This window comes from Oryctolagus cuniculus, chromosome 4 (genome assembly GCF_051225735.1).
Source record: "Oryctolagus cuniculus isolate XC-2025 breed Fujian yellow rabbit chromosome 4, ASM5122573v1, whole genome shotgun sequence".
In the NCBI taxonomy this organism is placed as follows: domain Eukaryota; kingdom Metazoa; phylum Chordata; class Mammalia; order Lagomorpha; family Leporidae; genus Oryctolagus; species Oryctolagus cuniculus.
The window spans coordinates 17959090-18031178 of record NC_142870.1 but is presented as its reverse complement, the minus strand read 5'-3'; the positions used below and the strand labels follow the sequence as shown (position 1 = coordinate 18031178).

General features: G+C 37.9%; 1 long non-coding RNA gene across 1 annotated transcript; it reads right to left on the bottom strand.

The window, feature by feature from the left end:
- Window positions 1–39960: 39960 nt before the first annotated feature.
- LOC149126924 (uncharacterized) lies at window positions 39961–64678 on the bottom strand. The gene is made up of 3 exons (XR_016232070.1): window positions 64531–64678; window positions 48006–48126; window positions 39961–40165 (listed from the first exon to the last, which is right to left on the bottom strand). It is a non-coding gene; the product is annotated as an uncharacterized LOC149126924 (long non-coding RNA).
- Window positions 64679–72089: the final 7411 nt, after the last annotated feature.

The following is a 72089-nucleotide window of genomic DNA, read 5'->3' as shown; positions in this document are numbered from 1 at the left end:
CAACACTTTATCCAAGCCAGGTCACAAGTCCCAGAAGTCTGGCTAAATCCCAAATTAAATAATCCCATTCTGCTGTTCACACCAACCCTTCCTTTACAGAAGAGAAAAATAGTGACTTAAATCCACAGTCTCAAAGGTTTTTAGAAAGCAATTAAATGTCCAAGGATAGGGCAAGAGTAGAAACTAGATTCACAATCCAAAACATTTCACTAGGTGAATAATAAGTAGGTGTGCCAAAGAATAGAAGAGTGAAGTGCATTCGGAACCTTAATTAACCATATGGGCTAAGAGCTGGCATTGAGGAGTTATAAAACGAAAGGAATATATAATATGAGGAATTTCCAAAAAGAGTGTCTTGTGTCATGGAAAGGTGTTAAGAACTCTTACTCAAAGGTTTTTTCCATTGACTAAAGGGAAAGATTTGTCCTGAGTAATGTGTTCATATTGAGACATTTAATAACGAGGATGAAACTGTTTTACCAGGAACAATCCAAGAGCGCAGAATTTTAGGTCCTCAAGTTGTTGTAATTGACACCAACCAAGCATGACCACATCCCTCACATGTGTCTGCAGCTACATCCCACATTTCTACGCAAAAAAGGCTGCTGGCTGATCACTGATGCCATTTAGTCAGCTTTCTTTTTATTACATTCTAGTAGCACTTAACTATAATAGATTCTAGGAAAAGACTCAAAGTACAGTTTCTCGTAAATAAAATGACCCCATTGCTAAATAAGGATGAATAATGCCAGGTGACAAAAGGAAATGTTTAAAACTACTACAAAAGTCAATCATTTTCATCTTTTCTTTAAGTAAGTGCTTTATCTACGGTAGGAAATGAGAATTATATGAAAAAAAATGTCAATAAATGGGTAGAACTGCCTGTGAATAGGAATGAAAATAATAACAGGTTTGAGGACACATTGAGTTCTTGAGAATTTTATGTGACAATGTAACCCATTTGTTACCCCATTTTAACATGTATCACATACAGGTACACTAACCACAACTGGCTTCAGGAATCAAACCACAGTGAGAGAGAGACAGAGAGAGAGAAAGGTTCATTCACTCTCCAAATGGCTGCCATGACTGGCACTGCGTTGATCTGAAGCCAGGAACCAGGTGCTTCCTCCTGGTCTCCCATGCGGGTGCAGGGGCCCAAGCACCTGGGCCATCCTCCACTGCCCTCCTGGGACAAAGCAGAGAGCTGGACTGGAAGAGGGGCAGCTAGGACTAGAACCCGGCACCCATATGGGATGCCAGTGGCACAGGCGGAGGATTAACCAAGTGAGCCACAGTCCCGATCCCCAAAAAGTAATGATTTCAATCCCTGGTACTTCTTTAATTCTAAAGGCTTTAAAAATCTGAAACTAATAAGATAAAAACATTTACCTTTAATATTTAGAATTTTCAAATAATAAAAATTCCAATACTTGGGGATATTCTTGGAAATAGAAAAACAGAATGTAGAAGTGAAAGCCTGGCCATCAAAGTTTTCTTTTTCTTTTTTTTTAATTTGACACTTACTAAGTATATATATTGGATTGAGAATTAATGACGTAAAGAATGTTTTACATCTAAAATATTCAAACAAAGTTCCTATTCTAACACTCCTCCAACTAAGCAGTGAGGAGTCTCTTGCCCTTGAACTCTAAAGTGTAAAGAGGGGCCTCCCACACCTGCTTAGTGACAGTTGCTAATAAACTCTTTGAAGTCAAGTCCCCATGAGCGGACAATGCAAAAAAGACTTTTCATAACTGGAAATGAATCAGACAAGTTTCTCAGCTACTCCCTAACCAAATTCCAGTAAATCTCATATTATTTGGCTCATGCTCCATAACTCCTGTTGTGATTTAATTCTGCTTCAGTTTTATCCAAATTACTACTCTTGAAAGCTTTTGCTTAGCAAATAACTTTTCAAGTTATATTATCAGTTCCTGTCAAAAGTGCATGTTGGTGTCTGGAAAAATATAATTTTAATACTAAAAATCCCTCTAGTAATTCAATTACTTAGGGATTTCTGTCTTATGTGTGAAAAGAGTATTTAGCTCCAAGAATAGAGAGACACCTAAGGTAGGACAATTTTTTTTAGTTTTTTTTTTTTTGGTGAATATTTTAATTTAAAGTTCAAAGCAAGTTCAGCAGATTAGAATCCCAGATTAAACAGAATTTGGACATTATCCCCCTTTTTATTATTAAAGGTTAAAATTAAGTCACTGAATTTCTTTTCAAGAGGCTGTCTTGGGTAATGCCACTACAAGCTGTGAACAAACTATTTCACTGACTTATTTCTTAAACAGTAAAAAGTCAACAGATAATTCAGTGGAGGTTTTATTCCTGTGTTTCTAGGATGCTTGAACCTGAAACCATGTTTAAGGTATTTTATTTCAACATCTGAAAGAGAACATTTTGGCTTTTGTGGCATTAGCCCCTGTTGGATCTATTGTTGTTCATTCATGAATTGAACTAATGCTTTTAAAAAATGTCTACATTCTTGACATTGAAGCCATAATAAGAAACACAAGAGGAAAAGAAAAATCCCTGTTTCTATAGAACTCCCATTCTTATGGAATACACACTATATATTTTAGACACTAAATTATAATTTCTGAAATAAACACAGAATAGGAGAAGGGTGATGGGAAATGTTGAAGGTAGATGTTTACAATGACACCTTCAGCTTCCATGGGGCCCATGAAAAAGATGAAATGTAACTGAAGAACCGAAAGACTCAAGGGAGGGATGTCTCAGCTATCTGGGGAAAAGAATTCCAGGCAGAAGTAAAGAAAATGTATTTGTGCTAACTTATTTTTAAACACCTGTTTCAAAATAAAAAGTCTTCTTCTATTCTGAGTTTAGTGAATTAGTTTACAATGCATGCAGCAAAATTTTACCAAATGTTATTTTTCTCCCAATAAAATATTTTGATTCTTTTCTTATTTTGTTATTGCAGTGTATTGCATTCTTTGATTACTTGATTGTCAAATATTAAACCGTTTTTTCATTCTTTGGACAAAAAAGGACTAAACTTACTGTTGATTTTATATACTTGGAATTGTTTCTGCTTGTATTTTTCTTAAAGTTTTTTTTTATACTTCTTCATAAAAAAGAGGCTGCCATAATTTTCCTTGCTTGACGTATCATTGTCTGCTTTGCAGAAGAACAAAGGCTCATCCAAAAAAATGTTTTTCCTATGTTTTGACTTGTTCTATTCTATGGAGGATGTTACTTTATGCAAATTGGTGTCATACTTTACCTTAAATGTTGAAAAATTTCATTGGTGCCGAAGATTTTCTTGGCAGGAAAGTTCTTAACTACTTCTTTGATAGGTTTAGACTATTCAGGTTTTCATTTATTCTTGTGTGTGGTGGTGCTGACATGGGGCTATAAAAACAATGTACAGAGTTAAGGCAATAAATATCATTAAATGGTCTCGTGCCATTTCATCCAGGCATCAGAAATGCTGGATCCTTTCCACAGTAGGTAGAATAAAGCTATGGTTTCCCTCTCCATGACTCATGTTTTAATTTGATTGACAATATGAGATAATACAAGGTGAGATCAGGTGGGGCCTTTGAGAAATTATTAGAGTTGTGTTTACATGAACAGTTCCACCCATTCATGTGATTAATGGATTACTGGATCAATGGGTTAATAAGTTTTCTGCAGAGCAAATCTGCCATAAAACCCAGCTTGCCTACATCTCATGCTTCCTGTATCTTGCCAGGTGTTGCTGTGCAGTGACTTGGCACCCACCATGAGTAGGCTCTCAACTAACGTTGAGATCAGAAGCCCAAACCAATCTCTTTTCTTTATAACTTACGGAGTCTGTGGCATTGTGTTAGAAGCAACAGAAAATAAACTAAATCAAATAAGAAGGTTGGATTGCAAGAGGGCCAGTTTCTCCCCCACCGGTAAATGGAAAAATCCCAAGATATGGGCAGCTGATTTATTTCAACCCTATGTGATTAAGCCCCATCCACAGTTCCCAGCTCCCACTCTATTCATTGCCAGAGAGATCAATATGATGGAAGCTATGGGGTCCATGAGCAGCATAAACAGATCTTACACCAGGATACCTATTTGATAATCAATTCTTCATTCTTTGTAAACACCACAGACCTATACCCTGGAGGAAAAAAAGGCATGTGAGTAATAGCCTTTTTTTTTTTTTTTTTTTTTTGACAGGCAGAGTGGACAGTGAGAGAGAAAGGTCTTCCTTTGCCGTTGGTTCACCCTCCAATGGCCGCCGTGGCCGGCACACTGTGGCCAGTGCACCACGCTGATCCAAAGGCAGGAGCCAGGTATTTATCCTGGTCTCCCATGGGGTGCAGGGCCCAAGCACTTGGGCCATCCTCCACTGTACTCCCTGGACACAGCAGAGAGCTGGCCTGGAAGAGGGGCAACTGGGACAGAATCCGGTGCCCCGACCGGGACTAGAACCCGGTGTGCCGGCGCCGCAAGGCGGAGGATTAGCCTAGTGAGCTGCAGTGCCGGCCCAGTAATACCTTCTACTACCAAAATTAAATTCACCTGAAACTTTCTGTCATAATAAATACCTACTATCCTAAGGCTATCTTGTTCTTTATTTGAAAACAGAATCCTTACAAATTTCCTAAGAACAAGCTGTGGTTTGAATATGGCTGTCTCCTATTTAACTCATGTTGACATTTGATACTCATTATGAGATATTTCGAAGTGGGACCAAGTGAAACCTTTAAGAGGTAATCAGGGCTCCGCAAACGGTAGTATATTAACAATGACTGAAGTTGTAGGCTGATAAGCATGCTGTACAAAGGTGAAAATGAGAGAAAAGGATTCAAATTTTTTTGTCAACTGTGAGCAAATTAAATAATCACATGTCCAAGAAAAGGATTGACAAGCAATGCTGGTTGTGTAAGGATAACAAAATGTTTCCGCTTTATAATTGTTGCCATAAAGGGAGATGTCCTTAAAAAACTTAATGCTTTTTGGCTTTCAAATTGAGAAGGGATGTTCATTTATAAAGTCAGCAGAGCATTCCTGATCATCAGCTGTGATGGAGAACACAAGACTTAGAGTTTCTTGCTCCTTTATACTACAGACACTGTGACTACAAAAAGCAATGTAACAGCTGGTTTGTTTTTAGTTTATTATTCACTGTGACCACTTCCAGAAATGCTAGCATGGCCAAAAGGAAACAGGAAAACCCCACAATAAAAAAGAATCTAACAGTAAATCAGCACTGAAGTCATCTCATTTTTACACATAAACATATCAAAAGCTTATTCACATGGCATTGTACAAAATGTCTGAACAGTACTCTATGAATGGTAAGGTCATCAAAGATAGGAGAAATCTTAGAAACTGTCATAGCTAACAGGACCTTGAGGAGATGTCACAACTAATTGTAATGCTGAATCCTGAATGGGATCCTGGAACTGAAGAAATAACCTCACTAAAAAGTAATCAATCTGAATCAAATGTGGACCACAATGAATACAACTGTATCAAGATTGGTCAGTTAACTATGACAATATACCATATTATACTGCAAGAGGTTAATAGAAGAAAACTGGATGTGGAGTACATGGTAAGTCTCTGAATCATCTCACAACTTTTCTGGAATTTAAGCAAATTAGAGAATAAAACCTCCATTTTAGATTTATAGAAGGGGTTTCATGGAAATCAAAGCTAAATTAGTCTCAGCTTATCTAACATTAATTACTACGTATTCTTTCAATATACATCTGACATGGTTTCTCATTTTAGATGTTGTAGTTCTACAAGAGCTTGTAGTTGTATAGTTAAATGCTTGGTTTGGGTGATATTTAAAATTAATCCAGTAATATATTTAAATGCTTTTTTACTACATATGTAGTTAAATCAGAAAGAATCATTTTTTAATTTGGTTGAAAACATAGGATACAGATAAGAACCAATAAAACAGTAGTTGAAGAAGTAAGGCTCCAGTGGATACTTTAGTATGTCACCCAGATCCTACCTCTGGGACAGAGACAGTCATTCCCTCACCTTGTCATATCAGTAACTTTGGAGGGTAAGACATCCTAGCACATGTTCCAGCACCAAGAAAGCAGCAGACACCTTACTAGGCATTTCTGAATTTTGCAGGCAAAATATGACATGCTAAGAATTCTGCTCATGGGGCTGGTGTTGTGGCATAGCAGGCAAAACCACCAACTGCAATGATGGCATCACATGTGGATGCCAGTTGTAGACCCGCTTGTCCCACTTCCAATCCAGTTTCCAGCTAATGAGCCTGAGAAATCAGTGGAAAATGGCCCAAGTGCCTGGCTTCCTGCCACCCACATGGAAGATCTAAATGGAGTTCCAGACTCCAGGTTTTGGCCTGGTCCAGTCCTGGCCATTGTGGCTATTTTGGGAGTGAGCCAAAAGACAAAAGATCTCTTTATCTCTCCCCCTCTCTCCGTGACTCTGGCTTTCAAATGAAAAAAAAAAAAAAAAAAAAAAAAAAAAAGAATTCCACTCCAAATATGTTATGGTTAGCAATGAAAGGCTGAGAGCTCTGAGTGGATTAGAGCAAGATTAAGTTGTGCAATGGTTTATGGATGAAATCTTTATCAATCCATCATATGACTTGGCAGCTTCCGTTATTCGAGAGACATCTGTGGTCAAGAAGGATATCATGTAAATTATATGGCTGTTCTCAATAGGAAAATAAAAATATAGTCTCCCAGAATTCTACAGAAAAATCATATGGCATAAAAATCTTCACATTTGAAAAGTAGCTTTTGTTGTGCTACTGGGACATGGAAGGACCAAATGACCATAGATGTCAAGTGACCATGAAATTACAGCTGCCTAGCATGAGTGTGTTCTATTTGACTAACCATATCATGATACTGGATATACCTAGCAGCAATCCATCATAAGATGAAAGTGATACTTAGAGGATCACACACACTTGGGATTAGAAGAGAAATAAGTAAATTTATAGTCATGGTTCTCTAGAGAAATAGAACCGATTGGGTCACAGAAGTTGAAAAGTTTCACTGCAATTATATACATAATGGTTCACTAGTTTTGATGACTCAGACCAAGAATCTAGAAGACTCATAACTGGAGAGTCTGGAAAGAGACTTAAAGTCCTCAAGTCCACAGAGGGCTCATGGTGCAAGTCCCAGAAACAAAAGCTTGTGAGTGATAGGCTTCCACTACCAAAATTCACCAAATTCTACCAGAAAAGAGTACAGAGACTGACAAGTCTGGAATTTTATGCCCAAGGGCCAAAAACACACCTACTCCAAAGAAAGAAGGAGAAAGAGAGAGAGAAAGAAAGAGAGAGAGAGAGAGAGAGAGAGAGAGAATATGAATGAATTGTGGAGATGACAAAGTCGAAAATCAGCTGGGTAGGGTGGCAGGTTGAGGACCCAAGGGAGAGTTTGAAAGCATTCTGCATTGTCAGCATTGTGGAGCAGTGGATGAAGCTACTGCTTGTGACACTGGCATCCTGTATGAGCTCCAATTTGAGTACTAATTGCTCTACTTCTGATCCAGCTCCCTGCTAATGTGCCTGGGAAAGTAGCAGAAGAAGGTGTGGGTAATTGGGCCCCTGCCACCCACATGGGAGACCTGGGTGGAGTTCCAGGTTCCTGACTATGGCTTGGCCTGGCCTTGGCTATTGCAAGTATTTGGGTAGTGAACCAGCAGATGGAAGACCTCTGTTCCTCATTGTCTCTTTGCAACTCTGTCTTTTAAATAAATAAATAAATAAATAAATATTTTATTAAAAAGACAATCTGCTAAAATAATTCTCTCATTTGGGGATAGCTAGTGTTCTTTTAAATACTGACCAATATAGATCCTAGCCAAGTGTATGATGTCCAGTCACATTGAACGCATTCCTTAATCAACTAATTTGCTAACACGCATACCAATCTTCTCCGGAAATTCTCTCACGCACATTCAGATGTATGCTTTACCAAACCTTTGAGCATCATTCATCTCAGGAACATTGATACCTCAAATTAATCATCACATTACATAAATAAGTGTTCCCAGTTCTTTATTAATAATCAATACCCCATCCTGATTTCGTACCTGTAAAACTCAAAAAGTTAACATGAAAACTGCAGAAAATATCAGGCCAGAACCTTTGCCCTTCACATGTCATGTATAAGATTTGTACATGTATGTATAAATAAAAACTATTCACACTGTTATACACATCTTTAATCTCACTACATTTTTCGATTAAATACATAGATTTTCCTGCCCTCTACACAGTGTAATGGGAATATATGAAAAATAATTCCTTATGTTTTCCATACAACTTCAAGTTAAATATATTTGAGAAACTCATAAAAGACATAATTTTACTTGGATACACTTAATGGTCATTGTAGGGCAGATTCTGGTAACGGAATCCTAATCCGATTTTCTCATTCCATAAACGTTTTGACCAATGCCCTCTAAGGATGAGTAACACATAACATCAAGCACAAACAATTGAAGTGAAAGAGGAGTATTACTTATAAAGTTAACGTCGAAGAAAGAATACTTTTACACTACTCAAGCCATCAGTTGTTTTAGTGAAGATAAGTTAATATAAGGAGCTAAGGGAATAGACATTAGATACTTTTATCACACACACACCAAAGGTTAGCACTTGTAGGTGATGGTTATGTTAATCTGTTTGAGTGTGGTCATTATATTTACATGTATATATATATATAATATATGTGTGTGTGCATATACATATGTCAAAACATCATGCTATACATATTAAGTATATGCAATGAAAAGGAAATTAAAAAAGAGATAGGAAAGATTAAAGAAAATAAGACCTGCTATTAGGTACTGAAGAACTAGAAAGATAAAGAATAAAAATTATTCCAGAGACAGCAAATGAGGTCAGAAGCTGTCACTCCTGGGGCTAGAGGGACAAAGATAAATATTTGAAGGATAATTTGCTTTAATTTCAATTTCTAGTCACTTAAATGTCAATCGCATTTGAAAAATATCTTCACAACACTGTCCAACCTGTATCTAAACAAATAAATTGGTTGCCTAGCATAGCCATATCTGGGCTGATATATAAAAATAAACATCATGGCATGTCATGATGTGTCTTGATATGAAAACTGGAAAACTCCTCCAGTAAGGAGACTAAAGAGTAAAAAAAATTAATATCTTAGGGACCAGGTTGCCACTTACTATTGAGGGGATTGGAAATGTATTATAGAGTAAAACACTATATACACGTGTGTGTGTGTGTGTGTGTGTGTAAAATCATATCCCATATTATGTCAATTTTGATGAGAAAGAAAAAGACTCTAAAGAAACTGAAAAATGTATCTTATTTTAAGACCTAAAAGTCTATGTTGATTGACTTGGTCTGTACATCTTATAAGACCAGGGAAAATGTTAATTTTTTAAAGATATATTTATTTATTTGAAAGTCAGATTTATACAGAGAGAAAAAGTGAGGCAGAGAGGGAGAAAGAGAGAGAGAGAGAAAGAGAGGTCTTCCACCTTATGGTTCATTCCCCAGTTGGCTTTCATGGCCCAAGATGAGCCCATCAGGAGTCAGGAACTTTCTCCAGGTCTCTCAAACTGGTGCAGAGGCTCAAGGATTTAGGCCATTTTCCACTGCTTTTCCAGGCCATAGCAGAGAGCTGGATCAGAAGTGGAGTATCTGGGATTTGAACAGGCAACCAAATGGGATGCCTGCACTGAAGGCAGCGGCTATACCCACTATACCACAGCACCGGTCCCGAATGTTAATTTCTTATACCAACAATCTCCAACACCAAATCCAATAGTAAAGAGCACGGTTAGCTGTGTATGTCCATTAAGTAAGTAGCTGTTATATAATTAGAACAAAAAGTGCCAAAGATGGGGCCATTTATAAGTCCATCCCAGAAATGACACAGGGATTGACAGAGGACCATATGTGTAAGGAATGAAAACAACTGTAAGAGATGACAAATAATCAGATGCTATTTCGATAGCAATATGCACTGGTCTAAGACCACTAACTGACCCTTGAAAAATGGAAACTTTGTCCTAGTCCTACCTGGGATGGTACTACCCCAAGGATGGTGGAAGCTTTTAGGAGCAGGGTTGTACTTGCATTCATAGACGATGACCTACTGCATGAATTGTGCACTCCCTGCCCACTTTTGCACATTTCTTCTCTCCCTGGATTCCTTAATGCTAACCTACACTATGGCCATTCTCCCATCCTAAATATTGTGTCAACATCAAAGGAAAGGTTAAAAAAAAGAGAGTCAACATTTCTTCTTGAAGCTTAAATGTTGTATTCATTTCTTCCGAAAACTTCACTCTAATTCTTACTTGAATAACATTCCTGTACTGATAATGTTCCTTAAATTTTATCTCTCAACACTTTGAAAACTAAATAATCTGCTTTGACTTAATCTCAATATCAACTATTCAGCACCATTCAGTATTATTAAATGCTCTTTAATTCCTTTGGTGGAGACATTTTTCTTTAATTCTTTGACTATTTCCAAAATACAGGACTCTCTTTTCATTCACTGACTTATTTTGCATTTTCTTCTACTTTCTTTACTTCAATTTACATCTTCACTTGAGATTCTACACTGCTGTGACAGTTATGAACCGAGTTCGGTAAGTAATAATGTCTAATATTTTGATGAAATATTAGTTCTGATGTTGCTATGAAGGCATTGTGAAAGTCTAACCAACAAGCTGCTGGTTTTCAGTAAAACAGATTGTTCTCAGCTCAAGGATGAGTCTCATACAATCTGTTTATGGCAGTAATAGGATTAACTAAGGTTCCCTGGAGGAAAAAGGAATTCTATCTCAAGATTGTAACATAGAAATTCTGCCTGGATTTCCAGCCTACAGGCTAAACCTTACAATTTCTGGATATGTCAAATCCTATAATCCTATAAAACAACTCCTTATAATCTCTCTCTCTCTCTCTCTCTCTCTCACTGTATACGCGTATACATGAAAGGTCTTCCAAAAATTTCATGGACAATGCACATTTCCACACAAACTTGATGAAGATCCCACATGTGTTTTGTTTCCCTGGAGAGCCTTGAATGATCCTATTTGTAATACATCAGTTAGCTGTCCTCTTCACTATTTCATAATAAATAACCACAAAATCCTCATACCAAACAACAGTAAATTTTACTTCTCTTTACTGTTGTGGAACAGTGGGGTTTTAGGTTTTTTTTTTTTTTTCTCATAGTATTTGTTGAACTCTTTACTTAGTAGGTTAATGTTATGTGTATAAAGTTAACTGAAAATAGATCTTTGTAAAAAAAAAAGAAGAACAGGAATAGGAGGAGGAGGAGGAAGAAGAAGGGTAGGTGTACAGGTAGGAGAGAGGATAGGGTGAGTAGAATCACTATATTCCTAAATTTGGATATACGAAATGCATGCAGTTTGTATTCCTTAAATAAAATTTTTAAAAAGAAAGGAACAAAAGAAAAGCTTTTATTTCTCATGCATCTGTAGATCATTTTGAATTTGGATGACCTGATCAGAGTTTGGCTGAACTGGTCTGCTGTGGGCTATGGCAGTGGGTACTTCTTCTCTTCTTGGTAGTTCTGTGGGTCAACTGGACCTCTCACCCTTGTTGCAGTAGAGTAATACCTGGGATGCTGGAGATATAAAAGAACAAAGATAGGCAAATAAATACTCTTAAAATCTTGGCTTAAACCTAGTTCACAGTTACATTCACTCAAATGCTATTGGTCAAAGCAAGTCAAGGGACTAAGTCTAAAGTCAGTGCAGAAGTAAGCATGCTTTAGCTGAATAAGGTCAACTGGTGGCCCAGTCAATGTAAGAAATATTGCCACAGAATAAGAAGACCACTGTCTCGAAAACCTAGTAGGTTGGAATTAGAATACCAATTTTGTTTAGTAACATCAATTGCAAAATGTAGACTACATCTACCTAGTTTAATCGTTAAGGAATGTAATGTATTTTGCACAGAGCAACTCAATAAAAAGCGCAATGCCTAGGACGAGAAAATTGTAGAATACAATAATGTACTGATACTCAGCCAACTTTGCGCAATAATTTTTTTCAATTTTTTTAAGTTAAACAAGTTTCATGTATTTCATATATACAGAATTAGGAACATATTGATACTTCCCTCCCTCCTTCCCATTCTCCAACCCTTCATTCTCTCTCTCCCATTCCCATTCTTAATTTTACTTAAAAAGTGCATTCAACCAAGCACTCTAAATGCACCACTTTAGCCACTTGTGATACAATAGGTTTTCATGACTTTAGGAGGTATAACTGTATCACATCGCAACTAATACATTTAACACAATATAATTCACTTCCTTCTTAAAATCACAGTTACTTTGTGTTAGTCATTCACACTGAGAACAGTCAGAAATATAAATTATCTATTTGAAACAAGAGGTTGCCTATTATCATGCCTGTTTCACTCTTTAGATTTGCTTCTGGCAAGAGGCACAACACAGTCGGATTAGGATGTGATGGAGACACATTACTTGACAAAACTTTAGTCTGGCTCCTCTGAGCCCTCTTCTTGACTGGACTGCTGGGCCATCTAGCTCCTTTTCAGCAAGAATCCTGTTAAGAGAACTCAACACTCTTGCTATCTCTTTACTTTGTTTTGTCTTGAGCGAGAGTTATGGTAGGAAAACTTAGGACGAATCTCTTCCAACCCTTGATGCATCTTCTTAGTCATTCTATATGCATAGACAATCCCCTACATGCTTATAAAGAATAATCCTCACTATATTTGGAATTAATCCCTGTTCTAGACTGAGGTTTCTTTTACCCTATTGCAATAGCTCCTGAATAAAATCTGCTTTTACCATTTTAACTATCGGTTTCTGGTTTTCTTTAATAAATGGATTCTGAATATAGCAGTTTTTTCATTAGCAAAAAAGCAAAAAAGAACCTAGAAATGACAAGTCTAGCATGGCTTGCATTTATCATCCCAGAAAAACATCAGGAACCTTGAATCAGGACCAATCAGGCAGACAATGCTACGACATTCTGTAAACTTAAAACTATTCTAAGTTCATATTCACTGTTGGTAGTGTGACTCTTGATTGTTTTTCTTGATTGATTTTATCTTAAAATCATTGAGACAATATGAGTTCTTGCGTATCGCTTGGGGATGGAATAGTGGGAGGAGACTTGATAGCTTTCACAGGATCAAATCAAGGAGAGAGGACTAGAAGGAGGTGGGCAAAAAAAGAAAGAGTGGGCTGTGTTGCTGGGGCCAGTGGCTAGGGGTGTCCCTCTCAAGCAGGAGGCTCTGGCTCAGAACTTAGAAGGGAGAAAGAGATTAAAGTAGCCATTGATCCTGAAGAGATGCTACTATTGCATGTATGAGGATAACCATACTTCTAATGCTAGTTTTAGCCAATGAATAAATTCCACATATATTAGGTTTTTTTTCCTGATTCTCCTCACTTTGTAGGGTGGGGATTATTTCTTTTTACAAAAGATTTTACTTAATTATTTGAAAGACAGAACTATAAAGAAAGGGAGGAAGAACAAGAGAAAGAGGTATCCTCCACCCACTGTCCAACTCCCTAAATGACAGCAACAATCAGGGCTGGTCCAGGCCAAAGCCAGGAGCCAGGAGCTTCTTCCAGGTCTCCCATGCAGGGGCACAAACACTTGGGCCATCCTCCACTGCTTTGCCTAGCCCATTAGCATGGAGCTTGATCAGAAGCAGAGCAAGCAGGACATGAACTGATGCCACTGGCCCCCAGAAATTAGCACTACCATTGATTTGATAAATTATTGGACCTCAGTCATTTGCTGTAAGCATCACACTGGAAGTTGCTGCACAATACCGCATCATTCCATGGCTTTTCTCATTATCCCTTCCAGTCTCTGTCTCCAGAATAGAAATAAGAGGAGGTCACTAGGATCCAGGATGTGTTGACCAAAAAGTCAGGACAGGCTTTGGATCAGTGCAGCTCCAGCCACTGCAGCCAACTGGGGAGTGAACTAACGGATAGAAGACCTCTCTCTCTCTCTCTGCTTCTTCTTTTCTCTGTGTGTAAATCCGACTTTCAAATAAATAAATAAATCTTTACAAAAAAAGAAATCAGGACAAACTAACTTTTCCCCTTGTTTTAAGGGAAAATCTGAACTTCTAAAACATCATGTGCATTATATTTTTCAAGTCCAAGCTAACGTAAATTCAAATTAACCTAGAGCAGTTTTTTTTGTTTGTTTAGATTTACTGTTATCTGGTCCCTGGATGAGTGGCAGGAGGGAAGAGTAAAGATGGACTCAGAACCTCTACTAGCACTCCTCTGAAGAATATTGGGAGTCTGAACATAAGAGCAAAAACATGCTTTGAAACCACTGGAAGGCGGCAGTGACAGCTCAAGTACTTGGGTCTGTAATAGCCATGTGGGAGACCTGGATTGTGTTTTGGGCCCCTGATTTTTGCCTGGTTCAGCCTGGCTGTTGTGGGTAATTCAGGGTTAACCAGTGAATGGAAGATATATATCTCTCACTTTCTCTCTCCCTCTCTCTCTCTCTTTTTACTATTTAAATAAAATAAAAATAAAAAATTGAAAAGGTTTGATTAAGGAATATACAGAAGATGATCTTCCTGAAGAAAATCCCCTTCCGTTTCTGAAACCCCAAACTCCAGCAGTGCCTGAGAACACGTAAGTTTTCATAAATATTTGTTGTAGGAGAAATGAGATGCTTAGTCTAGACTAGGGTTCAATAACATTTTTAAAATGTAAATAGACAGTAAATACTTCAGACTTTGTAGGCCCTGCTGTCTCATTGCAACTGTTCAACTCTGCCATTTAACGTGAAACCAGCTACAGTGAATGTGTAAACAAATCAGCAAGGCTGTATTCCCATAGAACTTTCTTTATAAAAATGGGCAGCTGGCCAGAATTGGGCTTCTATGTCCACCCCTAGTATGAAATATCCAAAGGACTATTTGGAGATACTATTTTTTCCTTAAAAATGTTTTGTTAGTGTCTTTCCAAAAGGGATTGTGACTGTTATGCTCAGAAATTAGAAGATGATATAACTAAATTAAAAAGTTACAGAAAGTTTTTTTTTTTTTTTTTTTTTTAACTAAATGAAAGATCTGTGCGAGTGAGATCCCAGTGGAAAGAACGGGTCATCAAAGAAGGAGGTACCTTTCTCTGAAGGGAGGAGAGAACTTCCACTTTGACCATGGCCTTGTCTAAATATGATCAGAGTCGGTGAACTCAGGGGGCTTCCATAGCCTTGGCAGCTCATGACAAGAGCCTGGGGTGATTACTGATGCCATAAACAAGAGTGTCAATTTGTTAAGTCAACAACAGGAGTCACTGTGCACTTACTCCTCATGGAGGATCTTTGTCCTTAGTGTGCTTACATTGAGATTTAATGCTATAACTAGTACTCAAAGAGTATTTTTCACTTTATGTTTCTGTGTGGGAGCAAACTGTTGAAATCTTTACTTAATGTATGCTAAACTGATCTTCTGTATATAAAGAGAATCGAAAATGAATCTTGATGTGAATGGAAGGGGAGAGGGTGTGGGAAAGGGGAGGGTTGCGTGTGGGAGGGACGTTATGGGGGGGAAGCCATTGTAATCCATAAGCTGTACTTTGGAAATTTATATTCATTAAATAAAAGTTAAAAAAATTTCAAAAAAAAAAGTTACAGAAAGGTGGACATTTTTATCCTTTTGACAAAAACACATTCTCTTGCAAACATAAGTGTTATTTCCAATAATGAGATCATCAAATAATACATCAGATTTACTTCAATATACAGAGATTTTCTACACATTTGGTGTATTCAAATATTCAAATATCTGTCCAACAACAGATGTAATAAAACCTTTGTGCATATGGTTAAATATATACCAATCAATCACACTAGGGATTGGGCCTGCGATTCAAACAAGTTTCTAGATAATGCCCATTCTACTAGTCTGAACCACAACTGCATTATAAAAGATCTAGCATGATGAAACACATTTTTAGTGTCTGAGAATTTTCAACAAATTTCCAGATTGGAGGTTTTATTTGTAAATTATAAATATAAATTTTCTGGAGTCAGAATAAAAATAATCATCCTTTTTTAACGTTAAGAAATTATTCACTGGATAGTTTATGTGTAAATGTAATATCGATTTGACATAATCTTTATTTCTACAAGTATTGCCAAAATATATTTTTAATCAATAGTTTAGAAAATGAAATGTGTTTTAGATGGGATCAATATTTTATATATTAAAATGGGTGATCATGCATGCTTCATAATTAGTCCCATAATACAACAAATAAAAATGAGTTGAGTGCCAACTGTGAGCTGGCCACTCCCCCGTGTCTTATTTATCAGAGTCCTGAATGTGGCAAATGCAGCCACAGTGGCACAGAGAAGCTTACAAGGTTCTTAAGTCGGAGAGCCAAGTTGGCTTCTGAGCTTAACACTGTTGTAAACACACTGCTCACTAAATCATACAGCTAATAATAATACCTGTGACAGCAGCAGCAGATAAACGTTCTGTGTGTAGCCTAAAAACCTGTAAGTGGAACAACTCATCTGTTTCTATCTCGTTCACACCAGTTCTCACTAAACGCAAGCAAAGGGTCCTTCCAACCGCGGTGGGAAATCTCTGATCACCTCTGTGCAAAGTCGCTGATTGAGAGCTGCAAGAGGCGAAGAGAGAAGGGAAAAGGGAGGCAGGCGGAGAGCAGCAGCTGCAGCTCCAGGTTACAGAGCAAACAAACCGGAGCAGGAGGAGCGCTCCGCCCGCCGCTGCTGCCTCTCCTTGGTGAAGACATTAGGGCAGCAGCCCTGGCAGTCAGCGGAGCCCGGCCTCCAGGCCACCGTAAAACAGCAGTGCCTTTTTTCCACAAGAAGAAAAGTCCAGTGTCTGTGCCACAAGCACTTTACCACATGCGCTTTCTGGTTGAGAAAGCAGGGTTGAAAAAAAAAAAAAAAAAAAAAAAAAAAGGCAGCAGCCAGAGTCAGATTTTTCCTTACTTTCTTCTAAAGTGCACTTTTCCCTACTTTGAGTAAACCTTAAGAAAGTGCATCTTGGAAATAGCATATTTTTAATTGGAAAAAATATTGACTGTTTTATTTCAAGTGTGTAGGGACCCCAGTTATCTCAGTCAATAATAATGATCTCCCACTATCACTGGGAATGTTATTTGTGAGAAATCATCCAGTGGATGCTGAAAGACCATGATGTAAAGAGGGAGGGAGTGACATGAGCAGATATATTTATAAAAACAGACGATGCATGAGGATTTACTTGACTCTGTGCCTATGATTTTTTTTTTTTAACATGTTCAACTGGGTGGATATCAGTTTATTCTAGGATTACGTGTTTATCCCTGATATTTGATGTGTTCCTTATTGTGGCCTGAAGCCAAAGTCAAACAAATTCCGTAAGTTAGGGAAAGACAGTGTTTCTGAACTCAGGACAGAACTGTAGCTGTAACCTGTCTTTGGAAGAAGGGTTATTTCTATGAGGAATTTTTTAGGAGTATGGGGGAGACCTTTGGCCCAGTGGGACATCTGCTATGATACCAGAGTTGCTTCAGGTAGACTCCTTCCTGCCTGTACACAACCTGGGAGGCAATGAAATGTGACTCAAAACCTTGAGCCCCTTCCACCCATGTGGTAAATCCAGATTCAGTTCCCAGCTCCTGACTTGGGCCTGGGCCAGCCCCATATGTTCTGGGCCTTTTGGGAGTGGACTAGTGGATGACAGATTTCTCTTTGTCCCTCTACTTTCAGATAAAATACAGTGATAAATAAACCTCAAAAGAATTATTTAGGAACAGAAATGTCTGGTGGTGTGATAAGTAGACGAAAATTTATTTCTCCAAAATTCTGAGCCATTGTTCAAATATAATTAGCATTCCGACATTAAGAAATATTTGTTTAGTGATTCCACAGAATTTCAAAACCATCTTTTTTTAAATATTTATTTTATTATTTGAAAGACAGAGTTACATTGGCTGGCACCGCAGCTCACTAGGATAATCCTCCACCTGCGGTGCCAGCAGCCTGGGGTTCTAGTCCCTGTTGGGGCGCTGGATTCTGTCCCACTTGCTCCTCTTCCAGTCCGGCTCTCTGCTGTGGCCCAGGAGTGCAGTGGAGGATGGCCCAAGTGCTTGGGCCCTGCACCCGCATGGGAGACCAGGAGGAAGCACCTGACTCCTGGCTTTGGATCGGCGCAGCACACTGGCCGTGGCGGCCATTTTGGGGATGAGCCAAAGGAAAGAAGACCTTACTGTCTCTCTCTCTCTCACTAACTCTGCCTGTCAAAAAAAAAAAAAAAGAAAAGAAAAAAGAAAAGAAAAGAAAAGGAAAGAAAGAGTTACAGAGAGAGGTAGAGACAGAGAGAAAGATCATCTTTCCATTGATTCACCCCCTAAATGGCTACAACAGCTGGAGCTGCGCCCATCCGAAGCCGGGAGCCAGGTGCTTCTTCCTGGTCTCCCATGTGGGTGCAGGGGCCCAAGCACCTGGACCATTTTCTACTGCTTTCCCAGGCCGTAGCAGAGGGTGAATCGGAAAAGGAGCAGCCTGGACTAGAATCGGCACCCATATGGGATGCCGGTGTTTCAGGCCAGGGCTTAACCACACTGCGCCACAGCACTGCCCCCAAAACCATATTTTTATTCTTATAAGGTGAGGCTGTCATTACGTGTAATGCCAAATGATCTAGTTTGGGTACTGAACACCTGGCTACATGAATGTTTATCTCAGCTTTGTAGCTGTTTCAAAGAACATTTTTTCATGAGATATATGAGTATATATAATATATACATACATATGTGTGTATATACATATACACACACATACATAAACATAGCATACATATCCAAAAACACACCAATAAATATACAACCATTTATATTTTAAAATAGAAAAAAATTAAAACATGATGACCCTCTTGTATGCATGGATTTCAAAAAATGTGCACTAAAATAAATGTTTTTCAATTTTCCATGGACTCATTGTAGTACCATTGCAGACATTTTAAACCTTGTACAGTTTGCTTGAAATTTCATCTCTGAAACTTGATTAAGTAATTCTTGTTCTTTCTACCATTACAAATGTAAGCTTGCTCATTATTTTTCTTGTTCCAGGTCAATCTGTTTCATTAGATTCCATTTCCCTCTGACATCTTTGTTCCACTTTTCTGGGGAAGTTTCTTTCTCTCATGCTTTGTATTTTTCAGGAACAGAACATTCAAGTAGCTGAAACTTCTACATGAGATAGATTATAAGGGAATTTTGAGCAGCAAAGAGGGCAGATTTGGTATTGCCAGTACCAGGGAAGTGAAAGACATGGCCTGGAAGAGGCAGGACGCTACTGGAAAAGAGTTGAAAGTTGGGGGATTCCAGGGTAGCCATAGACCAGGGATGGAGAACCTTTATTCCTGCCAAAGGTCATTTGGATATATATATAACATAATTAGTAGGCCACACTAAATCATCAACTTAAATATTAGTGTGCAGTAACTTGATTGAATTTCAAGTCCCCTCTGAGGTTTCATTGTCAGAGCCCGACCCAGTGGTTTCATGGGCCTTATCCAGTCTCATGTTGGACATTCCTCACTCTTGCCTGGACTATGTAGGTGGAGAACACAGAATCTGCAGGTAATAAACAGGGAGGACAGCGAACACAGCCATTTACTAATTAGCTCCCCAATTTGCCTGTGTCTCAGTTCCTTCCTCTGTACCACGTGGTCTTTGTGAGGAAGTGGGAGAGAAATTTTAGGTAAAGCTTCTGGAACACAGACTGGCATGGAGGATGTGCTGCACAAACATTAGCTGCCATCATTTCCTTGGTCACTGCATATTTTAAGTGAAGTACCTGCTCCCCAGGGGCACCTGTTCTTACTGTCTCATATTAATGGGTCCCTGGAAGAGAAGAAATAAATGCCAGGCAACTGATGATGAAGCCTCGGTGCAGAGACTGAGAAGGTGCACCTCTCATGGCAAAGTTGCTAGGATGCCTTGAGGAAAATGATGATTTGAAAAGCCCTGGCTAAAATGACCTTTGTCAGAGGAACACGAGGATTTTCCAGAAACCTACACCCAGGCATGTTTTCTGAATACAACATTCGAGCACTCTTTTCTAGGACTTTTGAATAGGAATTTATTGTGTTATTTTTAAAATTTGACTTATTTGAGAAGAGAGAGACCATTTGCTGGTTCACTCCTCAAAAAGCCACAATGACCAGCGCTGATCCAGGCCAGAGTCAAGAGCCAGGAAGAGAATTCAGCTCTGCCACTTGGATGGTGGAAATTCAATCACTTGATCCAGCACCACTGCACCTGGTTCTGCATTAGAGGGCAGCAGGAGACAGAAGCCAGAGCTGGGAACTGAACCTGGGTACTCTGACATGAGATATGTGTGTCTTAAACATTAGGATAAATGTCCCTGTTTTGTTAATTATTGATTTCACTTTGTATTTTATTAGTAATATAATACTACCAAGGACATCCACTCTATTTTTGAACATACTTTATAGTATAGGACTCCAAAGGTTACCACTAAGTTATAATCCATTCAACAAACAGAAGACCAAATTGTGTGCCTTGATTCATTTTCTCTTTCCTTTGTCCAATGAGCATAAAAAGTTACCAAACAAGACAAAGCAAATATGCAGAACAGCATTGTGTTTCCATTTCTCGAGTTGTTGTTTTGCCTACACTCTGTTCTGACCTAGCTATGCCTTCTGTAGGCCTCCTGACTTCTGCTCTTTCCAAATACTGAAGCTTACAGTACTATCTAGCAGACAATTCAATCCTAGACTCAAATTGTATTTTTAGAAATCGTTACACATCATTGCCTGTCCTTGGACAATCATTTTCCCAGTTAATCTTAGAACAGAAGCACTGTGCTATCCTTTTGTAGGTTTCATTTCACCCAACATTGTAAACTCAGTGAAACATCTAAGACAATCTAGTACTCCAATTCAATTATTGATGTTTATCTGACATGAGTGAAATACAAACCCCAGCGTCCTTTGAAGTGGATTCTATTTAAAGATAACAGACTGTTGGGTGTAACAGATTTTTAGAACCAAATAGTATGAATCCTCTGTGTGCTGACAGATTAGATTGCAAGGGAGAAAAGATCACATGAGTTTTTATCTCATGTGCAGCAAAACAAGCCAAGTTCTAGGCCAGAGGAAAGCAAAGCCATCCCCTAATCTTTGCTTGATGAATATTTCTTTCTCTTTGAAAATAAACGTCTGGAATAAATCCATTTGCATAAGTCGTCTGATAGAACTCCCGAAACAAATCAAGTAAATTAATCTGGAAGAGAAAAAAAATATGGCATTATTATTTAATCATCCAAATACTTTGCTCAACTGCAGTCTACTACTTTTATGTGCCCAGGCACTGTTGCTTATGTTTTCATGAGTTTGGTTTCTAAGCTTTTTGAAAGTACACATTCTTCGGCTTTGTAAACAGTCACATTTCAGAAAGCATAGTCTTTTTTTTTTTTTTGCTGTATATCCAAACACATAAAATTATTATTTATTTCTGTGGTAAGAACACCTTAATGTTTAACCAAGGGACTCTTAAAAAGTGTAACCAATGAAAAATCCTGGGTTTGTTTTAATAAATTGATTTTTGCTAAGCCTTCTTTTCCTTGAGCCTTTGGCATGACAACATTCCTTTGGAATGACTTAGCCCAGCTGTGTGGTGGGTGAAGTGAAGGGCAGTGTTACCTAATAGGAAAAATCCATTGTACATACACCGAGGTGTTAACCCTCTCAATGTTCCTCATTCAGGAACATGCAGCAAATGAAAAGAACGTATCTAAAGGCAGCTAATGTGACTTACACATATGTCCCGAAGCTGCTTCTGAATGGTTTAAATGAGAGCATCAGAGTGTGCAAATTGTTCCAGTGGAATTTTCAGAAGGTCTGGGTTCTAACCTTGAACTGTTTGACTTTAACCAAGTCATTAGGCCTTACTGGACCCCCAGAATCCCTTTGATAAAATGAACAGTGTAATATTTGTCTTTTCTACCTTAAAAAGTTATTGTGAGCATAAAATCATAAACCAGATGTGAAGGCTCCCCGGAGCAATGTATAAAATAGTACAGACATTAATACAGATTCTCCCTGGCCTTTATGTGAGTCAAAAATGCTTCAGCTCTCATGTTATTGTCCTAAGAAGGAAGAGGTCTATTATCTAAAGGTTAGAAACTCTACATGTTAATGAGCCATTCTTAGGTATTATACAAAAGACATACTCCAAATTGCGAGTCAATAGAAAAAAAAAGTGGATATATTTTTCAAAACTTTTACGACACTATAGAATACTATACAGCAGTCAAAAACAATGAAACCCGGTCATTTGCAACAAGATGGAGGAATCTGGGAAACATCATGCTGAGTGAATTGAGCCAGTCCCAAAGGGACAAATATCATATGTTCTCCCTGATCGGCGACAACTAACTGAGCACCAAAGGGGAAAGTTGTTGAAGTGAAATGGACACTATGAGAAACAGTGACTTGATCAGCTCTTGTCCTGACGGTTGATGTACAATGTAACACTTTATCCATTTTAGTATTTTTTTTTTTGTTCTAGTACCATTGGTTGAACTCTGTAATTAACACACAATTATTCTTAGGTGCTTAAATTTTAATTAATTTAAATTTCCAAATTCCTGTTAGGAATTTGGAAAACATTATGCTGAGTGAAATAAGCCAATCCCAAAGGGACAAATACCACTTGTTCTCCTTGTTGGTGACAACTAACTGGGCACCAAAAAGGAAACCTGTTAAAGTGAAATGAACACTATGAGAAATGGTGACTTGATCAGCCCTCACCCTGACTGTTGATGAACAACTTGATATGTTATCCCTCTTAGTATTTTTTGTTTGTTCTACTTAATACTTTTGGTTGAATACTGTAATCAATACACAATTCTTCTTAAGTGCTGAAACTTAACTGAAAAGTGATCACTGTTAAATATAAGAGTGGGAATAAGAGAAGGAAGAGATGTGCAATTCAGGACATGCTCAAGCTGACTTACCTCAAACGGTAGAGTTAGCAACATACCAGGGGATTCCAATTCAATCCCATCAAGGTGGCATGTACCAATGCCATCTCACTAGTCCCAGTGATCAATTTCAATTCAAAATTGATCATAATGATAGGACTAAGAACCAAAAGGATCACATAAACAAGAATAGTGTCTGCAAATACTAGCTGATAGAATCAAAAAGGGAGAGAATGATCCAACATGGGAAGTGAGATACACAGCAGACACATAGAATGGCAGATGTCCTAAATAGCACTCTAGCCTCAGAATCAGCCCTTAAGGCATGCGGATCCGGCTGAAAAGCCCATGAGACAATTTCAGGCATGGAAATCCAAGACACTCTGGGAAAAAAAAAAAAAAACCTAAATGAAAGGTCTCTGTGAGTGAGATCCCAGTGGAAAGAATGGTCATCAAAGAAGGAGGTACCTTTCTCTGAAGGGAGGAGAGAACTTCCACTTTGACCATGGCCTTGTCTAAATATGATCAGAGTCGGTGAACTCAGGGGGCTTCCATAGCCTTGGCAGCTCATGACAAGAGCCTAGGGTGATTACTGATGCCATAAACAAGAGTGTCAATTTGTTAAGTCAACAACAGGAGTCACTGTGCACTTACTCCTCATGTAGGATCTTTGTCCTTAGTGTGCTTACATTGAGATTTCATGCTATAACTAGTACTCAAAGAGTATTTTTCACTTTATGTTTCTGTGTGGGAGCAAACTGTTGAAATCTTTACTTAATGTATGCTAAACTGATCTCCTGTATATAAAGAGAATTGAAAATGAATCTTGATGTGAATGGAAGGGGAGAGGGAGTTGGGAAGGGGAGTGTTGCGTGTGGGAGGGACATTATGGGGGGGAAGCCACTGTAATCCATAAGCTGTACTTTGGAAATTTATATTCATTAAATAAAAGTTAAAAAAAAAACAAAAAAATACAAAAAATAAATCTTTAATAAATAAAAACAAAACTTTTATGACAAATTTTTGTCTTCCTCTTCTTCCCTCATATTCAAGTCTATACATTGCTTTTAACCTTTGTAAGAATCAAGCACTTTGATGTGTTCTTACCCATATCCCTAGTACCACACCACAACATCTTTCTACCCTCCTTTCTTCTTCCTCTCAAAAAAAATCTAGATTTACCAGTCTCTCCTTCACTTTAAGTTTTTTCTATCACACTTTCTCCAAGCCTTACCATTTATCCTAACTTTTAACCAAAATTCTTTGACATACATTTAAACAGCTGTTTCTGTTTCTTTTCTTAAATCCACATCACAAAAACAAAGATCAAAACAACAATCCTCTCCCCCATCAATTGGTACACAAATTATGTGGAGGACAACAATTTTTAAATTAAATAGAAAAAATAAGATAGTTTAAGGTTTGTAATGGATCTTATTAAGATCATAACAATGAAGCATATTACTGTTGAACACTATTTGGATAGTTTGTCTGAGAGATCTTGACTTGATGATTGCACAAACTGTCTTCAAACATTAAATTGACCAACCAGCTGCTGCCTGAGAAAGTGATAGGAGCCTGGTTTACAACGAACAGTCAATAAGAGGGAAACTTCTACAGAATGGTAGGGTCGCAAAAGGATTGAAGTGGTATCATGTAGTTCTGTGGCTGTTCTCTGTGCCTCATGATATCAAGATCTCAACATCCCTTAATGTATACACAGACATTTCTTTTCCTAAGTCTAGAAATCCCCTAATTGTCTCATATTAAATACGATGTCATTGCTTTCCTAAATGCATATTGCAAATTTCTAGTCACTTCAATATAAACACTCCTGAAAAAAAGTCTCAGAAAATTACTTGTATTTATTTATTTATTTATTTATTGACAGGCAGAGTGGACAGTGAGAGAGAGAGACAGAGAGAAATGTCTTCCTTTGCCGTTGGTTCACCCTCCAATGGCCGCCGCGGCCGGCGCACCATGCTGATCCGATGGCAGGAGCCAGGAGCCAGGTGCTTTTCCTGGTCTCCCATGGGGTGCAGGGCCCAAGCACCTGGGCCATCCTCCACTGCACTCCCTGGCCACAGCAGAGGGCTGGCCTGGAAGAGGGGCAACCGGGACAGAATCCGGCGCCCCGACCGGGACTAGAACCCGGTGTGCCGGCACCGCTAGGCGGAGGATTAGCCTAGTGAGCCGTGGCGCCGGCCAAATTACTTGTATTTTTATCACACACACACACACACACATATTTCCTTTTTTTTTTTTTTTTTTTTTTTTTTTGACAGGCAGAGTTAGACAGTGAGAGAGAGAGACAGAGAGAAAGGTCTTCCTTCCGATGGTTCACCCCCTAAATGGCCACCATGGCTGGTGTGTTGCACTGATCTGAAACCAGGAGCCAGGTACTTCCTTCTGGTCTCCCATGTGGGTGCAGGGCCCGAGGACTTGGGCCATCCTACACTGCCCTCCAGGGCCACTGCAGAGAGCTGGACTGGAAGAGGAGCAACCAGGAAAGAATCCAGCACCCCAACAGGGACTAGAACCCAGGGTGCTGGTGCCGCAGGCGGAGGATTAGCCCAGTGATCCATGGCGCCGGCCACATATTTCCTTTTTTTTCGGTAATTTTTATTTATTTTTATTTATTTATTTTTTATTTTTGACAGGCAGAGTGGACAGTAAGAGAGAGACAGAGAGAAAGGTCTTCCTTGTCCGTTGGTTCACCCTCCAATGGCCGCCTTGGCTGGCGCACTGCAGCTGGTGCACCACGCTGATCCAAAGCCAAGAGCCAGGTGCTTCTCCTGGTCTCCCATGCAGGTGCAGGGCCCAAGCACTTGGGCCATCCTCCACTGCACTCGTGGGCCACAGCAGAGAGCTGGACTAGTAGAGACGCAACTGGGACAGAATCCAGCGCCCTGACCGGGACTAGAACCCGGTGTGCCAGCGCCGCAAGGTGGAGGATTAGCCTATTGAGTCGTGGCGCCAGCCTTTTTTCAGTAATTTTAATAAGAACAATTTACAGAATATATTTCTTTGTAGACCAGAAAATTTGAATATTGAGTGTGCAACTGGATTGCATACTGACAGGGAGGTTGATTCTAGATAAGAATTTCCACAATCCATTCTTTTTAATTCTATAAGCATATAAAATATTTTACTTTTAAGGTGTTTTAGGGTCTGGTGCTGTGGTAATGCAGTGCTGGCATCCGATATGGGTGCTGGTTCGAAATCCTGCTGCCTCACTTCCGATCCAGCTTTCTGCTATGGCCTGAGAAAGCAGTAGAATATGACTCAAATCCATGGGCTCCTGCACCTCTGTGGAAGATTCGGAAGAAGCTCCTGGCTCCTGACTTCACATCAGCGCAGCTCCCACCATTGCAACCAACTGGGGAGTGAACCTTTCTCTGCCTCTCCTTTTCTCTGTGTATAACTCTGACTTTCAAATAAATAAATAAAACTCTAAAACAAAAGATGTTTGATACATATTACATTTCCTTAGAACACTATAAAATTCTTAATGCCCTGAACACTGTGCAGATTATGAAGAGTGATATTGAGGAAATTCCTTAAACTCATTGTGCCTCTTCTTTTGTTGCTGTTTAACTATTGTGTGCTATTTTCCAGGGTGTAGGCGCAATCAGGGGATCTATTTCGTATATGATCTATGAGGTTGTCATGAGATGCCATCTATAAGCTGTTTAGAAAAATTCCAAGCACAAAATCAGTTCTCAATAAATGTTTGTGATATCAAGAATTATACAAAATTTAAAAAAAAAATAATTTCACTCCCCCATCAGATCTAGTACAATGCACATAGCAAACTCTCCATAAATAGTTCCAGAATAACTCAACAAGTTATCAAACCTGTGCGGACTCTTAGGAAAATATATTACATCTTAGAAAGCTTCTCAAATGATGGATAGGTAGGTAGGTAGGTAGACAGACAGACAGACAATATCTGTGGGAATATTTTGGGTTATGAGAAAAGCCTTGGATTAGGCCACAATGATGAAAAGAAGCAGAAAGATATTTATATATTACAGTTCAGATAACATATAGCCAGTCACTGATGACACTCTCATATCAGCTCTCGCATTTTTGAAAGTATCCTACATGCTTCCAAGCATCTTGTTGTTTCCCTTCTGAGGGGTTTAGATGAGTGTGCAGGTATCTCTTGGTATTGATTTCCTTTATGACTTTTTTGTACTTGTCTCAGTATCATAAGGAGTTGGAAGTCTGAAACTGTGTTTCCCAGACTCCCTTGCAAAATGGAAGTTATTTGGATTTGGCCTGTAAAAGACACTTGCAAAAAATCCTAAGCAGGAGGAAGGATGATGTTATTATAATTCTAATGCTGGCAGAGTGGCTGTTGGTGACTCCATTGGTGCCAGCAGCATCAGAGGTTCCAGAAGTGACCACGGGACAGCGTTTGCTTAGCAGCAGTGGAGGCCATGCCTGCACCTTCAGTGGCAGTGCTTTTAGCTCAGTAGTGAGGAGAGGCCTTGAGCTCCATCCAGGAGTCAGATCAGCTCCCAATCTCTGGGTAAAATTCCTTCTGCCATTTGCTCTTTCAATCTTTCTAACACATTTCTGATTAATTCTCTAGACACAGTATCTTTCTGTCTAGCAACACCATAAAGATGACTTGCTAACCTTATTAGACAGAAATTTCTTAATAACAGCGTTTTTAGAAAAATAGTAGAGTTTTTCTCTTGTTTGTAACTACTTCTTTTTAAAATGCACTAACTTTCTGAGGAGCAGGTATTTGGAGCAGTAGTTATGATACCACATGAGTCATCCACATGCCATGTTGAGTTTCCTGTGTTCGTGTTCTGACACTGCCTCCATTTCAGCTTCTTTCTGATGTGTACCCGGGGAGGCAGCAGATGAGAGTTCAAGTTCTTGGGGCCTGGCCACCCACGTGGTAGATCTAGATTGACTTCCTGGCCTTTGCTTTGCCCTAGACCGGCCCTGGCTGTTGCCCACATTTAGGAAGTAAGACAGCAGAAGGGAGTGGCCTTGACTTGTCTTGCCTCCCCTTGCCTCTTCTCACTTTGCCTTGTCTTTTCTCTTTTCTCCTCTATTTCTCCCTCTCTTTCTTTTTTTAATATTTTCTGAAAATATTTTTATTTATTTATTTGAGAGGTAGTGTTACGGAGAGAGGAAAAGATGGAATGATCTCACATTCGTTGGTTTACTCCCCAGATAGCCACTGGCTGGAGCTAGGCCAATCCAAAGCCAGGAGCCAGGAGCTTCTTCCAGGTCTCCCTTTCAGGTTCAGGGTCCCAAGCACTTGGTAAATCTTCCACTACTTTCCCATGCCACAGCAGAGAGCTAGATTGGAAGAAGAGTACCCGGGACACGAACCAGTGCCGATATGGGATGCTAGCACTGCAGGCGGAAGCTTAGCCTAAGTTAAGCTTCGGTGCTGGGTGCTCTCACTCTCTTTCTTTCTGTCTTTCTCTCTCTCTCTCTCCCTCTCCCTCTTTACCTACCTCACAACCTACCTTTTGATTGAAAATGGGATCATGAAGTATATTTTCAGATTAGGAGTGAACTGATATGTTTTTTGGAAAAAAATAGTATGAAATTCAGGCAAGAGAAAAAGACCACTGCGTAGAATAAAAGAAAAACCAGTGTATATTCATTTCTTCCATCCCTCCCTCCCTCCTTCCCTTCCTTCCCTCTTCCTTTCCACTCTATCTATCTATCTATCTATCTATCTATCTATCTATCTTTCTACATAGTACACTAGCTCTTTCTCTCTCTCTCTCTTTCTCTCTCTCTCTCCTTCTCTCTCTCTCTCTCTCTCTCTCTCTCTCTCTCTCTCTCTCTTTCTCTCAGGGTTAGGGTTAGGGTCAGTTTTTAGGGTTAGAGCTAGGGTTAGGTTTAGGTTTATGTTCTGTAGGCCGGGGTTGGGGGTGGTGGTGGTGAAAGATTATCCCTTTTCTTCTTTATTTCTCAATTCCTTCCACAGAAATTCTGAAACCACAGACTTTCTGCTTTTCAAGTAAATATAATAAATCATTTTATAAGTTTGGTATGAATGGGCATTTTTAACCACATTGGAAAACTAATCACTTTAAGCTATGGAAGTAAAACTTCCTTTCAAATATCTTATTTTGTTTACAGATAGAAATGCCAAATGATAAGTGTGGGTTTTATTAATCAAATCTGGCACAATGTACTTGACATTTAAGTGTTTCCTTTAATGTGAGTTTCTTACTTCAAATGTCAACACTTTTTCTCTCCTGGTGTCTCTAAAAGTAAGTAATCCTTTTCCACTCCTTGCTCTATGGCCTCACTCCACTGATCATTCTTTTCTTTTCTCTTCTCCAATTTTCATATTATTTTTATCAACATACCATTTCACTCCTAACCTGAAAATATACTTCGTAAATGCACTTTCAATCAAAATCCCTACGTTTCTCTTTGCTCCAGTGACTGCCACAATGCAAGAAAATAACTTTATGTCCCTAACCTTATACATCAATATCCCATTTCTTATTTATTTTCCAATTCCTTCCACAGAAATTTTGAAACCATAGCCTGCAGATTTACATCATGAAACCAACTACTTGATCAGCATTGCTGTTAGTGGAAGAGTAAAACCTATTCTGTCAACAATTCCTCAGATAAGTCCTACAATGACAACATTTTGAGAAATTTTCAATTGTAGTCTTGTCTCCTTTTTCTTGACTAATATTGCACCTCTCGTGTTATTTTTAAATGTTTACATAGTTATTTTTTCTTCTATGTGAAAGGTGGAGCATGGGAGGGGGAGAGAGCAAAATCTTCCTTCTGCAGGTTCACTTCCCAAATGCTCACAACAGTCAGAGGTGGCTAGGCCAAGGCTAAGATCCAGGAACTCCATGGGTGGCATGGCTCAAGTATTTCAGCCATCATTTCCTGCTTCCCAGGATTCATTAGCAGGAGCTGGATCAGAGTCGACGTACGGGATTCAAGCAGGCACTCCAATGTGGAATACAGGCATCCCAAGTGGTGGCTTCACCTGCCATGACAGATTGTTAGTGCCTAACCCACCTGCTAGATTATTAAGCATTGGATCCTTTAGCAGATTCTTATATTTCTGCCTTGTTTATCCTACAGTCTTTCACCCCAGCCCTCACCCTCCCATTCTCAAATACCTCAGCTTCATGATCATCACATTTTATTTCCTTCTTCCCAAATGCATTTGGTCATAAATTGCTCAAAGTTATGCGCTTTATCTAACATATAACTTTACCCACATTCTGTTTGTGGACTCTTTTGTTGCTACTACTGTGACCATCTCTCACAGGTGATTCTGCCATCCATAGTGTTTCTAATTGTTCATGCAGGCCTAACTTTAAAAGTCATGCTTATTTTATCTAATTTACCTTCTTCATTTCAAAATTTCCTTACTGAAACTGGGCTTTCCCAATTCACAGAGATATCATATCTCAAGCAATTTAGTTTTCAGATTTAAGAATAATTCAACACTGTACCATGTAAATATTTAATAATTGATTTTACAGAAAAATATAGCCCTAATTTGCAGTTCTTGCCACTATGGAATTGTGAGTTTTCACACCATGGCTAATTTGAGAAATGTTGATATCACCAAATGGACGGTAGAGGACTGGTGAGTAAAGTATCCTCTGAGAGCCATTGCAGACTGGCTGCAGCACATTCCTGGTATCACTTTTTTTTCTTTCATATTTATAACCCATGTTCAATGATGCATCAAGTCTCATAAGTTCCCATTTGCTTTGTGGATAACTACTATCCCTTACAGCCTTTTCATTCAGCTCTCCATGGATCTCTATGCACCCTAAATGTCTCCTTCTAAGACTACACACTAGCCCTTTAGCTTAACTATTCAGGTCTGCCTGACTTGCCTTCAACCTACCCACTACCCATCATGACTTAGTTCTCCAAGAACAGATTTGATCACATCACACCATGTTTCAAAATGTTTAATGACTTCCATGAACAAGCAAAGTCAGATATGCTTGGGTAGTTGTAAGAATGAAACAAGGGCAACAAAGGACAGCAAAGATGCGTTACTGTTTTATTTTTTTAAGTAATTCAACTATGTAATACCTTGTGATGCTTTGTTTTTTATTTTAGAAATGTTTTATATTGGCAAGGGAATAGGCCCTGTTCTTTGTATTTTCCCAGCTTCTCTTCCCTGTTTCTGGTGTTATTCTTGCTTCTGCTAACAAACTTATTCCAGACCATCATAGTGTCTTCTAACAACTTTATCATCTTCTTTCCAGTTTAGTCTCTATGTTGAAACCAGAAATACTGGCAATAATAACATCTGGTCCCTCTTTTTAGTGATTAACTAGTACCTTTGTCATTGTATGAGGCAGACTATAGTTATTTTTTTATCCATTTAAAACATGTGAAGAATAAGGCTTACAGAAATAATCTGGACAAGATCATGAAAGTAGTAAGTGGAAATTTTCTCTGAGTACCAATCATCTTCAGTAATAACACATATTTTAGTATACTTAAGTATAGAATCTGAAAGTATTGGTCATGGTTTGGACATGATTTGTCTCCTAAGATTCATGGGTTTGGTCAACAGAGTAGAAATGCTGAAGTGGTAGAATCTTAGGAGGTGGGATTTTGTGGAGATAATCAAATAATGTGGTCCCATTCCCATGAATGGATTGATGAAAGTGGCTTAGTTCCCACCAAAGAGAGTATATGAGAGTGAGCTGGCCCCTCTCACCTCACCTTTTTTGCTTACACGTTTCCTTTTCTGTTCATGGTTGGCTCTCTTTTATTTTACAGCCATCAGACAGCCACACCACACTCTCCGGACTTCACAGCCACCAGAACTGTCAAAGAGCCATCTTTTCTTTATACAGTGCCCAGCATCAGACATTTCGTTACACAGGAGAAAATGGATTAAGGTGATTTCCCAACATAACCAGACCTCAAACCTTTCTTTTTTCTTTTCTTTTTCATTGCCTTGCCTTTTATTTGCTTTTTTCTTTTATCTTTTCCTTTTCCTTTGTTTTATTTTCTTTCCTCTTCTTTCTTTTTCTCTTAATTTAACAGGCAGAGAAAGAGACAGAGAGAGGAGAGAGAGAGAGAGAGAGAGAGAGAGAGAGAAGAACAAATGGAGAGAGCTTCCATCTACTAGTTTGCTCCCCAAATGCTTGTAACAGCTGAAGCTTAGCTGGAGTAAAGCCAGGAGACTAGAATTTATATCTAAGTTTTCTAAGCGGGTGTCATCATCTGCTGCCTCTGGGGATATGCATTAGCTGGTAATGGAATTGGAAGTGGAGCCAGAACTCCAACCGGAAACCCAAACATGAAGAGAGGGCATCTTTGCTGCTATGTAGAATAACTGTATCCCCAAACTGCTTTCAACTTGAATTGTCACATACTTTACATTCAACATATGTCCTACTCACCAACCTGCATGTGGCTGCCAACACACTTTCACTCTGCAAATTTTCCTTTGTAATACCCTCCCCACATTCACCACGAAAATGTCCTTCACTTTTACACACAGAACTTTCTTCTTCAGGAAGCACCTTAATTCCCACAGGAAGAATATCTTACTTTCTTATTTGAATGACTATCAATCTGCAGGAGAATACAACAAAATGTTAATGGAAAATGGAATTCAAAAAACTGGCTTATTTTGATGCAGAAAATTTTTGAAAACCATGCAAAGTGTCATCAAAAGTTGATATAAATGCGTATTATGAAAAACTATGAATTTCAAAATAATTTTATGTCAAAATAAATGTAATTTAATTCTATTTTGTCATGAACCTTTTGAGGTATCCTAGAATTTTTCTCTTCCATGACTCCTTATATATTTTAATTTATTTTATAAATTTATATATATATATATATATATATATGCATCTCACTGTCTACATGATGGGACCAAAGAAACAAGATCCTCTAGAGTGCATTAGTTTGGTATGCATCATGAACAGTCCTCAGTCGTAGGAGAATATTATTTCACAATATCCAAGAGGATATCTGAAATCCAGAAATGACTTTAGCTGGATCCTCCACTCAGGGTCTCACAGACTGCAATTACGTTGTCCTAGGATCTGGCTATTCTTTGACGTTCAAGTGGTCATTGGTAGAGTTTCTTGCCTGTGACTGTTGGATAGAAAGCCTTCAGCATGTAGGTCTTGAGCCATTCCCTCTCATGAGTTCCAATCTTCAGTGACAATTTTCTTCTTCAGGGGTAGCAGGAGAGAGATGGTCTTCACCTTCTGTGACTAACCTTCACATCCTCTTCAGTGGATTCAGTTGGTTTGGCCCAGCACATCCTTTTGAACAAGATATAGTCAAGTGGTTAGAGACCTTAGCTATATCTGCACAGTCCCATATGTGTTCCATATAACATAATCGCAGGGGTTATGTCTCATATTTGCCATATTCAAATGTTTAGAAGCAATTTATAGGTTCTGCCCACATTCAAAAAGAGAGTATTATAAAAAGTGTGGGCCACTAGGGGTTATTTTAGAACAATACCTAAAATGCCTTGTGCACCCTGGAAGGCAGCAGGTGATGGATCAATTACTGACCTCCTGACCACCTGCAGAGGACACCTGCATTTAGTTACAGGCTTCTGGCTTAGGCCTAGGCCAGGGCCAGCTGTTGTTGGCATGTAGGGTGTAAACCAGAAGATGATAGCTCTCTCTCAGTGTGGTTACCTCTGTTTTTATCGCTGTCTCTCGTATTTTTGCCTTTCAAATAAAATAAATGAATGCATAAAAAAACTTAAATGACTATCTGAGCTTATGCCTTACCCATAATTTCCAAAAATCATTGCCTAACTGCAGGCTCATCCCAAGAGGCCCGCACACTATTGGCATGGGTGGAGCGACGGCGCTCTTCAGCAAGAAGCCCTGGAGACAAGTTTTGGTGAACATGTCCGTTGTATTATCCACGACACACGTCTTTTAAAGGGCAGGCAGAGGGGCGTAACTAATTCAGGACAACACTAATTCTATAGGATAGAACCGATATTGGTGCCACTATGCTTCTCTAATCAGTGAGGGTCACATAGGCTATGGTATCTTTTCTGATGGGCCTGGGCCACACCCGAGAGGAGTTTACCTGATTGGCAGGGGCTAGGAGGAAATGTGCCCAGGGCTCCTGCTATCCGCCAGCAGCCAGGCTGCGGGGGCCCTCCTGGGAGGCAAAGGGCAGAGCAGTCAGGCTCACGGATCACCCACACCTAACAATTATGAAATTTAGAAGTTGGCAGTGTAATAATTCCCTTTTGGAACAATTAGTATATTTTATAGGTGTTAGAAAAAAGCTTTTAGCACCTGAATATATAAAAAATGAATAGCTGAACAACAATCATGAATTTTCGATGGAGATCATTACTCAAGTGTTTTTTATTAATGATCACAAACAGCAACTGAGATATCTATCTTCTTAAGAAATTTATGAAGCTTTAGTAGAAACTTCCAATGCCATAGGCATGTATATTATGAAAACAGAGTTTCACTATTTAAATAACTTTTCTTCCTTATCTTCAAAAAATTAGTCAAACCAACAGGGTTTTAAACAATTTAGTGTTTCAGAAAGGCTCTTGGGTCCAGTATTGTGGAGTAAGGGGATAAACCACTACCTGAGATACCAGCACGCCATACAGGTGCAAGTTCGAGTCCTGGCTGCTCACTTCTGATCTAGCTTCCTGCTAACGTGCTAGGGAAAGCAGCAGAAGATGACCTATGTGCTTGGGACCCTGTACCCACATGGGAGGCATAGTTGAAGCCCTTGTCCCTGGATATGGCTTGGCCCAGTCCCGACCATTACAGCAATTTGGGGAGTGAACCAATGCATGGAAGATAACACACTCTCTCTCTCTCTCTCTCTCTCTCTCTTTCTCTCTCTCTCTCTCGATCTTCCAAATAAATAAAATAAAATAACTCTTTAAAAATAACTCTTTAAAAAAGAGTAAGGTTCTCTGCTGTGTATTGTACAATATCACTCTGATTTTCCAGCTTGCATTACACTGATGGGAGAAGGTAAAACGGACTCCGCTCTGCCCTTTTCTCTGTTCAAGAAGACAACATTCCTAGGCAATGGTTTTGGATGATAAAGCATTTATTTTAGTAAGAGCTTTCTTCTTTTTTTTCAAACTTATGTGGTTATCATTTAACATAGACTTCTAATCTATGGGACTTGACTTCTGAAAATGTCATGTTTGCAAATGATAAGGCTCTGAATCACAAACACACGAAGCCAAGGAGTAACCAAGGAGGCAGGAAGGTACTCCTCCAAGTTAAATGGTTGACAATTAGGACATTTCAAGATGTTTGGAATGAATTATGGTTCTACTCACATTCCTTAAGGGATCCAACCAGGTCCACACAATACTCTATATTACATTTCCAATCAATTATTTATAAATCTCTATGAGTTATGGCTGTGGATTGCAGATTTCAGATTCTATTAATACTCTGAATTCTGCCCCATATCCCATTCTCACTCAGACTTAAAGCTTTAGGTGGCTGAAAGTTACATGAAGTAGCATCACTATAGAAGGCTGGCATTCAGGTTAGAAGAATAGACAGTTTTCAAAAAGACAACACAAAAACAGACTTCCATACATATAAAAGACAGAATCAAAGACCGTAAAATCTATAAATCAAAGTAGACTGAATTCTGTAGAAATAATGATATATAAAAGGGTTTCTGTCCACTCCGTTCTGAGAAATAAAGGCTTTGTTTAAGTAGAATAAAGTTCAATAATTGCAGTACACATAAGGGAACTTTACAAAGTTAATGGAAAATGGAATTAAACGTTTACTTCGTGCAAAATTTTTGGAATGCATGCATATGAGAAGTCTTCAAAAAATCATGTGTGGGTTTCAATTTTTTACATAAAAATAAATTTTGAAATTATTTATTTGAGAGAGAGAGAGCGAGCAAGCTGTTGGTTCCCAATTGCCTTTAGTGGACAGCGCTATGCCAGAGACGAAACTGAGAGCTGGAAAATCAATCCAGGCCCAAATGAGTGAAAGGAACTTAACCACTTGTACCATCACCCCTGCTTCCCTCCAGGTCTACATCAAGCAGGAAGTTGCAATCAAGAGCCAGATACAAGTGTTGAAGCCAGGCATTGCAATATGGGATATGGGTGTTTAAACTGGAATCTTAACTGCTAGGCCATATGTCTATCTCTAAATTTATCTTTTTTTTAAAGATTTATTTTTTTATTTGAAAGAGTTACACAGATAGAGGAGAGGCAGAGAAAGGTCTTCTATCCACTGGTTTACTCCCCAGATGGCCGCAATGGCCAGAACTGTGCCTATCCAAAGCCAGGAGCCAGGAGCTTCTTCCGGGTTTCCCACATGGGTGCAGGGGCCCAAGGACTTGGGCCATCTTCTACTGCTTTCCTGGGCCATAGCAGAGAGATGGACAGGAAGTGGAGCAGCTGGGTCTCGAACTGGCGCCATATGTGATGCCGGAGCTTCAGGCCAGGGTATTAACCCACTGCGCCACAGCGCCAGCCCCAACTTATCTTTTACTTCAATTTTTCCATGACCTCTTTGAAGTATCCTAGTAAAAACCTTATGAAGGCCTAAACTTGCTCTCTGAATATTGTTGGATTTACACTAATGGCCTAACCTTTCAGATCATCCTGATGCCTGGTGTAGCTTTGAGGTTTTTTTAATTAATTAATTGAGAGTCAGAGCTAGAGAGAGAGAGAGAGAGCGAGCTTCCATCTGCTGGTTCACATCCCAGATGGCCACAATGGCCACAGCTGAGTCAGGCCAAAGACAGAAAATAGGAGCTTCCTCCGGAGTCTCTCACGTGAATGCAAGGGCCCAAGCACTCAGGACACTTTCTTTTGCTTTTCCAAGGCTATTAGCAGGGAACAGGATTGAAAGTAAAGTAGCTGGGACACAAAATGGCATGGAATGCTGGCATTTCATGCTGAGGCATTACTGCTGTGCCATTACACTGGCTACAGATTGAGTTGTTTCATGAGACTTCTTAAACTTATCTCTTTAGAACCTAGAAGTATGAAGACATCTAAAATATGAATATTCTCTGAAAATCACAAGGGTTCTGGGAATCACTGGTCTTCAGAATTTAAGTAAAGTGTAGATTAAGAATTTCCTATACATTTTCAAACTTTTATGACATCTCCTCCATCATTCATTTGAATGACAAAAGATTTGTTTTAAGAATTCATACAATTTTTTAAAACCAAAATATATCCAGCCAATTTCTCTAATGAAAATTACATTACAGACAAGATCACAAATACCTTGAGGGCAGTAAGGTTGCTCGGTAATTCTACCTGTACACCATTTATTTCCTAAGTAGAGCTTATGAAACTGAGAAGCTCCTACATGGCAAAATAAACACTTAGGAAATTGAAGGGGTAACCAACAGAATGGGAGAAAATATTTGCAAGCTATGCAATTGATAAAGCATTGACATTCAGAATCTATAAAGAGCTCAAGAAATTTAACAAAAAAACAAACAATCCAGTTAAGAAATGGGCAAAGGACTATGGCATTCAGTTTTCAAAAGAGGAAATCCAAATGGCCAACAGACACATGAAAAAATCTTCAGGATCACTAACCAGCAGGGAAATTCAAATCAAAACCACAAAACCATAATGAGGTTTCATCTCACCCCCAGTTAGTATGACTTTCATACAGAAATCAACAAACAACAAATGCTGGTGAGGATGTGGTGAAAAAAGTACCCTGATCCACTGCTGGTGGGAGTGTAAGCTGGTACAGCTGTATGGAGGTATCTCCAAAATCTGAATATAGACTGACCATATGACCCAGCCATCCCACTACTGGGAGTTTACCCAAAGGAAATTAAACCATTGTATGAAGGAGTTATCTGTACCATGTTTACTGCAGCTCAATTCACAGTAGCTAAGATATGAATCAACCCAGATGTCTGTCAGCTGAAGACTGCCAGGGGATTCCAATACAATCCCATCAAGGTTGCATGTACCAATGCCATCTCACTAGTCCATTTGATCAATTTCTGTTCACAATTGATCACACTGATAGGTCTAAGAGTCAAAGGGATCACACAAACAAGACCAGTGTCTGCTAATACTAACTGATAGAATAAACAAGGGAGAGAATGATCCAACATGGGAAGCGGGATACACAGCAGACTCCTAGAATGGTGGATGTCCTCAACAGCACTCTGGCCTCAGAATCAGCAGTTAAGGCATTTGGATCTGACTGAAGAGCCCATGAGAGTATTTCAGGCATGGAAAGCCAAGACACTCTGGCAAAGAAAGAAAGAAAGGAAGGAAGGAAGGAAGGAAGGAAGGAAGGAAGGAAGGAAGATCAAAAACCTAAATGAAAGATTTCTGCAAGGGAGATCCTAGTAGAAAGAATGGGGAGAAGAAAACTTCCACTTTGACTATGACCTTGTCTGAATAAGATCGGAGTTGGTGAACTCAAAAGGCTTCCATACCCTTGGCAACTCATGACTCAAGCCTAGGGAGATTACTGACGCCATAAACAAGAGTGTCAAATTGTTAAGTCAACAACAGGAGTCACTGTGTACTTACTCCTCATGTGGGATCTCTGTCCTTAATGTGTTGTCCAATGTGAATTAATGCTATAACAAGTACTGAAATGGTATTTTACACTTTGTGTTTCTGTGTGGGTGCAAACTGTTGAAATCTTTACTTAATATATACTAAATCGATCTTCTGTATATAAAGATAATTTAAAATGAATCTTGATGTGTATGGAATGGGAAGAGGGAGCAGGAGATGGGAGGGGTGCGAGTGGGAGGGAAGATATGGGGGGGGGAGCCATTGTAATCCATAAACTATACTTTGGATATTTATATTTACTAAATAAAAGTTAAAGAAAAAGAAATTAAAATAACTTAATCCTTATAAATCTTCATTTTATCTAAAATGGAATATATGAAATTTATGGCAGATCTGTGCAATCTATGTATATTTACTTAGAAACCCAATATCATTTGAATACTACATTTTGATGGAAGAAGTGTTCATAATAATTACTTGCATGTGACATTATTTCTGCTAAACAAATAAATCATACAGTATTTTCCATATCCAAATCAAATCTCTAATTTTTAATCTAAGGAAAGCATAAACATTCTTATAATTCAAAGCCACTTTTTTCAGTTAATTATATATTATTTTAGGGAGGAAGACTTTGGAATTTAGAAGTGAACCAAATGTGAACTTCCTCTATTGAGGTATTCATCAATGAGAGATCCAAAATTCTTCCTTTAAGCTTTGTGTATTACACATTGTTTTTTCTCCAACAGTTATTGAAGTTGTCAACGCTTTTGACTTTTTAGCATTAATGTAGTAATGGTTTGCACATAAGAACGCAGGATGTCTGCTGTTATGGAAAGGAAAGTAAATTTATTTATTAAGGAAGTCAATATTAAAAACAGGTTTATATGGATTATTAGCAATAGCATATGCTTTGGTGTTTGAATTCAGACTGTATTATATATTTTATTTACTAACAAAACTTTTGCAAGAGAAGCATAGCTGCTATTGTTCAGTGCAATGTTTTAGACAATAGATAAGGATTCTTAATGTTTATTCATAGTAGAGCTCAGTGCATTTAATCTTAGATACTGCCATTATCCTCCTAATGACAGCTAATCTTATAGATACAAAATAAAATATAGCTGAATTAATCCTCTAATTTATAAAATATTTCATAAAATGACAGCTAAGTTCTAAGACTTAATCTGTGGTAGTACAAGCTCTAACAAGAAATTTTACCTAACTGGCAATTATAAGACATGTGGAAATAATGTTGTGAGGACTAAATTCTAGTTCTCAGAAAATATGAGTTATGTCAATTGTCATGAAAGATATCTACCAAAGTCACAAATATATTAATGGTTTGGTAGCACTGAGCTTCCAATGATCAAACAGATAGTTATTAGGGATTAAAATGTATGGGCATACTGGTATGACATCATATAAGGCTATACAACTTTTTTTTAGAATTATTTATTTGAGAAGCAAAGTAACAGAGAGGGAAAAACAGAGAGAGAGTTCCTGCATCTACTGGTTCACTCCTGAAGTGACTGCAACAGCCAGAGATGGGCTGATCTGAAGCCTGGAGCCAGAAGCATCTTCCAGGTCTCTCACACGAGTGGGGCCATCTTCCACTGCTTTCCCAGGCACATTGGAAGAGAACTGGAATGGAAATGGAGCAGCAAGACAGGAACCATTTCCCATATGGGATGCGGGTTCTGCATGGCAGAGGCTTAGTCTATCATGCCACAGTGCTGGCCTACACACAGTCTTACCATGGGTTCTGCAGAACCTGCATAAGGAACTTGGCACAGGTATCTTATTGAGGTTTTCTTTGAAGCAGACATGAAGGAATAGAGAGTGAGATGGAGAAGGGAGAAAAGCCAATAGAGGTAAGGTACTGAGTTGATTACATTGTTGGCAGAAGATCTGTCCTTCTACCAACACTTTGAGGAAGTCCATAGAACATATCTCAGAATGATGCCACTGAATCATGGAAGAGTAAACTTTTTTCATAGATTTATTTATTTATTTACTTGACAGGTAAAGTTACAGACAGTAAGAGAGAAAGACAGAGAGAAAGGTCTTCCTTCTGTTGGTTCACTCTCCCAGTGGTTGCAATGGCCGGAGCTGCTCTGATCCAAAGCCAGGAGCCAGGAGTTTCTTCCTGGTCTCCCATGCGGGTGAGGGGGGCCAAACACTTGGGCCATCCTCCACTGCTATTCCAGGCCACAGCAGAGAGCTTGACTGGAAGAGGAGCAACCAGGACTAGAACCAGCGCGCATATGGGATGCCAGTGCTGCAGGTGGAGGATTAACCTAGTGAGCCACGGCACCGGCAGAGTAAACTTTTATCTCTTGACTTTGGGTCCTACATCGAATGTGTTTTGCTTCCAGTTCTTTTGTTCCCTAACACTTTTGAGTTATGCCTGATTGCAGACCAAGCAGCTGTTCTGAGGGTCAGAAAAAGATTTGAGGCAAGGAAGCCTAGACAGTTGCTATAACACTTAGTGGGGGTGGAACCTTGGAACAATGAGTGCTTTAGTGATACTGGCAGGCCAAGGGAATATGGCCTAAGGTATCTGAGGACATCTTCTGTTCTGGTTTCATGGTGACTTGTATGGAACCACCGATTTTCTTTATAAATGTCTCCTCCCAGATGTGTTACAGATGTCATCCTCTCTCACCCTTATCCAATCAGAAGTAATGGCATGAATCTGTCTCACTAAATTAATTCAATTTCCTTTGTGTGTCTGAATCTAAATATTTAACAAAGACTTGTATCTTCACATTAGAATTGGCACATAAATGTAGACTTAACACTGATTCTGACATCAAAAGAAATAATTGGTGAATAAGATATTGATCATTTACTTTAGTAAATAACTATAGATTCTATGTCACGAAAACTGATAATAATAAGCAACAGCAACTATAACAAAGAAAGAAGATACTGGGGGCTGGTGTTGTTAAGTGGAGCATATTAAGCCACCATCTGCAGCATTGGCATTCCAGAAGAGTAGCTCCCTATCCAGCTCCGTGCTAATGTGCCTGGGAAAGCAATGGAGGATGGCTCAAGTGTTTGGGCTTCTACACTCATCTGAGCAACCCAGAAGAAGCTCTTGGTTCCTAGCTTCAACCTGGCTTATTCCCAGCTGTTGCCACAATTTGGGGAGTGAATCAGTGAATGAATGATCACTCTCTGTGTCTCTCCCTCTCTCTCTCTGTGTAATTCTATCAAATTTCAAACAAAATAAATAAAAGGTAATAATACTCCAGGGAAACGCACATGCTATTTTTTGAGAATAGGGGAAGTGTGACATATTTGATCATTAATAAAGAGATAAAATTTTGAAAGTTTTTTTTTCAGTTTCAAAAATTGCAGGTATAAATAATTACATCCAAATTCTCATCTCCCAAAACCCGTCATTTAATGAGAAGAATTTAGGGTAGTAATAAACTGAGATTGGCTCTCGCTTAGCTCCTGAATCAATTGGTTTTGTGATTTGAGAGAAGAGACATATGAATTGTTTGATATTTCATTTTCTTAACACAATACTCTTTTTGTATATCAAAAAAATCACTGAAGTCCTTCTATTAATGAAATAATATAGTCTGGGTAAATTTTAAATTATAACTGATGTATATACTGAAAGAAGCATGCTATAATGTAGGAAGATAGTAGCTTACAGTAGTAGTTATACTTGCTTCCATTCCTATTACACTAAACACTATTTTCTTATATATATATATATGAACAAAGAAACCATGACATCCATACTACCATAACTATAATCCACACAGAATTTTTCTCAATTAGATAATTCTGTCTGCACTTACATTTATTAGGGTTACAGAAACAGAATTTATTTATGTGTGGAAAAATTTATCTGCAGATAGCCTACTGTTTAATGAATTTTATACATCAGTGGTTTTATTGGACCAGAGCAGCATTAATGCTCCCTGTGCTGTGGTTAGGATTAGAGAATTTCTAGGCATTATAGAGATTCACAGCATAAACGTGAATTCAGCCTCTATAGTTTCTCCAGTGTCCCCAGGAAAGCGAAGACTTGCCTGTGGATTGGGAAGACAAGATGTCTGGAAATCATTGCTTTATATATGGCGCCCCTACAATAAATGCTCAATTAACTTGATTTTCAAGTCCTCCATGTTAACAATCCTTTATTTCAGTGGGCTCTAACTCAAAATATTGTCATTTGAATCTTCTTTTAGCATATAAAATGTCTGTCATTCTATCATTAAATTGATGTTCCTATAGGGTGAACACCACATAGACATGTGAATGAACTATGTATAAAATATAATTGGTTACCTAGAGCAAACTTCTCCATATGTAAGAAGTGAAAAATTCAATAAGAATCCTGAGATTAAGTCAGAAAGAAAGATTTGGAAAGAAGATTAAAAAATCAAAAACCATCATAAGATCATTTAAGTAAATCCAATCTATAGTTATTGATCATAGAACTAAGCACCTCCTTTGAAAAATGAAAAAGGATTCTTAAGTGTTGAAAATTAACTGAAATGTGATCCCTGTTGAACATGGGAGTGGGAATGGGAGAGGGAAGAGATGTATAATTTGGGACATGCTCAGGCTGACTTGCCCCAAGTGGTGGAGTTGGAAGCACACCAGGGGATTCCAATTCAATCCCATCGAGGTGGCATGTACCAATGCCATCTCACTGTTCCAGGTGATCAATTTCAGTTCACAGTTGGTCATGGTGGAGGGACTGGGAGTCAAAGGGAGCACATAGACAAGTCTAGTACCTGCTAACGCTAACCGATGGAGTAAATAAAGGAGAGAGTGATCCAACATGGGAAGCGAGATACTCAGCAGACTCATAGAATGGCAGATGTCCTAAATAGCACTCTGGTCTCAGAATCAGCCCTAAAGGCATTCGGATCTGGCTGAAAAGCCCATGAGAGTATTTCAGGCATGGAAAGCCAAGACACTCTGGCAAAAGATCTCTGTGAGTGAGATCCCAGTGGAAAGAACAGGTCTTCAATGAAGGAGGTACCTTTCTCTGAAGGGAGGAGAGAACCTCCACTTTGACTATGACCTTGTCTAAACAAGATAAGAGTCGGAGAACTCAGAGGGCTTCCATAGCCTTGGAAACTCATGACTGGAGCATAGGGAGATTACTGATGCCATAGACAGGAGTGTCAATTGGTAAAGTCAACAACAGGAGTCACTGTGCACTTACTCCTCATGTAGGATCTCTGTCCTTAATGTGCTGTGCATTGAAATTTAATGCTATAACGAGTACTCAAACAATATATTTCACTTTGTGTTTCTATGGGGGTGCAAACTGTTGAAATCCTTACTTAATGCATACTAAACTGATCCTCTGTAAAAAAAAAAAAAAAAAAAAAAAAAAAAGAAATTATCAATTCCCAACTTGACTCTCACTGGGATTAAACATGACAATAGGTCTGATCTGATTTCATCATCATTTAAAAAATCATCTATTATTTTTCACTTTATGTTTCTGCGTGGGAGCAAACTGTTGAAATCCATACTTAATGTATACTAAGCTGATCTTCTGTATATTAAGATAATCAAAAATGAATCTTGATGTGAATGGAAGGGGAGAGGGAGTGGGAGGGGGGAGGGTTGTGGGTGGGAGGGACGGTATGGGGGGGAAGCCATTGTAATCCATAAGCTGTACTTTGGAAATTTACATTCATTAAGTAAAAGTTTAAAAAAAAAAAGAAAAAGGAGACATTTTGGGGAGAAATTATTACCAAGATAATTTGTCTTACCACAGCTCAGACCAAAATCAGACTTTTAAAAAACTATTTTTGTCACCAATATTCTGGGAGAAATAGATTGTGTTCTGGGTTTATCTCTTTAATAGTCTTTGCTATTCTTTTAACTCACAATGATATAAAATTTTACGATGTCTTTTAATTTTCCCTGCACTTTTCACTCCAAACACATCATTTTAGAACACTATTTTTTATGTGTTTTCTAGTAGGAGGTTATTTATAATGTCAACACCTGTGTATTTATGTTAGAGGTTAAACCAGAAGTTAGGGTTAACTGGGAGCACTTCCTGTTGCCCTAGTGGTGGGTGCAGTTCTTGAAAAGAAAATAAGGCAACTTTCTGATTCCAACTTTGCCTACTGGGTAGCAAGTAATGATTTATTTCTGTGTCCCCAGACCCCAAGGGAGGCAGAAGAACAGTTGAGCTGTTGTTTCTGCCATCAGTGGTTTTGGCAATTATATGTATAAGAGAGAGAAATGGGGACTAGTTGAGAAAATAAACCAGTTTACTCTTTTAAATACTGTCACAAAATATAATTTTCCTAAGTGAGCTTAAAATTAAAGTTAGTTTTATAGTTTGATATCAATATCATATTTTCTAAAGAAATGTCTCCACATCTTTCAATATAACTCTAACAACAATCAATTTATGCTTTTCTACAAGGAAGTTGAACAGATCCTGCTAAAGAAATTGAGACTGGTAACTACTTTGTATTGATGTATATATAGTTTTAGTTTTCAAAACTACATGGTAGAAATCAAATTAAAACTTGATATTGAAAAAAGTAAAAAAAAAAAAGTTATTTCAAATTGTCTTTCTGGTAAACTCGAAAATAATTTTTTTTAAAAAAATCAACCTAATTGTGGTTTTAGCTTATTTTTGGCTAAGAAACTGGTAAATGCAATTGAAGTAAAAATTCATGTTTTGTTCTGGTAAGTCATCCTGGACCTCAGAGCCATCATTTGAAAAAACAGTTGGAACTGTTTGCTTTTTTCCCCTAAATCTGAGGTCATTCCTCAGTCCAACTAACTAAATTTAATGTAGAAACCTGTACTTAACTGTTAATAGCTAAATATACAGCAGAATTTTCAGTCATCTAACACTAAATATTAACTTCCCAAACAATTGGCCCACACATCATAATTTGGAGTTATAAAAATAAAAGTAGGGCTTAAAAAAGTGATTTCAGAGGCAGACATAGAGATAAAGAGAAAGAGAAAGAGAGACAGACATAGAGAGTTGCCATTTGCTATTTCATTATACAAATGCTTACAACAGCAAGGCCTCAGCTGGAGGTGGAACAAGGAGCTGGATTATCAATCCAGGTCTGCCACATAGGGTACAGGAATCAAGTTATCTGAGCTATCGCTGCTGTCTCCCAGGGTCTGCATTAGCAGGAAGCTGGAGTCAGGATCCAGAACCAGGTACCTAGCACATGTGTTTCTATGTAGAATGTAGGTGTAACAACCACTGTCTCAACTGCTAGGTTAAATGCTTGCCCTTTAAAGTGGTATCTTACTTAATTTTTCAATCAATAGCCAGTGAACAGTGTATCTCAAGAACGTAGAAAAAAATAAGAACTAACACAAAATTAGTAGGGGGAAAGAAATAATTAAAAATGAAGAATAGACGAAATTGAAACTAAAAAGATATAACAAAAGATAAGTGAAATGAAGATTTTTTTGAAAAATAAACAAAATTGGTATGAAATTGATCCAACTAAACAAATAAACAAAAAAAGAAGCAGAAATAAAAGAGCCAAATTAATAAAATCAGAAATAAAAAAGGAGATGTTACAATGGATACCACAAAAATAAAAAGAATCATCAGGAATTACTACAAACAACTATATGCAAACAAATTGGAAAATCTAGACAAAATAAACAAATTTCTGGACACATGCAATCTACCAATACCAAAACTGAGTCATGAAGACACAGAAAACCTACATAGGCGAATAACCAACATAGAGATTGAATCAGCAAAAAAGATCCTGCCAACAAAGAAAAGTCTAAAGCTGGATGGCTTCACTGCTGAATTCTAACAAACTTTAAAAGAAGAACTATTTCCAGTTCTTCTCAAACTATTCAAAGCAATTGAAGGATATGGAATTCTCCCAAACTCCTTGTATGATGTCAGCATTACATTAATTCCAAAACCAGAAAAAAGACAGCAAAGAAAGATAACTATATTCCTAATAAACAAAGAATCAAGAAATCTTCAGCAAAATACTAGCTAATTGAATCCAACAGCACATCAGAAAGATTAGTATGATTTATCCCAAGGACACAGGACTGGTTCAACATACACAAATCAATAAATGAGATACATCACATTAACAAATTAAAGAATAAAAACCAAATGATTATCTCAATAGATGCAGAGAGAGAGCATTTGATAAAGAACAATGTCACTCTAAGATAAAAACCATATTGGATTTAGAAGGAACATTCTTCAGAACTATCAAGGCAATCTATGACAAAGCCACAGCCAGTATCATATTGAATGGGGAAAAGTTGAAAGCATTTCCACTAAGATCCAGAACCAGATAAGGATGCTCACTTTCACCATTGTTATTAAAATAATCCTGGAAGTTTTAGACAGGGCCGTTACATAAGAAAAAGAAATCAAAAGGATACCAATTGGAAAGGAGGAAGTCAAATTATCTTGGTTTGCAGATGCTATGATCCTATATATAGAGGAACCAAAAGACTTCACTAAGAGACTGTTGAGTGGTAAACTTGCAGGCTATAAACTTGCAGGCTATAAAATCAGCACTCAAAAATCAATAGCCTTTACATACACACATAAAATGATATGGCTGTGAAAGAACTTGTAAGATCAGTTTCACAATAGCTAGCAAAAGGTGTAAACAACTTGGAATAAATTTAGCCAAGGATCTGAACAATCCCTACAATGAAAAGTAAAACTTTACAGGAAGTAATATAAGAAGATGCAGAAAAAGAGATTTTTTCCATGGTGTGGACTGGAAAAATTAATATCATCAAAAGGTCCATACAAAGCATTTATAGATTCAAGGTGCTATCAATAAAAACAGCAAGGACATTCTCCTCCTATCTAGAAAAGATAATGCTAAAATATGTATGGAAACACAAGAGACCCTGAATAGCTAAAGCAATCTTAAAACAAAAGCAAAACCAGAGGCATCCCACTACCAGATTGCAAGGCATATTACAGGAATTATCATCAAAACGGCTTGGTAATTTCATATAAAAAGACACAGATCAATGGAACAGAATAGAAATCCTAGAAATTAATCCATCATCTACAACCAACCAATCTTCTATTTTAAAAAAATATTTATTTATTTATTTGAGAGGTTGAGTTACAGACAGAGAGAAGGAGAGACAGAGAGACAGAAATCTTCCATCTGCTTGTTCACTCCCCAAATGGCCACAATGGCTGGAGTTGGGCCAATACAAATCCAGGAGTCAGGAGCTTCTTTTGGGTATCCCATGTGAGTTCAGGGGAACAAGCAGTTGGGCCATCTTCCACTGCCTTCCCAGCCCATAAGCAGAGAGCTAGATAGGAAAAGGAGTAGCTGGTACTCGAACAAATGGCCATATGGGATGCCAGCACCTCAGTTGTAGGCTTAACTTACTATACCACAGCACCAGCCCCAAGATTTCAATTTTGTTAATGTAGATTTTATTTATTAGAGAGAGAGAGAGATATCTCATCCACTGATTCACTCACCAGGGTTGGGTCAGGCTGCAGCTTGGAGGTAAGAACTAAAGGCAGGTCTTCCATGTGGTTGACAAGAACCCAAGTCCTGAGCCATCACATGCTGTCTCCCAAGGTGCATATTAACAGGAACCTGGAATTGTGAGTAGAGAACTGGACTTGAACCCAAGCACTATATTATGGAATGCAGGTATCCCAAACAGTGTATTATTCCCTAAGAATAAGCAGTGTATTATTCACTAAAATGCCCTCCCCTATTTCTGTCTTAACCACACTGCTCTGATTTCAGTTTTGTGCACCAACATAAACTTATATTTAACATATAACACACACACACACACACACACATATATATATAACATACAACACATATATCATGTAACACATATGAAAGGCAGGGTAACAAAGAGAAAAGAAGAGAAACAGAGATCTTCCATCTGCTGGTTCACTCCCCAAAATGGCCACCACGACAGGAGCTGAGCCAGGCTGAAGCCAGGGACCCACAGTTTCTTCCAGGTCTCCCATGCAGGAGCAGGAGCTCAAGCACTTTGGCCATCTTTAGCTGCTTTTACAGGTGCATATGCAGGGAGCTGTATTGGAAGTGGAGAAGCTGTGTCTAGAACCAGTGCTCATAAGGGAAGCTGGTGTCACTGGTGGCACCTTTACCTGCTATCTTACAATGCTGATCCCAAAATAAAAACTCATCTTTTAATTTCATTCCTCACAAGCTTTTTGAAGTGTCTTTGAATATCTTGAACAGTGAGGATCTTCCCACTGATGCATCTCTGAGACTTAAATGCCCAGCCTTAAACTGGTTGCTACTAATGCATTTTGCTTTATTTCCATATTATTTTTTTGTGTGTGATAGTGATCCTTTGATTTTTAAAATTCTACCATTGACATATAATTTACCATTTCTTTTCTGATAAAGTACTTGGAGTGTTAATCGAAAATCAACAAGCATTTACTGAGAACTTAAATATTGCAATGCAATTCAAAGGAAGGTCATAGTGAGTAGAATTGACAGGTAATGAACACACAGAGCCCTGAGGTATTGCAGAGACTTTCAGATTACCATTGAGGCAAAGGCAAAGAACATCTGAGAACTGACAGGCATCCAAGAAGGATTAATATATTCTTTTTGTGCCGTCCTCTTCCTTTCCATCTATATGTTAATATTGTAATCTATCTATATGTTAATATTGGTAAAATGACCAACAGCAGCCCATAGAAGCTTGGTTTCATAAAAAACTGCCTTAAAAAAAGCTTTTAGAGAGCCTTTATCAAAACTAAGTGAATGAGCACGACTCAATATGATTCAATATTCCTCCCTACAAATTAAGAGACATAGACACATTTGTATCTAGGTTACAGATGTCTCCAGTTAAGCTGACGTGACATGAATTGTACTTTCAGTAACTCCAATGATGGAGTATCCATCTTTTAAAGATTACTCTATACTGGCACGTTCATACTCTCTTGGCCCTGCTCCTGTAAATGTCCTTGGCTCAGAAATGCTTTACCATAAACTTCGAAGCCAGCACAGGCAGAATCTTGGCTTTTGTGCAATCGATGTGTGCCCACTTCAGGATATGTGTTACAATAAGTAGACAACCTGTTCTTTATTAAGAATTGAAAATAATTATTTTGTCAAGCGAAGTTTAACTTGTTAATTCAACTTTAATTGTAATTATCTGCATATTTAACATTTTGTAATGTGGTATATCTTTAAGATCAAAGCAAAAAAATTAAAAAAAAATGAAAGGAGGAAGAGGGGGAATAAGAGAAAAAAATGGATTCAAATAGTCTTGGTTTTTCTTTGGTAATTCTCTGCCTGTGATCTTTTTGGGAAAAATTTCCCTCTTCCAGTAATGTAAATGTAGTTTTAAATAGGGCATTTCCTGATTTTTTTTTCCTTAGTCATGGTAGCAGTGACAAATATCAGATGCTAAATAGCACTTCATTTTCGTGTTAGCATCTCATTTTCAATTTTTTAACATTTTACTTTCTCTTTATTATTTTTCTATACCTCACTCATCTCATTTACCATTTTGGAAAGCAAGAAAGTCACTTCATGGAAATTCTAAGCATCTAATTCATCTTCATATTGACAATTTTTTTTTTTTTTTTGACAGGCAGAGTGGACAGAGAGAGAGACAGAGAGAAAGGTCTTCCTTTACCGTTGGTTCACCTTCCAATGGCAGCTGCGGCCAGCACACTGCGGCCGGCACACCGCGCTGATTCGATGGCAGGAGCAAGGTACTTATCCTGGTCTCCCATGGGGTGCAGGGCCCAAGCACTTGGGCCATCCTTCACTGCACTCCCTGGCCACAGCAGAGAGCTGGCCTGGAAGAGGGGCAACCGGGACAGAATGCGGCGCCCCGACCGGGACTAGAACCTGGTGTGCCGGCGCCGCAAGGTGGAAAATTAGCCTAGTGAGCCGCGGCGCCGGCCTCATATTGACATATTTTATATTTAAGCCAGTAAAATATAAACTACAAATTGAGAAATACATTATGCAGTTAGACACCCTGGAAATCTTATTTGAATTATGAGATTCTCTTTCTATCTCCCTAAGTGAGTATGGACAAATGTCCCCGTGCTTTTCATCCAGAGACAGGATCTAGGTGTCACACATATGAAGAATGTTTAGAGTTGTGTTGCTGGCTAGGGAAAGCCGAAGCTACTGAAAGTCAATCATTTACTCCCATCAGCAAAGAGTGTAAAGGAGTATGGTGAACATGACAGTGGTACACAGCCCTGCACAGCCCTAGCTATGAATTAAAATAGCTTAGGAAGCTTGTAACAGTCCCTGATGGAAGACCTGCCTACAGAGACTCTGCTAAGTGTTCTTTAATTGTTTAAGAAATATGACATACGATTGTGCACTAAATACATTCAATATTGGGAAGAATGATATGGAAATTTTGATTTTTTAAAATTTTCCATTGAATTTAACAGATAGCTTCTATTTAATGAGATTTTATGGAATTTTATATCTTAGCAGGAAATGACATTTATAAACTTGTCATCCAGGGTTATTTTTATTTCTCTAGCAAATTAATTAACAAAAAATTTACAAATTTTTCTGAAAATTAGTAACTGTTTATTATTTTTGAAATAATAAAATTTTCTTAATTCACTGCATTAAAATTAAAAGAAATGAACAAATCAAACCTGAAGTACGTACTCAAGTCCACTTGTAGTATCTATTATTGTATTACAAAGTTAAGTGTTGTAACTTGAAAGAAAATCTAACTTGAAGTGGACTGAGTATTCAAATACATATAAGATAAATATTTACAATTTGAAAATAAAGCACAAATGATCATTGAAGGAGGACAAATAAAAATAGCACTGTGACCACCGGTGGAGAATGATAGAAAATGGAAGATCAGGAACACAAGCTCAATGTCAGGCAGGGGCAGTGCTTAACAGCATTATTGAACTTTCTAGAGAATACACCTACCTGCACTTGAGTTTGAAATTATTTGATCCATGACCACTGTAAACTGTATATTAAGAAATTTCTAGCCACAAGACAATATTTTCCTGAAGATTATATATTATTAAATTCGTGCCCCCCATATAAATCTCTATGTAACATTCTTTCCACAAAATGCCTATAAGAACCTAGTTCCTCAAAATATGTTTTACCAACTTATTGGATCCATTATAATCAATTGAAGTAATTTTGACACACATATCCTTTCTATATTTCTATGAGAATAAATTTTGCTTTGTCAGTGTACATAGCAAAGTTTATAAATTATGTTAAAATGAGCAGGGAAGTTGTAGGAATCTTAACATAAAACATATATAGAGAATCAAAAGATTCTAATCTATTTAATTTGATTCCTTGTTTTCACATCAATATAAGCATTTTAGGTGTATGTACATTCTTTTTTTGTGTGTGTGTATTGCAACTCATTTTAAGCACGAACTTCTTTTTGTATAAAAAGGTCGATTTTGAAGTTGCAAGGACAGGGAAGGGTGTTCGCAGTCTTGCTTGGTAACTAATACTTATGTATATCTAAGGGAAACATTGCCAGGATGAATAATCGTTTAGTCAACGCATCCACACCTCTGCTCAGTAGGATCAGAAAAGTAAGCAGATCCAGCTGGGAGTAGAAGCAGGAGCTCCACGACACGCCTAATTTGGGGGTGGAAGGAGAGCAGTCTTCTAGCACGGTCTATATTGAAACCAGTATGTTGAAATCAGTCTTTTAGATAAAAACATTTCCAGTTTCTGATTTGTCCCATCAATTTTTCTCATAAACTGTTTTGAATTAAAACTCATTTTCCTTCTTAAAACTCTATTTCTGATCTCAGATGTTTCTGTCTTTGTTCTCCACCTACCTGTGTTCCTTCTTTCAGTTTTCTATATTTATGTATTCACTACAATTATCATTAGCAAAACTGTTATAGCTAACATTAATGAACAAACCATTGTGCTATCCCCATTACACGATAGCAATGGAGCTTTGTATGCGTGGAGCCTGCATTGTGGAGTAGCAGTTAAAGCCTGTGATGCCAGCATCACATATGAGTGGTGGTTTCTGTTTCGGTTGCTCCATTTCTGACCCAGCTCCCTGCTAATGGCCTGGAAAAGAAGTGGAAGATGGTTCAAGTGTTTGGGCCATTGCCACCCATGTGGGAGAATCAGATAAAGCTCCTGGCTCCTGGCATCAGGCTGGTCCAGCCGTGGCTTTGAGGCCATCTGGGAAGTGAACTAGCAGATGGAAAATTGTGTCTCTGTCTCTCTCTCTGTGTCTCTGTGTGTCTCTCTCTATGACTTTGAAATAAATAAATGTTTTTTAAAAGACATGTATATGAGGGATTTCCACAAACTTCCTAGAAATGTCTATTATTGAAAGAGCAATTTATAAATTTCAAAATTTCTAGCATAAAAATAATGTCTTTAATGCTGTCGTTCTGGTATTAAAATATTTATTTATTCATTTAATTTGTTTGAAAGGCACAGAGACACAGAAAGGTAAGAAAGAAAAACATTGATATTCAATCCACTTATTCGCTCTTTAAATGCCTTCAATGGCCAGGACTAGGCTAAACTGAAGGCAAAAAACAGAAATTAACTTCTGGTCTCCTACGTGGGTGTTAGAGATGCAGCTACTTGAGCCATCATCTTCTGCCTCCCACAATAAATATTAGAAGAAAGCTGGGAGCCATCTGGAGCATAGCAGGGTTTCAAATCCAGGAACTCCTGGGAGGTGTTGGTGTTAAGTGGGGAGTACAGTGCCTTCCAAATCCAGTAACTCCAATATGAGTATGGCTTCTCAAGTGTCATCTTAATTACTCTTGCAAATATCCACTGTTTTCCAGGAATTTTTTGAAGTAGCCTCATGTGTATTATGCTGAGTGTGCTAGATAAATCTTTTTATATAAAATTCTCAAACAAGTTGCTCAAGAACACAATGCTAAGTGGCTGTTGAAATAAAACTGCTTACCATTTAAACAAATGGTGCTTGGAAAATTTGATTTCCACATGCAGAAGTATGAAACAAGACCCCTACCTACACCTTATAACAAAATCAAGTCAAAATGAATCAAGGATCTAAATCTATGACCTGATCCCATCAAATTACTAAAGAAGAATATTGGGGAAAACCCTGTAAGACATTGGAATAGGCAAACACTTCTTGGAAAAGACCCCAGAAGCACAAGCAATCAAAAGAAAAATAGACAAATGGGATTGCATCAAGCTAAGAAGCTTCTGCACTGCCAAAGGAGCACTCAACAAAGAAGTAGCAAACATAATGGGAGAAAATATCTGCGAACTTTGCAGCAGATAGGGAATTAATATCCAGAATCTGTTAAGAGCTCAAAAATGTTTAGCAATGAGGGAAGAACATTGTGCTCAGAAGGGGATTGATACTAATTGGTACATGAAGGCCAGGGAAGATTACGCTTCCAGTGGGTGGCAGATGTTTAATATTTTAATATTTTTGTGTATGTGCAATACGTTATATCCTTTATTTATTTTAAAGGAACATCCACTCATCAATTGTTATGTTTCCATTAAAATTACACATGAGCAGTGTCATGATAAGGTTTCAAATCCATGTCTGTTGGAACCTGAAATCCTATTTTTATCACATGATCCTATAATTTTGTCACATAATCCTATAATTTTATCACAAGTTGCACTCTTTCTAGCTCTCAATCTTCTGCTCTTCTATTAGAATTTTCCACATTGTGAAATTCCTCAAGTAACTGTCAAATATAGTTTTCTTCTGTGACCTTTCCATTAGGATTTGGTCTCATTGCTTCCTATCAAGCATCTTCTCCTGTCTTCTTGCATGCTGGAATGTCAGTTTGAACTCAAAAAATTTTTGTACTTGAGCTGACCACTCGTTTTTTAAGATTTATTTTATTTATTTGAAATTCAGAGTTACAGAGGGAGGTTGAGACAGAGAGAGGGATCTTCCATCTGCTGGTTCATTCCCCAGATGGCCGCAATGGCTGGAGCTGTGCTGATCAAAAGCCAGGAGCCAGGAGCTTCTTCCAGGTCTCCCAAGACCCAGGGACGTGGGCCAGCTTCTGCTGCTTTCCCAGGCAATAGCAGAGAGCTGGATTGGAAGAGGAGCAGCCAGGACTAGAAATGGTGCCCATATGGGATGTTGGCACTTCAGGCCAGGGCTTTAACCTGCTGCACCACTGTGCCGGTCCTTAGATGACTATTCTATACCACACACACACACACACACACACACACACACACAATACACACAGGCACTCATTCATCATCATTATTTTATTTTCATGGCTTCTGAACACCAAAGTCACGATTGACTTCTCCTTCTCTTCTATCCCTTCCATTACAGCAGTCTGAAAGTTCAGTTACATCTAATTGGCCAATTGTATGCTCAGGTCTGCTCTACTCTTTACAGATTTTGTTAATTTTATCAAATGACTGAGAAAGGACTGTTAAAATATGTATGTGTAATTGTGATTTTTCTATCTACTTTTCCATTGTAATAGTTTGTTATGTATTTTGAATCTATTTATTGTCTACACACATTTATAATTTTATGTATTCTTTATTAATTCTCTCTGATCTTTCTGAAATATCACTCCTTCACCAACTTTCTGTTCTGAAGTTAATTTGTTCATTGTAGGATTTTTGTTTTGTTTTTATAAAATTTTTTATTAAATAAAATTTATTGTAAATGGTATTATAAGTGGTATACATCTTGATTTGAAATACAATATTACAACTTCTGCCTTTCAGTAAGAATATTTTATTGAAATTTAATGTAATTATCAATCAATAGACTTAGTTTGACAACTACTATTTTATACCCTTTTCAAGTCTTCTTGAGAGTAAAAATTTAGAATTTTATTTAAGGCCCATTTTATCTCTGCTATTAGTCTTAGTTCTATGTCTTAGTTTTTTGTTTGATACCGAAATGTGTATATTTCAGTCATCATAGTTTATTTAGTTCAATAACCCCTATCTCCCAGTACAACAGTTCAAATTTCAGCTATTACAGTAATTTGTGGTAAATGCTTGAAGTACAAACTTGTCTGTTAGCTTCTCAATCCATAACAATTATATAAATAACACATGCATCAAAATAAAGGACCAGACGTGCTACTTCTCTCAATTTCTACCAGTTGTCAATCATTATGTATCTGGTTTTCAAATCATGAGGAAACAGCAAGGCAAGCAGTTGTGTTTCCTCTTTGTCTTAGAATGATACATCTGTGTGTCATTTTACAAAAATGGATATTTGATAGAAGGAATCAATCAACAAGAAAGACGTGCATGAACAAATGAAAAATGATAGCTTTGAACATGTAATTCAAAGTGAATGTTGATGGAATCATAGAAGATACAGCAAACTCTGGGAAAGTTACCAATGTCACTCTTGAAGAATTTTCTTTCCACTGAATTTTTTGAAATGTTACAGTTCTTTCATGTTACAGCTCTTGTTCTCAACCAGTTTCTTTGTCTCCTAACTATGAAAGATGAGGCCCATCGACAATGACATGTGAGAAACTAGAAGGAAGTTTATTAAGTGAAAAAAAAAAATGAAGGAGAAAGTTCTTGGCAAGTCCAGGAGGGGTTCCAGATGGGGTGGCTGAAAAAGAGGTTGTTTCCAGGGATTTTTGTATGTTTTTAAATGGGAAACTTTCTCTGATTGGTGGCTATATATGTTAACAAGGTGAAAACCTATGAGGTGAGCAGGCAATTGGATAATCCCGGATTGATAAAAGTACAGTCATTCAGGAAGCATGGGTCAGAATTAGTATTAATTTCACCTCATTAGTATTAATGAGGTGAAACTGAAGTATTCCTCCTTAGCTTCTCAGAAATCAGATCCACTCAGAGGTCAGAGCCCTGAGTAATCGTTTTCTATAGAGAAATTGATAGAGTGCTCAAACAGGCCCACCTTGCTGATGCGACCTTAGATGATTCTGGTGATTGTGTTATTTTTTCTCAGGACCCCATGTCCCTCTCTATCTGCCTGTACTAAGAATTTGTCTCCCTCCTGACTCCGTCATCACCATATGAGAAACTCTGCAGCATACTCATCAATATAAATGTGGAAATAATTGTTTAAAATGACTACAATTTCCAAAGAGGATGTGACATTACAAAAATAACCTAACATTAAAAATACCTAAGAGATATTTAACAAAATTGAATTCACAGAAAATGAAATGCTGAACATGAGCTATTTCAGTTTTCTTTTGTTGAAAATAGCTGTAGTTGCTTTCATGTTCGAATTTTTTTCATTTGATTTTTTAAATGTTTTATTTAAATACATTCTAGATTGATCTTTTTGTTTGGGTACTAAAATATTGATCCATTGTCTTTTGATCTGCATATATTTGATAAGAAATATGTCATTATATTAGTTCTGTTGTCAATAATATGTCTCATTTTCGTTGGTTGCCTTCATGTTTTTTTTTCCTCATCAGTAGGTTTATTCATGTTGGTTGTTATATTTAGTCTATCTGAAATCTGCTGAACTTCTTTTATATCATAACTTATAGTTCACTAAATTTAAAAAAAAATATTTCACCACTACCTCAACAAATGCTTTTTGTTCATTCTGATTTTCTGGGATTCCATTTATATGCATTTTTAGTTTTTGTCTCTGATTTAGATTCCTGAGGCTCAAGGATCTCCACTCTATCACCTGCAAGGTAACATTTTTTCTCTACATCTTATGTATTTTTCACCTCTGTGAGGTCTGTTGTGTACAAAAATATATGATATAGCTATAAAAAGTAGATGATCAATAGAATATCTTAGAAATTTCAAGAATCTTCTAAGTCCTTCTTTTTTGTGGTTAGCACTCCAGAAACTTTCCTATTTACCATGGTCATATCACTCAATAGAATCTTATGTATAGAAAATCTTATGAATAGAAAAATATGTTTGAGGGATGTCTCCCAGGATAATGGGAGATTAGCCATTCTGATAGGAGTGGTCTACAGTGTAAATGGGACTCTTGCCCCTCCTTGTTTTAGTCGAGATCTCAATGTTTGCAGATTTGCTTCACAGTTTATGGTTTGGGGCTATACTTGTTTCTCTGTAGATGTTTATCTTCTCTATTTGTGTTTTCTTTTTTTCCTCAGTGATTTATTAATATCTCATTTATTCATTTATTTATTTGGAAAGAATATAGGTGGAGACAGAGAGAGAGAGAGAGAGAGACAGAGAAGGAATGAAAGCCAGTAACTCCCTTCCTCTGGTCCATTCTCCAAACACCCACAACATCCAGGGCTGGGCCTGTCCAGACAGTAGCCAGGAACTCAATCCAGTTCTCCCTTGTGGGTAGCAGGGACTCAACAACTTGGGCAGTCACCTGTTGTTCCCCAGAGTGCTCATTTTCAGGGGGGCAAAATTGGGAATGGAGCCTGGACTCAAAGCCCGGAACTCTCATGGGGTGTGAGCATTACAAGCAGTGCCTTAGCTGTTGTGCCAAACACCTGCCCCTCTCTGTGTGTTTAATGGAACGATAGGTGAAATGTTTGTACTCAGCATCTTACATGTGAATTCTCATTTTAAGATTCAACAATAACTTATTATTATTCTGAGTGGGAGACAATCAAATATAAATGTTTAGAACAACTAGAAATCAGTAAAAATTATTCAATGATGTTTTTATTCTTACTCCTATCTTTTAGTCAGTCTCTACTTACTATCCCAATTGCATGGAAATAAAATAAATCACTGACTTTACAAGTTTAAAAATAAGTAGTTTGAAAAATTTTGCTAGGATAAGAAACTAATGATTTGTAAATCTTTGAGGTTTCCAATTTGCTTAAAAAGAAAAAAATCTTAGGCTTTGGCAAAGCAAACTTGCATTTTGCTCTGTATTCATTCCCCTTAATTTTAAGATTAACCTATCTTGGCTCCATAGATTTCTCATTTTTATGGATAGTACTAAAGTAAAAGTTTTATCAGGGCTATTATTTGTAAGTCACTTGCTTTTGTGTGTGCAGGTAGGTATGCTTCTTTTTTCTTGAAATACAGTTGTTTTATCTTGGGATTCCTTAACTGTGTGGCTTATAATCAAGAGAAATTTAGTTCTCACATTTCAAAAAGCTGCAAGTTCCAGAAAGGATGGCTGCATGTTTGGGTTCTTTTGAGGACACTCTCCGAGCTAAACCGATGTCCTCTTCTTATTGAACACTTAGACGGAAGTAAAAGGAGCAAGAGGATTCCCTAATGTCCCTTTTATGAAGATCCTCATCCCACTCATTGTTGGTTTCACCCTCATGACCCAGTGACCTCCCAAAGTTTCCGCTTCTTAACACATTTGGGTTAGGATTTAAACGTGGATTTTGGAGGAACGCACAGTTTCAGTCCATTGCAATAATGAAGAACAAATTAAAAACAAATAAGGACGGGGCCGGCGCTGTGGCACAGTGGGTTAATGCCCTGGCCTGAAGTGCTGGCATCTCATACGGGCACTGGTTCGAGTCCTGGCTGCTCCTCTTCTGATCCAGCTCTCTGCTATGGCCTGGGAAAGCAGTAGAAGATGGCCCAAGACCTTGGGCCCCTGTATCCACGTGGAAGACCTGGAGGAAGCTCCTGGCTCCTGGCTTCATATAAGTGCAGCTCCGGCAGTTGCAGCCGTCTGGGAAATGAATCATTGAATGGAAGACTTCTCTCTCTCTCTCTGTCTCTCCTCTCTCTCTGTAACTCTGACTTCCAAATAAATAAAAAGAAACAAATAAGGAAATATTTCATTGATTACAGTTAAACAGCATAAAGGAGAGTATGTAACCAAATCATCCTGCTTGGGAATACTAGAGGAGGGCTTATGAATAGGGTCCTGCAAGGTAGGCACTATGGAAAATGACGGTAGTGTCGGTAGGTTCTGTGAAAGTCATAAACAGATGCACAGAGCATTCAAGCTGAACAGAGAGACAAAAAAAACTAGTGGGATATTGATAGAATAACCAATCTCTTGTCACATTCCTATTTTCCTCTTTGCAGTACTTGAAACACATATTTCATTTTTATCACAATTTGTAAATTCCCCAAAAGTCATTCCCAAAGTAGTGAAATCAGCTACATCTGACTGAATTTGAGATCTGTCTTAAATGTTTCTAAAATGCAGATTCTCACGTCATGTTTAGCATCTGTTAAATCAGTTTCTAGACTTTTTAACCAACCTGGACATCTACATTTCAGACAGCAAATTCAAGTATCTGCTGTCTAAGTTTTAAAACTGCAAGTCTGAAGTATAGAGCATATTTTTTTAAACTATTTCAAGCCATTTTTTAAGATTTAGGTATTTATTTGAAATGCAGAATTACAAAGAGAGAGAGAGAGAGAGAGAGAGAGAGAATGAGAATCTTCCCCCTGCTGGATCCAAAGGCTTGCAACATCTAGGGCTAGGTCAGGACAAAGCCAAGAGCCAAGAACTCATTTTAGGTATCCTATGTGGGGAGCAGAAACACAAGCTCTTAGGCCATGAGCAGCTGCCTCTGAAGTACATCAGAAGGAAACTAAATCGTAAGAGTAGAGTAGCCAGTACTTGAACCAGCATTCCTATATAGGGTGCGGGAATTTCAAGTGGCCCCTTAACAAGCTGTACCATAGCACCCACCCCTTTATTCAATAGCCTGTGCAGTTTGCAGTAAGATTTGAAGTAAAAATTTAAAAGTGGCAATGTGAAGACCTCAACAATTTAAAAAGTGTCTCACAAAGTGAAGATGATTTTCTTAGGAAATGGGAGTGTAGTTGAGGAAATTACATGACAGAAAATGAGGGCCAAAAACTTAAATTATCAGGAAGGGAATTTTCTTAATACATACTTCCACTATTAGTACCCTATCTTTGGTCCTCTCATTAAAAATACGGTTAATAATTTGACCAATAATTCTATAAACCCTTGTTACAAACTCACTCTAATCTTCACAACATAAAAGCGATATGAAAAGAGAAGCATGGAATTTAATCAAGGTGTTGGCAGATAAATTTAGAAAATGAGAGAACATGGGCACGATTGCCACGGAAGAGAAAATGACATCATGGTATTAATTTTAAATCCTGCTGCTTTTCAGAAGCTGGGAACAAGGAAGCTTTGTAGTAAAGTCAGATTTCAGGAAGTCACTGGACTGAGATCAGTAACATTAATTACATATCACAGAAAACACTAAGGTAGTCACTACTCCCTGATTTAGGGGGAAATCGAATGTAAAATTATCTTTATCTCATACTAATCTAGATGGTGTCATTAGCTCTTTCTAAGGTAACATGGGATTTTTCTTTATCAAAATTTCAATTTCAGTAAACCTAACTTTTTATTTCTTATAAAATTTGCCCACACTCTGAGAAAAAAAAAAAAGAAACTGCCTTTTAGATGATACTTAGTCTTGTTTTCATTCATTTTTAAAATTTGATCTTTCCTGAGTGAATAAAATTTTCCTGTCATTACAGCAGGTTGAGTACTTTTGATTTGAGGCGTGAACTAGTGGATAAGAACAAGCTTTTTAATTCTATCTATGAAATAAATTTTAAAAATCAAAGAAAGAAAATGATAGCACTAATTGATGGAATGAAGACATAAGCCTTAGCCATTCTCCCTCATTTCCCAAAAGAGAGACGTTGGGATTTGTTCCTTGCCCTTGAATCTCAGTTGGGTCTCACACTCTATTGTCTTCACACCCCACCCGCATTCTTTTCAGGTTCCAGAGTTGGCTCTTGGCCACCTGGAAGACCTGTTCCAGGAATTCATCTCTGCCTGCTGCTCCATAGCCCCATCCCCATCCGAGCCCTTCTAAAATATAAAAAGGCTCAGCCCCTGAGGTCGAGGTCAGGGCTTTCTGCCCTGTGTTCCATCAATACGTATGCTGGCAGTTGGTCACCCACCTCTACGAATTTATTTTCTCTGAATAAATTCATTCTGGCTGTAGATTTGTCTGCTCTCTGTTCTGTGCCTTTTTTCCTAACATTTTTGTTGCCCCATGTGAGGAGGCACCAGTCTGTACCTTTTTTCCTAACACTAAAGATTACTGGTTAAAAAAAAAAAAAGTGATGAACTTCCAAACCCATACTCTTTTGATGCTGTCCTCATCTAAAAAATATTTGCTGTAGTTAGTAATTACATGGAATTGAAGAGTAATTATATTATAATTAAAATTATTTCTAACACTATTCACTGTAGAGCAAATCCATTATGTTAAGTCTGTGTTATATCAAGGAAATGTTACTCTAATATGACTTCATGCAATTGATGCAATACTGCTAAGGCCAGCAGCAGGGAGTGTCAGTTCCCTGAGTGTTGTCAAAAGACGCTGACCTTTCCTGCCGAATAAAATTAACCTTGTTGCCTTACATCGTTTGCACCTTTTGCACTTAATAATTTAATGGAGGCTTGTGTGTGTCCAGGCTTCTCTTAGCAACATGACCAGAGATATAGAGGTTTTATTTAAACGTTTCATATTATTATTATTATCATTTTGAGAGACGGAGAGAGAAATCCCATCCACTGGTACAATCTCTAAATATCCATAATAGATGAGAATGTAATCCAATTATCATTACCATTATTATTAATTACTCACTATAGGAATCTTTTTAGTATGCAAGAAAAGTTCTAACTCTCAAAGAATAAAGAAGTTATTGCAGCTAAGGAGCATTAACTTTGACATTAATATTTGTAGGTTTTAGCTTTAGATCTCTTTGACCACAATTTCTTTATTTTTCTTCTTTTTGCTGTCTATACTCAAACATCCTGATCCTGCATAATGGCTCTTGTGCTGATTAAAGTTCATACCACAGGCAGTGGCTTTTAGTAAGATGGCTGTTGTCTTTTTTCCTTTTTTGAGTAAATCAAATTCATGGCCAAGGTTGATATGAGGGTTCTGTCCATTGCAAATGGCTTTGTAGCCACAGGGTATTTTTTAATTTTTTTTATTAAAGCTTTAGAGAAAATGGTGATTGATAGTATTTGTGGCCAAATTTTGTTCATGCCTGCCCACTAGACTTCTTTGGATACCAAGAAATTGTGGACTGTATGATTTGCATTAGGAGAAGAATTAAACCATAGTCTTTAATGAAGACTGCTGTAGAATATTGGAAAGCATCTTTTTAACCAAGTCAGTGAAATTAGCTTAGTCATGAGGATTCCAAGTGAGTTTTCTGACCTTGAGACATAAATTTACTGCCAGGAATATCATCAGGAATTGGGATAGATGCTGAACTTTATTTTAATGACAGGCTTTTAGTGCTAACTTGGGCATGTAACTCAATCCCTTCATTTCCAATCTTTAAACATTCTAGATACTTGTAGTAGAAAATGAAAGTCCCTTCAATACTATTCTCAGAAAGATATCACATCGTATCAATGTTATAAGACCAAATATTTAGTTGATTTTTTTCTCTTCTAATTTTAATAAATTTTCCATGGCAATGTGCACAAGGTAATCAACCACATCTCATCAAACTGGACCTCCATGCTTGGTGTTACAATTCTTCCTGTGTTAATTCACAGTGTGGTGTTGTTTCATTATCATCTAACACAGTAGGTATATCATCTTGGAAATTAATTACAAGATCAAAACCTTTTCATATAGAAAATATACAAAATCTTCTATCATGCAATTTCACATATGAGAGAATGAATAAGACCACCATTTAATTCAACTGCTAGTATCTCCTTGATAGCAAGGGGCAAGGCATCTAGGTAGCTGTTTATTCTAGCAGAGGCATAGGAAACCAGAAGCTGGGGCCCAAAATAGTCTTCTGCTCCACACCCTTCATTTGAATCCTAGAGCAGCTACTGGCCTCTCCCTTTGGTGAGTGGTAACTGTTTTAAGCAGCTTAAGGGAGCTTTCACCCTAATATCAAATATCTGTTAGTTGTAATTCCATCTCCTTTCATTAGGAGTTACAACAAACTACTTCTTATTGAGTATTTTTTAGCTGATGGGGCTGATTGTATTTATGATTTTAGTCAGCTTGCATTTGAAGAGTTTAGCAAACTCCCAATGAATGTTTTGCATGTTATTTAAGCCTTGCCATAGTGAATTTCCTCTTTTTACATCTCATATATCAACTTAATTCTATAACATTTGACAGGTTAGCTTGGCAGAGTATGGTGGACTCTTGCACGGTTTTCAATCTGGGTTCACATACATAGTGCAAGGTTCTCAAATTATGTTCTCACTAGGGCTGGCTTTAGTGACATTCTTACTACCCATTCTGTATTTAAGGAATTTTATGTCTGTGTGCAATACTACAGTCACCCATATTTTAAGTTAATCTTACATGCTACTTACAGAAGATAGTAGGGTCTTCAAAATATTCATGGAAAATAGGTGTTATGACAAAAACAGTGCATGGGTTTCAAATTTTTACACCAAAACACTCTGATATTTTAACTCCACTTTTCAGTAAATTTTAGATGTAACTATGATTATAAGATAGATTCCTTGGGGCCAATCCTAGTTTAATGCACACCCAAGTGATGCAACATTTCGCTTACAACTAACTCTCCTGGGCAGAGACATGGGTGTGTGATTAGCATCTTTGGTGAACTAGTCTCTTCCACCCTATTCACAGCTGGTGGTTCCCCTCACCTCTGGGTGAGAGAGTGAGTGAGTGGATTCACTGAAGATCATTCTTTCTCCGTTCCTTTAACCTGAGTGCTCTGATGAGAAGTTTGGACCATCTTAACACTAAGCCCACTCTTTAATGTTGTAGTTTTCTAGAGCTACCATAACAAATTACAACAACCAGGTGGTTTAAAACCAGATACATTTCTTCTCTCACAGTTTCAGAGACTGAAAGTATGAAATCAAAGTGTCAGAGGACTATCTTTCTTCCAAAAATAATAAGGAGAATTATAATCCTTTTCTTCTCCCTGCTTCTGGCTTCTCCAGGAGTTTCTTGCTTTAAGTCAACATAATTCTAATCTCTCTACCTTTGTCTTCACAGGACCATCTTCTCTGTGTCTGTCTTCTCTTCTTTCTCTTTGAAGAGCACTCATTATTACATTTAAGGCTCATTACTACCCACCATAATGCCAATTTGAGATGCTTACCATAATTACGCCTGCAAGAATTCTTATTCCAAGCAAAGTTTTATTCTGAGAGTATAGGTCCTTTGGAGACCACAATTCAGCTCACAATACAAACTCTGTTGCTCTCTGGTTTCAAAACTATTCCTCCTACCTTTTATTTCCAAGAAGTCTGAAAAAAAAAAAAAAGAAAGTGACGCAATGTTGACAAAAAATCATTTCTGCCTATTATCTAATGGGAAATGCAAGTTTATTACAGGAGAACTGGACTGTATGCACCATCAATTGTATTCACTTTGGCTTTAGAACATGGCAATAGGGTTCCTGTCTACATACATATTTATGTGCTCCAAATTTCCTCTGTGTCATTTGGGCAGGGAAGATGGGCAAAAATTCCTTCCTAGAATCCATAGGAAGGAACTTTTGCCCATCTTCCCTGACCAAAGGAGTTTCTATTCTTCATCAACTTAGTTCTGATAAAGAATATATTCATTTCCTTTTTCACATGCTAACAGAGTGTGTGAACCCAGAAAAATGTTTAATAATCTATCTTTATCTTTCTCATCATTTTGCCATTGGTAATAGAGGTGACGATTCAGGAATACTGAACATTCTTGTATTATCAGTTGCAGTTAAACAAGTTCCAAATTAACTCTTATTAACAGTGAAACATTGAATGGATAACGCTTTGGGAGCCAGGGATCTGTCAGATAGCCAAATCATTCAGCATAATGGATGCAAACTTAAGCATCCCCACAAGTCTTTCACAAGTGCTAAACTTCATCTGTTGGAATACAGACACTTGACATAAAAAGTAGAGATGCCAATATTTTGACATTTCTAAGTGTCATTCCTACATGTTTAAGAAATTTGGATTTTGAAACCTTTAGTTTTCTTATTTCAGTGCTTCCAGAAAAAAAATCATATTTTAAAACTCTAGCAAGGTAAAATCTCCATTGACTTGCCATAAAGCCAGAGTGACATAATCATTGTACAAGAAATTTCTTTACTGTGTATAGCAGACATTCCTAGAAAGGCAGGTTGAATTTTAGTAACATAGATTACCACTACCAAGTGTCTAAAGGAATGTTTAGAAACATAATCTCATTTTTGTGTTGTTTTACTTATACCTTGTGTTGGATACGATTATTGTAAAGAACTGATTTAGAGTTTATAAAGACTTTGGTGGTGCCCAGATCTGGGACTGAGAGATGGAAGGAAAGGGTGTCCTGAAGGGAATACTTGTAGAGATATACTACCTTCAACAGAGAATTTACCAATGCATATAATTTATAACAAATATCTGATAATAGTGCAATACTTATATGGAATAAATCTAGGGAAATACTTATCACAAATTTGATGTGATACACAGAACTATACTATGTGCTGAGTCAATTGCATTTTTTTTTTTTTTTGGTATAGGAGCACATTAGTAAAACCTCATGTAAATCAAACTTAATCCAGATGGGGAAAAAAAGAAATGAGTGTTTACAAACTTAAATACATCCATACGGAAATGGTACAAGAAAAGTTTCAGATGCCTTCAACCATTCAAATGTCTTTAAAATAATTTCAAAGCTTGCACACAATTTGACAGTTTATTAATACATTACAAGTAATTAACTAAAATCCACATAATCATTATAACCACATTAGATGGAAACTTAATCCCAGTACATTTTAACTATTTCAGAATAGACATTTTGGATATGGGGAAAATTCAACAAATTGTTTTTACTTGTAATCCATGATGCAGCCTTCTGGAAGCTTTCTAATGACAAAGTTGATTGGGGCTGATGTTGTGGTGCAGTGGGTTAAGTCACTGCTTAGAATACTGGCATTCCATTTGGGTTTAAGTTTGAGTCTTGGCTGCTCTACTCCTTGTTCAGCTTCTAGGTAACATGCTTGGGAAAGCAGCAGAAGATAGCTCAAGTACTCTGACCCCTGCCACCCATAGGGAGACCTGGAAGAAGTTCTTGGCCCAGCACCAGCTGTTGCATCTGGAGAGTGAACTGGTAGATAGAAGATGACTTTCTCTTGAATTCTCTCTCTCCCTCTCTCTATCTGTAACTCTGCCTTTCAAATATACAAATTCATTTTCAAATTAAAATATATGGCTGACTATCTATAGGGAATAGGTGATGGGGAATATGTTAGTGACACCAAGGTTTTAAAAATCTGGTATCAACATATTTCTTGATAGAGAAGATTAGAAAGTTATATCAGATTTGAATGAAAGGCCTGCTACTTTCTATATATCAAGCTATCAAGTTGTGAAATTTAAAAAATGAGTAGCTGTGAAGTAGGCAGGCTTACAGGTTAAAATCGAATAGGTTTGTGAGCTAGAAGACCACACCTTCGCCACACCCCTGTGAGACCTCACGCCCTACCTGGCCACACCTGGGTGCCCACCAGCCAATCAGGTTAATTAACCACTCCCCTTTGGAAGTGGGTTAAAAGCCTGGGACATGGTGTGTCCCGCCCTTCTTTTCTTCCCTGGCCTCTTGCCAGGAGGGGGCTTGCTGTAGCCCTGTGCCTCCAGGGTGCATGGCCTTCAGAGCACGTGCCCTAGGCTTCCTGGCTTAGATGCTCCTGCATGTGCTCTGTACGAACCCAAATTTACCTTTCTCCCTTAATAAAGCTCTCACTCTCCTACGCATTTTTCGCACTTAATAAAGGCTTAAAATGTACCATGCTGCCTCGTTTATCTGTGCTGGTATTTAGAATTATTTTCTAAATATTAGGCAAGAACCCTCTTGGGCTTATTAATAGTAGGGATTTATTAATAAGCATTTGGTGATATCGTACGGCACCCCAAATTCTGGTAACTTATGTGGCACCCCAGATAGCACTTCTGGGGATCTATAAAGGGCCGCATTTCTGTATAGATTTTAGGGGGTCATATCCAAATTCAACTGTACCACCTGTAATAACTGCAAAATTTCTAGAAAAGATCAACCTTTCTCATCCTATCATTCAAAGCCCATTTTAGTCTGACCCTAAATTTCCTTCTCCATTTTAATGTCCAATCAATAAACTCATCATATCCTACAGACTTTACACACACACATACATGTGTGCACTCATGTGGTCATGAGGCTTGTACTCATAAAGCCTATACTAAAAAAAGGAAATTGCAATTAAACATAGTACTATTACTGGACTTGGAATTTTGCCAGTGCCTTTTTATTCTGTTACTGTGCCTCTAACCTTCTTTATTCCTTTCCATATTTGATGAAGTCTCAGCATATTTCAATCATTTCAGGCAATCTCTAGACCAAATAAAATTGTCCCTTCCCTGGAATTACTATGGCTGTTTATGTGAACTCAATATGAAGTATATTATACCAAAATATCTTTGTCCTACTTACTCATGCTTTTCTAATTTCTTCAACCAGCTTTTTCATAAAGGCAAGATTTTTCAAAATCTTTGAAAAAGGATATGTTATTTTGCAAATATACAACAAAGAGCGATCAAACAAATTGCAATTTTTTCTAAAACCCTACATCTGAACATACTTTCTCACTAAATAATCAACAGTCATAGTTCAAACTTAGAACAAGAAGACTAATTTTTCGTTCTTTTTATCCTCAAACTAATGATTCAAATTTTCTTTAAAAATTGGTATATATTCTAATATATTAATATACAAAGAATTATACCTTTGTAAGATGGTTTTCCATTTTACTAATTTTTCTAGAGTAGTAATTCCCCCAGATATAGAAAAGATCAATCAAATCAATCAAGAGAAAGAGAGGGACAGAATTCTTACAGGAAGCCCTGCATTTCAGAAAAGCTTTGAATTTCATTAGAAGAAAGGAAGGTCATTTACTTGGATATCATGGTATTTAGCATCTATATGTCTCTGAAAATGATTTTCAGCAAGCCACATGGAATATTTAGACTTTTCTTCTTGTCAACTGTTTTGTATAAGTTCAAATGCAAAGTGTTTTAGTTCTTTCTAGCTCTTCAACAGAAGTTAGACAAGTATATTAATTCCAGATTTAAAACAAACAAAGGAAAACACAAGTATTTGTTGAAATTTGTTGATTCAGAACACAATAGATTAGCACAAATTCATCCATCCTAATTGTTTAGAAGACACTTCTACATAGGGCATCCACCTACAAAACGGCTATTGGTACATTGAACATGAACTCTCTTAGATCAGGCATTAGATGCTGCAGAATCCCAACCTCAACTTTTTCTTCATGCAAAACCAGAAGAAAATCAGATCTCCATGCTTCAAATGAGCAAGTAGGACCTGTTCTGCAGCAGTCTTACTCCAGGTCTCTAATTCATCTTTGGCTCATCCCATCTAGGTTGATGTGATTGATGTTTTCAAATTTGCTTTTTTGTAATCCCGTTTTTACTTGGGGAAGCTAACCTTTTGGGCTACCTCAACAGGTCACCTTTCAATCTAACTATTTCTTCAGGTTGCACGTTGAGAATAGTAATAGGAGGATAGAAGATAGGAAGAGAATGAGCTGATATTTATTCCTGAAGTTCTCTCACATTTGGATAGTAGAAAGTTGACTATGTTGCTTTGCTAAAGTCACAACTCATGAGTTTCTCTTTCAAATAGTTCTAGTATCTGCCACTTTCTCTTATCTTTACTTGCCAAGGAGTAACAAGGACATCCTTGTCTTTCTTGCCCAAGGTAACTAGGCCATCCTTATTGGGTTTCACTAAACACTGGAGTGACTTTGTAATTAGTCCCTTTGTTAAACACTCATCCGTTACCCAATTTATATGTCTTATTATTTCCTGCCTGAACCCAGACTAATAAAGACTGTTACACCATAAAAAGAGGTTTTAATTTTATTACCTTACTTCTGCTAAGTGGCTCTTTATTACTCATGAAGTCAACTACCTCTATTTTTCTTTAGCTTCACTGATATATAATTCACATACCATAAAATTCTTACTATTAAAGTATATATATATATATAAATACATATATGTATATGTTTATATAATTAAGTGTTTTTAGTGTCTTGCATTCATGACCACTGTCTACTGGAGAACTTTTTCATCACTCAAAAGAAACACAGGACACAGGGTTCAGGCACTCCTCAATTCTCATATTGGTATCTTACCCGTGGTTTCTTCTTTTAAGCTTTACTGCCCATCTCTGTTTTCCCTTTTATCTACTACCTCAGGCTACCATGATGTTCAGTAATTGCCTACAAATAAATGCCCCAGGAACAATGATTTTCACACTGGGAAATTTCCAAGTGAGATCATAGTCTTAGAAGTAGACTCTTGCAGCCAGCCACCCCCAAGGCAACTGATGAGGATTATCCGGCAGTGAGACTGGTGGCTGCTAGTCTCCTAATGTTCATGAATTGAGGGACAAGTGCTTCAAGGTGTAGAGGGGAGGATGAGAATAGGCAACTTAAAATACCACAAACCTCATATTCTGTATTGCTCAAAGCATTGGCTCTTCTCCAGTGTCCTTTAACAGTTGATTTTTATTATTTTGCCAGTTTTTTCCACTGCTTTTATGGAGGAGATAATTTTCCATTACCCTTATGCCATCACTTCTTTTCATAATATGGTAAGATTTAATACTACTAAAAATTTTATTAGCACTCACTAATGAGTACTTGTAATAAGATAAAAATACAGTCTTAATATTTGATTTACATTCAATTACTATCAAAGCTCAAATATTAAATTTGGTACCTGCAAACATGAACTCCCAAATTCAAAAAACAATATCTTCCTAAATAACAATTTAGATATAAATAGCCGAATAAAGTTCCTATTCTACTCCTTTGCTTCAACACATATCTTTCCTCTAAACTCCATGGTACTTTAGAATTGACTGCCTCTTGTGGTTATCTTTCTGAGGTTTAGCACTTATAAAAGAACTTATAAGTAAGTAAGTATTTGAGTCTCCTATATATAACGTATGGTGACCATTCATTATTCTGTCACACATTTCTTTCTTCACCTCAAATCTGCAGGTTTTTGGTATACATTTGAGTGACCCTGTTTGTTTTGGCTGCATCACACCAAACTGACCTCAAATCTCTTCAAAGGCTATGATTTCTAAAATTGCATGCTCATATATGCACAAAACAGATTCTTGTTTTCTGTTTGATAGGCCCATTTGAGTAATTTATTTGTTCCTTTCAGGCACTGCCAAGAATTTAAAGCAAATGAGTTTCATTGAAAACAAGTCTATGTTTAATTCCTAGTATTCTTATGAAAGGAGGGAGGTAGTTTCTTCAAATTCATGTCTGTTTCATTATTTTTTAATATTTTATTTTATTTTATTTTACTGTTTTTATATTTTTGAATAAGAAACATTGAAATTTAATTTTTGCCACAGTAAAACTAGAGTTTGCTTAGGGATTAGTATTTTTTCTTAGATTTATTTTTACTTATTTCAATGGTAGACTTACAAGGGAGGGGAAAAGAGACTGAGAAGCAGAAGTCGTCCATCAGCTAATTCACTCCCCTAATGTCCTCAAAACCTGAGGATGGGTTAGGCCAAAGACGGAAGCCAGGAGCTTCTTTAGGGCTGTTAGGAGACATGAGGACTCAGGTGATAGAAAATAGGACACTATTGGGTATGCTTATTTGGAGGCAGAATGGCAGGAAAATTGAAAACAGTGAAATGTTTATATGGAGAGTGTCGCTCCCCCTCTTCGTGGAGGAACGACACAGGACCCTGCGCTGTTCTTTCGTCTGCTCGGCCCTCCCCGGGTTTGCTGCTGGTTCTTCCCGGGTTGGCTACTATCCCTTCCACCTCCGTGGAAGGGCGGTTCCCCCTGGCCGCTTTCCCCACTTCCGCAGGGGAGCGGCACACCGCCGGCCGGCTCTTCTCGGGGGCTGCACAGGTGTTCCTTCAGCTAGATGTTCCCCTTAGATGTTCCCCATAGATGTTCCCGGTGCATGCCGTCTCTCTCCTCCTTTATAGTCCTCCTCCGCCAATCCCAACTCGGCTGCCCACACGCCGAGTACGCTGCTCTCCTCCAATCAGGAGCAAGTCCTACAGTTTATTAGCTGAACTGGAGGCAGCTGTGCGGAAGCTGTTTACTTCTCTCCCAGCGCCATATTGTGGGAGAGCAGATGCATAGAATAAGTCTTAATTCCAGTAACTCAGTCCAGTCCGGGCTGCTCCCCACAGGAGAGTTATATTTTGAAGATAGCATCTCAATAGATTCAAACTTGTTGCACTAAGTACTTTAATTTCCTAAACCAATTCTGTTTATTTATTTAGAAACTATTTTGCTTTCATTTTATTTCTTTGCTTTTATTTACTCGAAAGGTTGACAAACAGAAAAATAGAGACAGAGAGATAGAAAAAGCTCTTCCATCACTGGTTCACTCCCCAAATGGTTTCAACAGCTGAACCTGGGCCAGGCTGACATCCGGAGCCAGGATCTCAGTCTAGGTCTCCCACATGGGTGCCAGGGATGAAGTATATGAGCCATCACCTGTTACTTCCCAGGATGCATATTAGCAGGAAGCTGGAATCAGAAATTGATCTAGGACTCCAACTCACGTACTCTAATATGAGATGTGATTGTCCCAAGTGGTTGTCTTTCCCACTGTACCAAATATC